The sequence below is a fragment of the Schistocerca serialis genome, chromosome 10 (assembly GCF_023864345.2).
Source record: "Schistocerca serialis cubense isolate TAMUIC-IGC-003099 chromosome 10, iqSchSeri2.2, whole genome shotgun sequence".
NCBI classification, from domain to species: domain Eukaryota; kingdom Metazoa; phylum Arthropoda; class Insecta; order Orthoptera; family Acrididae; genus Schistocerca; species Schistocerca serialis.
This window is the reverse complement of record NC_064647.1, coordinates 227,200,470-227,266,729: the sequence shown is the minus strand read 5'-3', so window position 1 is coordinate 227,266,729 and position 66,260 is coordinate 227,200,470. Positions and strand designations below refer to the sequence as shown.

The 66,260-nt window shown below is 39.4% G+C and overlaps 1 long non-coding RNA gene and 3 other non-coding genes across 4 annotated transcripts; 1 reads left to right on the top strand and 3 right to left on the bottom strand.

The window, feature by feature from the left end:
• Window positions 1–14,336: 14,336 nt before the first annotated feature.
• On the bottom strand, window positions 14,337–25,690 carry LOC126424914 (uncharacterized). Its single transcript, XR_007576230.1, has 3 exons — window positions 25,406–25,690; window positions 22,232–22,410; window positions 14,337–16,296 (listed from the first exon to the last, which is right to left on the bottom strand). It is a non-coding gene; the product is annotated as an uncharacterized LOC126424914 (long non-coding RNA).
• Window positions 25,691–25,949: 259 nt separating this feature from the next.
• Window positions 25,950–26,090, top strand: LOC126425429 (U4 spliceosomal RNA). Its single transcript, XR_007576294.1, has one exon. It is a non-coding gene; the product is annotated as a U4 spliceosomal RNA (small nuclear RNA).
• A 5,666-nt stretch (window positions 26,091–31,756) lies between these two features.
• LOC126425419 (U1 spliceosomal RNA) lies at window positions 31,757–31,919 on the bottom strand. The gene has a single exon (XR_007576288.1). It is a non-coding gene; the product is annotated as a U1 spliceosomal RNA (small nuclear RNA).
• Window positions 31,920–33,369: 1,450 nt separating this feature from the next.
• Window positions 33,370–33,532, bottom strand: LOC126425413 (U1 spliceosomal RNA). Its single transcript, XR_007576283.1, has one exon. It is a non-coding gene; the product is annotated as a U1 spliceosomal RNA (small nuclear RNA).
• Window positions 33,533–66,260: the final 32,728 nt, after the last annotated feature.

Genomic DNA, 66,260 nt, shown 5'->3' with positions numbered 1-66,260 from the left:
CATACTATAGTTTGTATTATTTTGTGCCATACTGGTACTGCTTCAGTGAGCAACTAGGTAAGTGTATGAAATTTGCGACAAGTAAATTCTTGAACTATCATTACCTTACAATATGGGCTGGTTTGAAAACTTTTTCCACACACAGGCAACATATCTTTTGTGCTCCCCGCTGCCAACATTGGTTACCATCCTTGAGTTATTACCCATTTTACTGATAAGCAACACAATTATGCTATTGGTGAGTAGCTTCACAGCTACCAGTTCAGCATTGAAATGGAAGTCGACAGGCCGACCAAAGTCAGCCCAGACGCCGGAGAATATTGGTAGAGTAGGAGCAGCTGTGGACGCCAGTCATCAGCAGCCGACCCATAAACAAGTTGGTGCTTTGCATATGTCTGACTGCTCGGTAAGACGAATTTTGCAGTTCATTCTGCATTTACATCTGTACAAAATAGCTATTGTTCAGTAGTTAAAGCCCAATGACTATGCAAAGCGAAAAGCCTTTTCAGAGCAAATGATTGATTTGATGACAGATGGAAAAATTTTCATGACGAGTGATGAGGCGCATTTTCATTTGGACTGTTATGTAAACAAACAGGACTTTTGTTAGTGGTCAACTACAAATCCTGAAGAACTGCATGAACGTCCTCTGCTTAGTCCTAACGTTAATGTGTGGTGTGGTGTAACAAACTTGTGTCATTGGACCATACTTCGAAGAGGATGGTCAATTCACAACATTGTTGTTGTTGTTGTGGTCTTCAGTCCTGAGACTGGTTTGATGCAGCTCTCCATGCTACTCTATCCTGTGCAAGGTTTTTCATCTCCCAGTACCTACTGCAACCTACATCCTTCTGAATCTGCTTAGTGTATTCATCTCTTGGTCTCCCTCTACGATTTTTACCCTCCATGCTGCCCTCCAATACTAAACTGGTGATCCCTTGCTGCCTCAGAACATGTCCTACCAACCGATCCCTTCTTCTGGTCAAGTTGTGCCACAAACTTCTCTTCTCCCCAACCCTATTCAATACTTCCTCATTAGTTATGTGATCTACCCATCTAATCTTCAGCATTCTTCTGTAGCACCACATTTCGAAAGCTTCTATTCTCTTCTTGTCCAAAATATTTATCGTCCATGTTTCACTTCCATACATGGCTACACTCCAAACGAATACTTTCAGAAATGACTTCCTGACACTTAAATCAATACTGGATGTTAACAAATTTCTCTTCTTCAGAAACGATTTCCTTGCCATTGCCACCCTACATTTTATATCCTCTCTACTTCGACCATCATCAGTTATTTTGCTCCCCAAATAGCAAAACTCCTTTACTACTTTAAGTGCCTCATTTCCTAATCTAATTCCCTCAGCATCACCCGACTTAGACTACATTCCATTATCCTTGTTTTGCTTTTGTTGTTGATCATCTTATATCCTCCTTTCAAGACACTGTCCATTCCGTTCAACTACTCTTCCAAGTCCTTTGCTGTCTCTGACAGAATTACAATGTCATCGGCGAACCTCAAAGTTTTTATTTCTTCTCCATGAATTTTAATACCTACTCCGAATTTTTCTTTTGTTTCCTTTACTGCTTGCCCAATATACAGATTGAACAACATCGGGGAGAGGCTACAACCCTGTCTTACTCCCTTCCCAACCACTGCTTCCCTTTCATGTCCCTCGACTGTCATAACTGCCATCTGGTTTCTGTACAAATTGTAAATAGCCTTTCGCTCCCTGTATTTTACCCCAGCCACCTTAAGAATTTGAAAGAGAGTATTCCAGTCAATATTGTCAAAAGCTTTCTCTAAGTCTACAAATGCTAGAAACGTAGGTTTGCCTTTCCTTAATCTAGCTTCTAAGATAAGTCGTAAGGTCAGTATTGCCTCACGTGTTCCAGTGTTTCTACGGAATCCAAACTGATCTTCCCCGAGGTTGGCTTCTACTAGTTTTTCCATTCGTCTGTAAAGAACTCGTGTTAGTATTTTGCAGCTGTGACTTATTAAACTGATAGTTCGGTAATTTTCACATCTGTCAACACCTGCTTTCTTTGGGATTGGAATTATTATATTCTTCTTGAAGTCTGAGGGTATTTCGCCTGTTTCATACATCTTGCTCACCAGATGGTAGAGTTTTGTCAGGACTGGCTCTCCCACGGCCGTCAGTAGTTCCAATGGAATATTGTCTACTCCGGGGGCCTTGTTTCGACTCAGGTCTTTCAGTGCTCTGTCAAACTCTTCACGCAGTATCATATCTCCCATTTCATCTTCATCTACATCCTCTTCCATTTCCATAATATTGTCCTCAATTACATCGCCCTTGTATAGACCCTCTATATACTCCTTCCACCTTTCTGCTTTCCCTTCTTTGCTTAGAACTGGGTTTCCGTCTGAGCTCTTGATATTCATACAAGTCGTTCTCTTATCTCCAAAGGTCTCTTTAATTTTCCTGTAGGCGGTATCTATCTTACCCCCTAGTGAGATAGGCCTCTACATCCTTACATTTGTCCTCTAGCCATCCCTGCTTAGCCATTTTGCACTTCCTGTCGATCTCATTTTTGAGACGTTTGTATTCCTTTTTGCCTGTTTCACTTACTGCATTTTTATATTTTCTCCTTTCATCAATTAAATTCAATATTTCTTCTGTTACCCAAGGATTTCTACTAGCCCTCGTCTTTTTACCTACTTGATCCTCTGCTGCCTTCACTACTTCATCCCTCAAAGCTACCCTTCTTCTTCTACTGTATTTATTTCCCACATTCCTGTCAATTGCTACCTTATGCTCTCCCTGAATCTCTGTACAACCTCTGGTTCTTTTAGTTTATCCAGGTCCCATCTCCTTAAATTCCCACCTTTTTGCAGTTTCTTCAGTTTTAATCTACAGGTCATAACCAATAGATTGTGGTCAGAGTCCACATCTGCCCCTGGAAATGTCTTACAATTTAAAACCTGGTTCTTAAATCTCTGTCTTACCATTATATAATCTATCTGATACCTTTTAGTATCTCCAGGGTTCTTCCATGTATACAACCTTCTTTCATGATTCTTAAACCAAGTGTTAGTTATGATTATGTTGTGCTCTGTGCAAAATTCTACCAGGCGGCTTCCTCTTTCATTTCTTAGCCCCAATCCATATTCACCTACTATGTTTCCTTCTCTCCCTTTTCCTACACTCTAATTCCAGTCACCCATGACTATTAAATTTTCGTCTCCCTTCACAATCTGAATAATTTCTTTTATTTCATCATACATTTCTTCAATTTCTTCGTCATCTGCAGAGCTAGTTGGCATATAAACTTGTACTACTGTAGTAGGTGTGGGCTTCGTATCTATCCTGGCCACAATAATGCGTTCACTATGCTGTGTGTAGTAGCTTACCCGCATTCCTATTTTCCTATTCATTATTAAGCCTACTCCTGCATTACCCCTATTTGATTTTGTGTTTATAACCCTGTAGTCACCTGACCAGAAGTCTTGTTCCTCCTGCCACCGAACTTCACTAATTCCCACTATATCTAACTTCAACCTATCCATTTCCCTTTTTAAATTTTCTAACCTACCTGCCCGATTAAGGGATCTGACATTCCACACTCCGATCCGTAGAACGCCAGTTTTCTTTCTCCTGATAACGACATCCTCTTGAGTAGTCCCCGCCCGGAGATCTGAATGGGGGACTATTTTACCTCCGGAATATTTTACCCAAGAGGACGCCATCATCATGTAATCATACAGTAAAGCTGCACATTCACAACATTATCTGTTGATAATACAAAACTTCCTGATCTATGAACTTCAGAGAAGACGCTTAGTGCGCACTAGAATGTGGTTGCAGCAAGATGGGGCAACTGCACATAAAGCCAATGAGGTGATGGATTTTTTTTTTTTGAAAAGTAAGTTTTGTGGCCAAGTAATCTTGGATTTCAAGCATATTGCATGACCAGGGCGCTCGTGATTTTTTTTCTTGTGGGGGTTTCTTGAAATCAAGAATCTACACAAACAAGCCCCACACATTGGGCGAACCTAAGGTGGCCATAACTTAAGAAATCGCCATCCCCTCTCCTGCAATGTTAGGGAAGGAGTTTGACACCTTTGGTGCGAGACTGGAAGGGTGCTTCATCACAGAAGGGCACCATTCGAAGGAAGTCATCTTCAAATCTTAAACTGTGGAATCGGTTGTTCCAATGTTATTTTCTTTAATTTCCATTAACACCATCCTGTAATAACCAATAAAACATTTTTTATTGCTCTTAACATTTTTGTTGTTTATACTTTCAAACAGTCAGATGCTTTTGCTGCTTCATGTAAATAGGCTGGGACAGTCTACAGACCAAAGAGAAGATGAGTCCTCTGCCCCTCTCTCACACAGGCTTATCTACAGTGACACACACCTCACCCACATCTGACCCTCCACTGACCAAATGCATGGGTTAGATAATAACAGAGGAATAAATAATTTCTTCCAGCAAATTGTAGTGAAGATTCGTAATAGTAAAGCCAAAAGGCTTAAAACATATTGAGCACCAGTAGAACAATCAACACTAAAATACAGTGAGAGAAATGATCAAGTTGGTATGGGGTGCATATGGAAATTAATTTCAAAACAATCAAAATTCATTTAAAAAATGGAAACTTTGCTTTTGTGAAAATTAGAAAATTACAACCATGTTACAAATTACGACACACACATGTAGTACAATGCAAAATATTTGAGAGTGTGAGAACCTGCAGGCAATAGAAGTAACTGTCTGGACGAAAGTATCAGAGGTGACAATGACTAAGCAACAAACATAAAAACAACTCACTGTAGGGTTTTCCTTCCATTACAAGCCAATTGGACAAGTAAGTGTTCTCAACAACAGAAGCTCTCAATTTGATTTCTAGCTGACCAACAAGTGAAATCCCAATATTATTGCTGATTCCCCGTGTTTTCCAGAGAAATTCACCCTAAACAATATTTGTGAAGGACTGGTTTCACATGCCTCAAAGGCATTTGTAAGTGAAACAATAGGAAAGCTTATTTCTCAATATTGAAGAAGACTGAATGAAACAGTGATTACACATAGGTAAACATTATGATGTAGTAAGCACAGAGTATGACATAAATGGTAAGTCTCGGATCCCCCCCACCCCGTACCAACAACTAAAAAATGTTACAACACATGGAGAATTATAAAAAGGAAATAACATAATCTAATCCAAACAGAAGAAGTTTTTTTTAACTATGGACATCAATACATTACCACTTTGGATACTGCAGCAAATGGCTTCAAACAAAATTTACTAATAATGGATAAGGACAGTTAATGCAGGACACTGTCAGCATAAATTTGTATGTTCTGGTGTACATTGAGCGTTACAGGTGTCAGCTCACATGCACCATACTTATGTAATGCATAGTTACTGCAATTAATACTAAGTTTTGTGACATTAAGACTCTTTGGAAAGGTACCTTCCAGGATGGCCTCCTTTAATTTTCTATATGCTTGGAGTTTGGAGGTCAGTTACCAGACAACAGGTTTCCAAACATCTGTATCATGCGATACTCAACAAACTCACCAAAATCGCCTTTGAAAATTGGATGATTTCAGAGACATGATTAAGTACAAAACACTTCCAGAATATTAGACCTGGTAGTAGAGGAATTCAATGAACAAAATAGAACTAAACACACCATGAAACTGACGCTATTAATGGAAGACTCTCATGCAACTAGTGGATGTATAAAGCTTGTCTTGAAGATTGAGTTTAACTGAAGCAGGTGACACTGGGTCCAGAACTGGTTATATTGAGATAAGGAACCAATGGTCAGAAATACATATTTCTGTGTTATGGACATACAGTGTACAACCATAACAACATAGCCCATAGTAATCACAATAATTCTTCAAAGTGGCCACTACCAGTCTCAATGCATGCATGGCAATGGTGCATGAAGTTCTGCCACTAACTCTCAAAGATACCTGGTGTCTGTTGAACCAGAAAACAGGCAATTTGAACCCTAGCAAGTGGGTCTTTATCCATTTCTTTGGGGGTTTTGTAAACCAAACTTCTACAGGTGTTTCGTACACCAATGTCTTGACATAATCCCCAAAGCAAAATTTCCAGAGATGTGAGATGCCACAATTGTGCCGGCCATGGGGAAAACCTCCCCTTCCCATCCAATGATGAAAGTATGTTGTTGTTGTTGTTGTTGTTGTTGTTGAGGTGGTCACAGACATTAACACTCAAGTGGACTGGTGCACCATTGTGTAAAAACTATATCCTTTGCAGACAAAAAGAACTGTGGCAGCACATCCCGCAGGACACCATGCAATGTGGATGAGTCAAATAGGGAGGCAGCAAATAAGGTCCTATTACATGGTCTTGAGAATGCCTGCCCGTATGTTTACAGAGAATCATTTTTGGTGGCCACCAATGTGGTTGGCATGGGAACTGCACTCACTCCAGACATGGCTGCATAAAACACCATCACAGATGAATGAGGCCTCATCCCTGAACACTACAAAATGTATGAAGTTAGGCACTAGAGCACTACCGTGGATTATCCATTGACAGAAGTGAATGCAGGGCTCAAAATCAGTTGGTATCCTTCGAAGTGTGCATTTCAAAGTGTGTATTTCATGAGCAATGTGCTTACTATTATGTGTTTGCCACATGATCCAACACCATTTCCTCAAAGTCTGGTGTTCAGTCACGTCTTTGGCGGGAACCTTGGCCGGCTCTCCGTGGTGTGAAACATCCCGCCTCTTGTAAGATGGTACCCACTGAGATAAATTGCTTCCAATCAGCATGATGCCCATTGGGATGTGATCTCTCTATATTTGTGCTTCTTTAGGGGCACTACATTCTGCCATACCCTACATTAAATTCATGTTTCCCAATTCTGTGATGAGTAACATTCCATCTTTGATTACATGTCATGCACTGAACACAGTAACACACCTAACAATGTACACAGCATAATCTGTCTGATGCAGTGGAAAACTGAAAACAGAGAATCTGTCTGGTGCAGTGGAAAACTGAAAACAGGGATAGTGGCGAGCTTGCGTGCCGGTGCCATACATGTCGTCACATGGCACATGTGCTGTAAGCTAAGTTGTGTACAGTATGCCTGTTTGGTGTCAGAGGAGTAAGCTGTTTATCATCTGTTGCCTGTTTCAGCGTACAACATACACCCGGAATCTTTGAGAGTGTGTGGCAGAACTATATGCGCCATTGCAATAAATGCTCTGGGACTTGTGATCATCACTTTGAACAATTACTATGAGCTACGTTGTAAATACACATTTTCAAATATTGGTTCCCTATCTCAATATAATCAGTTGAGGACCTACTTTTATCTGTTTCCATTTGACCCAAAAGGTTTGACACACCCTGGATGCTACTATTGACTGCTGCTATAATTTGTTGGATGGTTGTGTGTCAATGCAGTATTCACTTCATTGCATTGCAGTAGTGTTGTGAGTGCAGTTGTGTTTGTGTAAAATGCGTTATTCAATGAATATAAATGGATAACTATAGTTGAGGCCTACATTATTTCCCAATCATTAGAATAAACATGTCAACAGTTCACAGAAAAAAGAGAGTGGTAAGTGTACAAACAACCGATTAAAAGCAATGGAGAACTGACACCATTTTTGTGTAACAGCTGAAGAAGACAAACTGGAACTAAATGGTTATTGCAATCAGCTTCTTGAAAGCACTATTGGGGGGACATAGAGCTTATGTCATACTTCGTGTCAAATGAAGTTTGTTTCATTTACCCAGTCATGTTAATTTGCAGAGCATGCACTTAACAGCAAGAAAAGAGACATTTAATTTACCACTTCCAGTAACTAATGAAAAAAATATAGCTCCTGCTAACATGACAGAGTAACATTCACACATCAAACATTTCCAGGTGTGTACACAAACAAGTTTAAAAAAATACACAAACAAGCAAAAAAATCCCAGATTTTCCAGTTAAAAATACACTTTTTCTGGGTGAAAATGCACTTTTCTCCAGGTGAAAATACACTGTACCTGGGGAGAAAGTAAATCTTTTCCATGTTAAGTGACAAAATACTTTCCCTAGGAGTTGTAAAATGAATGCTACAGGTTTTATACAACAAAGTAGAAATTCCTGGCAGTCGCCAGCAAAAAACAAAGCATTCTGCACAGTTTTTTTTAATGAGCTGTATTATATGTGAAAGCTTAGCCTTTCTCAATGAGAAACATCATCTAGCAGTTGTATATCGCAAAGCAAGAATACAGATTATAGTGCTGCATCTTCCCGAATTTGAAGTTCACTGTCAAGTCAATCTGAGTGCTACTACAGCCCCTGTTTCCAAATCATAGCATGGGCATCGCACTGGTGATATTTTAGTATTCTGTGTCCAAAAACTATGGTACTGTATTTGGTGAATTTGTATTTATACTTTTGTAATACTGAAATATGTTGCGCACATTTTGCTGTCAGCAGACTCTGGTATGTGCACTGTGTTTTGTTGTTGTAAATAGGACATTTTCTTTGGAACTGAAGTTTTATTTTGGTGTTACTCTCTTTTATAAATTTTATTGCTACAGTAATATTCTGCAGTAGCAGGTTAAGGTCAAATTCTTTGTTAGAATACCAGTTCTTACCGATCAAAGTTACTGAAATTTAACTGAAAACTAAAAATTCCCAGAATACAAAAAAATTTCTAGGTATTTCCTGTATGAAAAATTTCCCACATTTTTCCTGGATTTCCCAGTTGTCCTGGGATGTGTGCACCCTGCTTCAATGAACAAACAAGTTGTCAGCATTCTCCAGAGTTGTTTACATATGGTTCTTTCTTTAGAGACCACCCAAAAGAGAAGACTTTATGCATCTGATCCCTGCTACATTGATAAACTGAATGTGAACATTCAATGAGAAGTCAACACAACTTGACATGAACATTTTGCATCTAACAACTCTCAATATAATCAGTCAAGCACAAAAATGCATCAATGCCCAGGGTGATCACTTTGAACATCTAATGTAATGATAATGTTTGTAAATGCTAAAAGGTCCACCACTCCTCTCTTTATCATGAATGTTTGTTCTACCACTTCTAAAAAATCGGATCTGTTACCACACAACACCTTCACTCATAACTTTTGAATCACATCCAGGACAATATTGACGATGAATGTCTGCTGTTGAAACATTGTGTGTTGGAGATATATATATACAAAAAAACAAAGATGAGGTGACTTACCGAACAAAAGCGCTGGCAGGTCGATAGACACACAAACAAACACAAACATACACACAAAATTCAAGCTTTCGCAACAAACTGTTGCCTCATCAGGAAAGAGGGAAGGAGAGGGGAAGACGAAAGGAAGTGGGTTTTAAAGGAGAGGGTAAGGAGTCATTCCAATCCCGGGAGCGGAAAGACTTACCTTAGGGGGAAAAAAGGACAGGTATACACTCGCACACACACACATATCCATCCACACATACAGACACAAGCAGACATATTTAAAGACAAAGAGTTTGGGCAGAGATGTCAGTCGAGGCAGAAGTGTAGAGGCAAAGAAGTTGTCGAAAGACAGGTGAGGTATGAGTGGCGGCAACTTGAAATTAGCGGAGATTGAGGCCTGGCGGATGACGAGAAGAGAGGATATACTGAAGGGCAAGTTCCCATCTCCGGAGTTCGGATAGGTTGGTGTTGGTGGGAAGTATCCAGATAACCCGGACGGTGTAACACTGTGCCAAGATGTGCTGGCCGTGCACCAAGGCATGTTTAGCCACAGGGTGATCCTCATTACCAACAAACACTGTCTGCCTGTGTCCATTCATGCGAATGGACAGTTTGTTGCTGGTCATTCCCACATAGAATGCGTCACAGTGTAGGCAGGTCAGTTGGTAAATCACGTGGGTGCTTTCACACGTGGCTCTGCCTTTGATCGTGTACACCTTCCGGGTTACAGGACTGGAGTAGGTGGTGGTGGGAGGGTGCATGGGACAGGTTTTGCATCGGGGGCGGTTACAAGGATAGGAGCCAGAGGGTAGGGAAGGTGGTTTGGCGATTTCATAGGGATGAACTAACAGGTTACGAAGGTTAGGTGGACGGCGGAAAGACACTCTTGGCAGAGTGGGGAGGATTTCATGAAGGATGGATCTCATTTCAGGGCAGGATTTGAGGAAGTCGTATCCCTGCTGGAGAGCCACATTCAGAGTCTGGTCCAGTCCCGGAAAGTATCCTGTCACAAGTGGGGCACTTTTGTGGTTCTTCTGTGGGGGATTCTGGGTTTGAGGGGACGAGGAAGTGGCTCTGGTTATTTGCTTCTGTACCAGGTCGGGAGGGTAGTTGCGGGATGCGAAAGCTGTTTTCAGGTTGTTGGTGTAATGATTCAGGGATTCCGGACTGGAGCAGATTCATTTGCCACGAAGACCTAGGCTGTAGGGAAGGGACCGTTTGATGTGGAATGGGTGGCAGCTGTCATAATGGAGGTACTGTTGCTTGTTGGTGGGTTTGATGTGGACGGACGTGTGAAGTTGGCCATTGGACAGGTGGAGGTCAACGTCAAGGAAAGTGGCATGGGATTTGGAGTAGGACCAGGTGAAACTGATGGAACCAAAGGAGTTGAGGTTGGAGAGGAAATTCTGGAGTTCTTCTTCACTGTGAGTCCAGATCATGAAGATGTCATCAATAAATCTGTACCAAACTTTGGGTTGGCAGACTTGGGTAACCAAGAAGGCTTCCTCTAAGCGACCCATGAATAGGTTGGCATACGAGGGGGCCATCCTGGTACCCATGGCTGTTCCCTTTAATTGTTGGTATGTCTGGCCTTCAAAAGTGAAGAAGTTGTGGGTCAGGATGAAGCTGGCTAAGGTGATGAGGAAAGAGGTTTTAGGTAGGGTGGCAGGCGATCGGCGTGAAAGGAAATGCTCCATCGCAGCGAGGCCCTGGACGTGCGGAATATTTGTGTATAAGGACGTGGCATCAATGGTTACAAGGATGGTTTCCGGGGGTAACAGATTGGGTAAGGATTCCAGGCGTTCAAGGAAGTGGTTGGTGTCCTTGATGAAGGATGGGAGACTGCATGTAATGGGTTGAAGGTGTTGATCTACGTAGGCAGAGATACGTTCTGTGGGGGCTTGGTAACCAGCTACAATGGGGCGGCCGGGATGATTGGGTTTGTGGATTTTAGGAAGAAGGTAGAAGGTAGGGGTGCGGGGTGTCGGTGGGGTCAGGAGGTTGACGGAGTCAGGTGAAAGGTTTTGCAGGGGGCCTAAGGTTCTGAGGATTCCTTGAAGCTCCGCCTGGACATCGGGAATGGGGTTACCTTGGCAAACTTTGTATGTGGTGTTGTCTGAAAGCTGACGCAGTCTCTCAGCCACATACTCCCGACGATCAAGTACCACGGTCGTGGAACCTTGTCTGCCGGAAGAATGACGATGGATCGGTCAGCCTTCAGATCACGGATAGCCTGGGCTTCAGCAGTGGTGATGTTGGGTGTAGGATTAAGGTTTTTTAAGAAGGATTGAGATGCAAGGCTGGAAGTCAGAAATTCCTGGAAGGTTTGGAGAGGGTGATTTTGAGGAAGAGGAGGTGGGTCCCGCTGTGACGGAGGACGGAACTGTTCCAGGCAGGGTTCAATTTGGATGGTGTCTTGAGGAGTCGGATCATTAGGAGTAGGATTAGGATCATTTTTCTTCGTGGCAAAGTGATACTTCCAGCAGAGAGTACGAGTGTAGGACAGTAAATCTTTGACGAGGGCTGTTTGGTTGAATCTGGGAGTGGGGCTGAAGGTGAGGCCTTTGGATAGGACAGAGGTTTCGGATTGGGAGAGAGGTTTGGAGGAAAGGTTAACTACTGAATTAGGGTGTTGTGGTTCCAGATTGTGTTGATCGGAATTTTGAGGTTTTGGAGGGAGTGGAGCTGGAAGTGGGAGATTGAGTAGATGGGAGAGACTGGGTTTGTGTGCAATGAGAGAAGGTTGAGGTTTGCTGGAAAGGTTGTGAGGGGTGAGTGAGTTGCCTTTCCGGAGGTGGGAAACCAGGAGATTGGATAGTTTTTTGAGGTGGAGGGTGGCATGCTGTTCTAATTTACGGTTGGCCTGTAGGAGGATGCTCTGGACAGCCGGTGTGGATGTGGGAGAGGAAAGATTAAGGACTTTTATTAAGGATAGGAGTTGACGGGTGTGTTCATTGGCTGAGTTGATGTGTAGGTGAAGGATTAGGTGGGTGAGGGCAATGGATTGTTCAGTTTGGAACTGGTATAGGGACTGATGGAAGGAAGGGTTGCAGCCAGAGATGGGAACTTTAAGTGTGAGGCCTTTGGGGGTGATGCCAAATGTCAGACAAGCCTGAGAAAATAGAATATGGGAGTGTAATCTGGCTAGGGCGAAGGCATGTTTGCGGAGGGAATGTAAATAAAACTTAATGGGGTCATTGTGGGGGTGTTGTGAGGGTGACATGGTATTAGAAGGTGGAAAGTGTAACATGAGGTGAAATGAAAATGAAAATAAAAATATATGGGGAGAGATAAAGGTGAACCGGAAAGAAACAGGAGATCTGGAATGAATATATATATATCTCTTATTATTGCTTGCACTTCACATTTTGTGTTTTTTTATTCTTATTTTTTATTGTAGTGCTTACAATAAGTGAATGTATGAAAGAACAAGGTTAATACTTTCACAGCTAGACAGTTACTGATGGAGGGGAGAGGGTGGGGGCAGTAATAGCGGTGTGTGTGTGTGTGTGTGTGTGTGTGTGTGTGTGTGTGTGTGTGTGTGTGAATTCCTAAGGGGGACCAAACTGCTGAGGTCATCGGTCCCTAGACTTACACTACTTAAACAAACTTATGCTATGAACAACACACACACCCATGCCCGAGGGAGGACTCTGAACTCCGGCTGGAGTGGCCGCGGTATATGTGACATGGCGCCTCTAACCACGCAGCTGAGTACTGAATAAGAGGACATGCAGATATGACAATGGTAGTGCTCCGAGCAGCTAGAAAGTTACTTTCTGTGTCACCCTTGTATTATATACACCAATCATATGGTTCAATCACTAGAAGCATTTTATTCTCTACAGAGTGAGCAAATAAAAGTGGTCTAGAGAACAGAGTTTCTGGGTACAAAGGAACACAGCAGAGGAAAGGAAATTCAGTACTGCCTTGACTATAGCACATGTTGGAAGTTACCACCATTTAACTCTTTGCACTTTTGAACGTCAGCAAGCTGCTGAAAGCGGATTGAAGATGGACTGCTTGAATTGCTGCAATCCCATTCACAATGTCCTGCTGCAGTTCTTGAAGACCATGAGTATCATTGAGATATACCTTAGACTTGAGGGCTCCCCTCACAAAATAATTGCACACTGACATATCAGGTGACCTCTGCCAACAACTTTGTCAGATATGAAGATTGTGTAAATGTACTCTAAGGTCAGGTTGGCTATACGGACAGTTGCTCCGTCCTGTTGGAAGTAATGTAGGTGTTTTCCACGTCTGTCAATGCTGCCACTGGGACCAATAATGCGGTGTGCAGACACTGTATACCAAATCCCAACCTTCTAGTTATGCAATGGTGTTTCGTGGAAATTATGTGGATTCTCCTGCCAGAACCTGTGACTCTGTGAGCTGGCATAACCACTCAGATGAAACCAGCCTTCATCAGACATAAAGAATAGAACCATGTCCAAGCCATTCATTGTTACTTCAGTGAACAGCCACTCACAAAACTGGATGTGCTAAGGGGAATCTGTTAATTTTAATGCATAAACAACACACACTCGGTAGGGATGTATGCGCAGGTCCAGGTGGGATACTCATCTGCATGATCCAATGTGATACGCTGGTCTCTTGAGACACGCTTTGGATTGATATGGTAGGACTCTGAAGCATTTCCCGGTGAACTGCAGCCACATTTTCTGGTGTGCAGCCATGTTTCAGAATGTTTTTTGACTTGGTCAAAAGAGATCCTGCCTGACGCAATTTTCAGATTAAGCGTTGTATGGCACTCTTAACTGGGACTTTGCCAGCATTAAATTTCTCAGCAAACTACTGACATCATCGTTTCCACAATGCTGTTGTCACATAATTTTCCCACCCACTGCTCCACTGTGAGTACCATCATCTCCTTTGCACTGCTCCGCTCACACTGACACAGCCTGCACTATGCTCTGAATCAGTGTGGATCACGTGCTAGGTGTACACATAGTGTGCGTGTCACAAATTCATGTCCAATCATATCCACCCGTCTAGGCCACTTTTATTTCCCCACTCTGTATTTCATATTTTCCTTCGTAGTACCAATTCTAATTTACTTTTAGTGATAAAAATTAAAAACATGTTATTTTTTAATAAAAATAGGATTGAACATTTATTAACATTTTGATCTGATAAATGCAGAATGTAAGAAAAACAGGATGGTGATACTACCAGGAAAAAATATAAGATTTATAAACTACACCTTCAGTGATTTTAATTTTGTGAAAATGTTTGTACTTCATGAAACTCAGAAATCTTCTAATATTCATTTTTTGAGAATGATGCTGTACTGATTTTTGTAACTGATGCCCAGCACCAACCTTCCTGTGAGTTTGAAATGAACTGGAGAGGAACATTCCATGACGTCCTCTTGTTAGTTTTTAACCTTTCTACCTCAAACAGATAAAGGAATTAGCCTCAATTAAGTTTTAAGAAACGTACGTATGCTATACCCTCCCTTTCCTATACAGTACTTAGTATGTTTACACTAGATTATCCACAACTTCTACATGAACCAGACTGCAGTTATGAGTTGTAGGACATGAAAGGAAGGCAATAGTTGAGAAGGGAGTGAGACAGGGTTGTAGCTTATCCTCAGATTTCTCAATCTGCACACTGTGCAAGCAATAGAGCAAACCAATGAAAAATCTGAAAATTGAATTGAAAGTTCACTAAAAATAAGGTTAGTCGATGACACTGTAATTCTGTCAAAGACAAAAGAGATTACTGATTGTCGTATTATAATAGTAAAACAGGGAAAAGGAGTGTCATCAAGTTAGATGATACAGTGGGCATTAGATTTGAAAATGAGATACTTAAGGCAGTTGGTGAACGTTGCTGTTTGGTCAGCAAACAACTGACAATGGCAGAAATAAAGAGAGTGTAAAATGCAGACTTGCAACACCAAGAAAAGCTTCATTGAAAAAGAGAAGGTATTAATATCTAGCAAAGTGTTAAGACATCTTTGCTGGAAGTATCCTTGTGCAGAAGTGAAATGTTGGCTATAAACAGAACAGACAAGAAAAAAAAAAATGTTTTCACTCTTTTTATGACTGTAACATCAATATTTATTAAGGAACAGAAAAAATTTCAAAACTAAGAATAATGTGAGAAAATGTAGAAACTAGTTATTTATCAGCAGTGTTCAAACTGAACAGCTTATAATGCAGATTGATGGAATCCAACACACTGCTAATTGTTGCATGGTATTTTCGCACATTAGTTTACTTGGCTACTTTCAACTCGCTGATTGTAACTTGTCTCGTGCAATAAGCATTGTGCTTCACATGCCGCCTCACTGAAAAAATAAATCTATAGAAGTCAAATCTGGTGAGTGTGGTGGGTACCGGGTACTGCCTCTTTCTCCTGTTGATCTGTCCGTAAGTGTTCACCAAGGTAGTGGGGAGGTGCTCAAATTGAACTGGAAATACCGTTCTCCGTCCTGAAACATCTCATACTGATAAACCACACCACACTGTAACTCCTGGTTGATTCACAAGGTGTTCCACTGTTAAGTTTCACATGGTGTTCCACTGTCACATGAGGATTCTCAGCTGGCCAGTAGGTATAATTGTGACGATTAACTGAATGATATAACTTAAAAGTGGCATCATCACTCCAAAAATCCTTGTATGGGAATTTTTTGTCCTCTGGGCATCTTGCTTGATACCACTCACAAAATTCAATTTTACAGTCATGATCATTCTCATTCAGAGCCTAGGAATAAAACTTTTCCATTGGATATGCTTCCAAATCGATGGACACTTGTCTTTGGAATTCCCCTTGCCGTACAGACTTTCTAGGAGATTATTGAAACCTTTCAATGACTTCCCTTTCTCTTGTGGAACTGTGGATGATCATAGTCTTCCAGAATAGTTCTTGTTGGCACTCTGGACAGTTCCTGCTTCCTCAAATTTATCTCACAAATGAGTAATTGTGAGTCAAGTTGGTGCATTTTGTTGAAACTTTGCATTCCACTTAAATTCTCAGTCTTCCAGTAGCACTTCAGAATGAACTTTCTTTGTTTAATTTTCAGCATGCCTTTAACCATTTTTCAAGCCATCACACCTGAAAAAAGGAAAAAATAATTGTAATTATGGACTGTAAAAGGGTGTATACTTTTCTTGAGATACCCTATAATAGATGGGTAGTTTGGGTAACTAAGTGGTACTGAATGGAATTTGGAAGATCAAATTTGTGGCATAATCACTAGAAGAAGGGATAAGCTATCTGTATCTGCACACACAATCCACAAACCCTTGTACCAATACTAGTCACTTCCTTCTGTTCCAGTTGCAAATGGAGCAAGGGAAACTACATCTATCTATATACCTCCATACAAGCCTTAATTTCTCTTATCTTGTCTTTGCGGTCCTTACGAGAAAAGTATGTTGGTGGTGATAGAATAGTTCTACAGTCAGCCGCAAATGCCAGTTCTCTAAATTTTATCAAAAGTGTTTCATGAAGAGAACTTTCTCTTCCTTCCAGGTATTCCCATTTAACTTCACAAAGCATCTCCGCAATACTTACACATTAATTGAACCTACCAGTAACAAATCTAGCAGCTCAACTCTGAACTGCTCATGTGTCTTCAAAAAAAGACCTGGTGAGGGATCCCAAACACTTGTGCACAACTCTGAGGATGCGTTGCAGAAGCATGCTATTTTGCAGCTTCTTTTATATATGACCTACACTATCCTAAAATTATCCCAATAAACCAAAGTCAAACATTCGGCTTCCTATTACTGACCTTACATGCTCATTCCATTCCATTTCTTATTACTTTGCAACGTTACACTTAGATATTTAATCACTGTAACTTTTTTTTATTATTATTTTATTTATTTATTTAGCAGCTTATGACGTACATCAATGGAGTAAGTCCAAGTACATATTTGCTTTGTCAGTTTTCCAATAAAATACATTACTTTTACTGATTCTAACTATAGTTTTGCTAAGATAACTAATAAATTTTACCCACAACATTTCTGAAAATTAACATCAAAACAAAATTTTAGATACTGTAAACTGAATGGATTTTATGAGGCATACATAATCTATGTACCTAAATTACAGAACATTTAATTGCAATGATTCTATGCTATGGGTCCATCATTTTATATATACAGTATAATACAGCCACATAGCACATACAAATTCTAGATCCCATTTTTATATATATAACAGCAATAATACTGTAGAAAAACAAAATTTACTGAAGATTGATAGATCAGAGTGTAATCCAGAAATAAAGCAATGCATTCCTGGTTTCACAAGTGAGAACAGTAGCGATCTCATGACAAACAAAAATTGATTGTCATAGCATCTTTTACACACCTGGTATAGTGTTCTACCACAAGATGTTGGGCACATTCAGAGGTGCAACATGTATTCCTATAACCATAGTAAAAAAATTAACCAATTAAGTTCCTTTTGGAGTATGCTGATGCATTAGCTCCATACTTAACAATCATACACAACCGTTCGCTTGCTGAAAGATCCGTACCCAAAGACTGGAAAGTTGCACAGGTCACACCAATATTCAAGAGAGGTAGTAGGAGTAATCCACTAAATTACAGGAGCATATCATTAACATCGATATGCAGCAGGATTTTGGAACATATATTGTGTTCAAACATTATGAATTACCTCAAGGAAAACTGTCTACTGACACACAGTAAACATGGGTTTAGAAAACATTGTCCCTGTGAAACACAACTAGCTCTTTATTCACATGAAGTGCTGAGTGCTATTGACAAGGGATTTCAGATCGATTTGGTATTTCTGGAAGGCTTTTGGTACTGTACCACACAAGCAGCTTGTAGTGAAATTGCGTGCTTATGGAATATTGTCTTAGTTACGTGACTGGATTTGTGATTTCCTGTCAGAGAGGTCACAGTTCGTAGCAAATGACAGAATGTCATTGAGTAAAACAGAAGTGATTTCTGGCGTTCCCAGAGCTAGTGTTATAGGCACTTTGCTGTTCCTTATCTATATAAAAGATTCGGGAGACAATCTGAGCAGCCGTCTTAGGTTGTTTGCAGATGACACCGTCGTTTATTGACTAATAAAATCAACAGAAGAACAAAACAAAATCACAAAACGATTTAGAAAAGATATCTGAATGGTGCGAAAATTGGCAGTCAACCACACATAACGAAAAATGTGAGGTCATCCACATGAGTGCTAAAAGGAATTCACTAAACTTTGGTTACACGATTAATCAGTCTAATCTAAAAGCTGTAAATTCAACTAAATACCTAGGTATTACAATTATGAACAACTTAAATTGGAAAGAAGACATAGAAAATGTGCTGGAGAAAGCTAACCAAAGACTGAGTTTTATTGGCAGGACACTTACTTGTATGAATATCAAGAGCTCAGATGGAAACCCAGTTCTAAGCATTGACAGAGCACTTAAAGATCTGAGTCGAAACAAGGCCCTGGGAGTAGACAAAATTCCATTAGAGCAACTGACGGCCTTGGGAGAGCCAGTCCTGACAAAACTCTACCATCTGGTGAGCAAGATGTATGAGACAGGCGAAATACCCTCAGACTTCAAGAAGAATATAATAATTCCCATCCCAAAGAAATCAGGTGTTGACAGATGTGAAAATTACCGAACAATCAGTTTAATAAGTCACAGCTGCAAAATACTAATGCGAATTCTTTACAGACGAATAGAAAAACTAGTAGAAGCCGACCTCGGGGAAGATCAGTTTGGATTCCGTAGAAATGTTGGAACACGTGAGACAATACTGACCCTACAACTTATCTTAGAAGCTAGATTAAAGAAAGGCAAACCTACATGTCTAACATTTGTAGACATAGAGAAAGCTTTTGACAATGTGACTGGAATATTCTCTTTCAAATTCTGAAGGTGGTAGGGGTAAAATATAGGGAGCGAAAGGCTATTTACAATTTGTACAGAAACCAGATGGCAGTTATAAGAGTCGAGGGACATGAAAGGGAAGCAGTGGTTGGGAAGGGAGTAAGACAGGGTTGTAGACTTTCCCCCATGTTATTCAATCTTTATATCGAGCAAGCAGTGAAGGAAACAAAAGAAAAATTCGGAATAGGTATTAAAATTCATGGAGAAGAAGTAAAAACTTTGAGGTTTGCCGATGACATTGTAATTCTGTCAGAGACAGCAAAGGACTTCGAAGAGCACTTGAATGGAATGGATAGTGTCCTGAAAGGAGGATATAAGATGAATATCAACAGAAGCAAAACGAGGATAATGGAATGTAGTCGAATTAAGTTGGGTGATGCTGAGGGAATTAGATTAGGAAATGAAACACTTAAAGTAGTAAAGGAGTTTTGCTATTTGGATGTAAAATGCAGACTGCCAATGGCAAGGAAAGCGTTTCTGAAGAAGAGAAATTTGTTAACATCGAGTATAGATTTAAGTGTCAGGAAGTCATTTCTGAAAGTATTTGTATGGAGTGTAGCCATGTATGGAAGTGAAACATGGACGATAAATAGTTTGGACAGGAAGAGAATAGAAGCTTTCGAAATGTGGTGCTACAGAAGAATGTTGGAGATTAGATGGGTAGCTCACATAACTAATGAGGAAGAATTGAATAGGATTGGGGAGAAGAGAAGTTTGTGGCACAACTTGACCAGAAGAAGGGATCGGTTGGTAGGACACGTTCTGAGGCATCTAGGGATCACCAATTTAGTATTGGAGGGCAGCGTGGAGGGTAAAAATCGTACAGGGAGACCAAGAGATGAATACACTAAGCAGATTCAAAAGTATGTAGGTTGCAGTAGGTACTGGGAGATGATGAAGCTTGCACAGGATACAGTAGCATGGAGAGCTGCATCAAACCAGTCTCAGGACTGAAGACCGCATCAACAACTTAGAAAATGTAACAGACCTACTAAGAAGATTGCCTACACTATGCTTGTCCGTCCTTTTAAAATACTGCTTCGCAGTGTGGGATCCTTACCAAATAGGACTGAAGGAGCACATTGAAAAAGTTCCAAGAAGGGCAAAATATGGGAGAGTGTGTCACAGAAATGATACAGGATTTGGGCTGGACATCATTAAAAGAAAGACGTTTCCCACTGTGACAGAATCTTCTCACGAAATTCCATTCACCAACTTTCTCCTACAAATGCGAAAACATTTTGTTGACACCAACCTACAGAGGGAGAAACGATCACCATGATAAAATAAGGGAAATCAGAGCTCTAAGGAAAGATACAGGTGTTTGTTCTTTCCGCATGCTATAAGAGATTGGAATAATAGAGAATTGTAAAGGTGGTTCAATGAACACTCTGCCAGGCACTTAAATGTGATTTGCAGAGTATCCATGTAGATGTAGAAGTCGCTGTTAAGTACACTTCACACAGTCCAGAAACAGAAATATTAATTTTGAGGTTAAGTATACTTCCCCCATTTCATAGAAAAGTTGCTTTGATAGTATGCATACTCCCCACTGGCATTATTTGGTGGGATGCGTATCCCACTCAGCCCTACAAGCTATAATGCATAATGAACACTCATTACAGCTGGTGCAGTAAACTACCACTAGATGCCAGCATACAGAGGTAGTAAGATGTATTCCTATGAACGCAGTAAATAAATACAGTTGGTGGAAAGTATACTTCCTGTGAACAGGTTAAGCAGGAAATAACATCAAATGGCACTTCAAGGAGAATCTATTTTTGCTTTATTCACAATAATGCACCCACCACCAAACACCGCACTGTGCACACAGATCAACATGCATTCTCTGGAAACAACAGTCAGTTACATGGCAAGAGGATAATTAACAGTTTCGTATCTAGGTATGTTGCAATTAGTCCAATTTTGTCTCTGCAGTCTGTACGGGAGCAATGCATAGCTGGCTGAAGAAGAACTCAACATTCTTATCTTGATACGGATTCTTGGGACAAGGCTTTCATGGGTTAATTTGTATCTATTGTCAGGAATCTGTCAATCATGCTTTTCAACATTTCCTTAACTCAAACAAACCTGTGACCATTTATGCAACCCTTATTTGTACATGTTCAATATCCTGTGTTATTCTTGTCTGCTACAGGTCCCACACACCTAAGCAGTATTCTTAAATAGTATGTACACTGACATTTACAAATGCCTCCTCTGTAAACTGACTGCTATTTCTCACCTGACAATGAAATTAACTCTGTCACGTGCCTACTTACCACTTAACCTACAGAATGTTACAATCGGGTATTTGTATTAAATGACTGATTACAATATTGAAACAGTTATTTTGCAGTCTAAGATACTAATTTTTTCATTTTTAGTTAAGTGCATTATTTTACATTTCTGAGCATTTGATAAAAGTTGTCAATCTTTGCCACTCTTATCAAGATCGAAGAGAGTATTTGTGCAGCTTTTGGAAGACACTACTTCATTATAAATAACTGAATCAGCTAGAAGTCTGGTGGTTACTACTAATATTGTCAACAAGGTCATAAATAAATGAGGTCAATATTAAGGAGCACACTTCTCTGGGACACATCTGAAATTACTTCCACATTCGCTGATGACTCTCAAAATAAGGTAACATGCTGTGTCCCTCCCTGACAACAAATCCTCAATCCAGTCACAAACACTGCTTGATCAACCATATGATCATAATTTTAATAGTAAGTGAAGCTACTGTACTCTTGAGCTTAAATGCTTTTCAGAAATCTACCTGACTGCCTTGATCCAAGCCTTTCACGATATCATGAGAAATGCATAAGCTGGGTTTTGCACTATCAACGTTTCCAAAACATATGCTGGTTGGCCTGGAGCTCATTCTGTAGAATATACCCCAAGCTCACTTTGAAATGAGGGTTTAGTGTAAAACGTTTCATACAATATTATTGTTTTCTCAACAAAATGTTATCCTACACAGCTGCAGAATGACTATTAAAATTAGAGTTTGTGTTGTCCTACAGAATGGAGAAACAGTGACACTCAGTGTCAGGGAAAGAAATTTGAATTTGATAAATTAGTCATATCAGATGTGAATAAACTCACCTGAATACACATGCTGGCTATCACAGCCTAGGTTGCTTCACTTAATAATATTTTAGTCATTGCTCCATTATGTGACCAACCATGAGATAAAGTGACAACTATTGGGAATTGTGCTTCTATTATTTCAATTGTACATTACAAAACTAATCAGTTGTATCTTTACTAGCAACAACATAACACTGAAAACAGATGAATCCATTGTCAATTAAAGGAACTAAAATGTTCTTATTTAAAGAAGAAGTAAATATGAACATTTTATTGTTACACATCATCTCAAATCATTATAAAACTATAAAGGTACAGTTTTCGCAACTGAAAATGGATATTTATTTAGATAAACTTTCACTCTGTTTGGAATACAGCATCCTATTTAATTTTAAACACAACATTTATACTAAATAAAATAAGTCATGGTTTCCAATTTTGCACTTTAAGTCAACTTCATAACCTTTTACATCCAATAAATACTGCCTTATTTACTTAGTTTGGCATATGTCTTACTTTTAAGCACTGAACATTTTGTTTTATTTAGTCTATGGGCCATTTCATGTCAACTCAATCAAACTATGTAACCCTCTATCTCTGATTTGGAATAAATGTTACTATTTGCTATCCCTACAGGGATAAGTACTTGTACCAAATTTTAGCATTTTCTATCTCTCCATGTTCATTTTTCAACATTCCAAGGCTTGGAAGTTTTGGTATTTTGAACACCGTAGTTGCACTAAATGAGACTAATATTTTAAAAATAAATCACACTTTTTTAATTTTGTCATCCAATCTGTATGAAATTTGGTGGTAATATAATCTAAAATATTAGAATTGTACACAAAATACTTCTAACTAAACTCATCAAATATCAAAAAGCTGTATTTACATTTATGTCTTTCGTTTTGTAAAAAATGATGTTCATTGAAACATCACAAATGGAAAAGGATAATCCTCACAATATTTTTGCCTCAATGCCTGGGCTATGAGATGGGAAAGTAAAATTAGTGGAGTTTTTATTTCTGTATGGTATTTTTCCTGTTATAATGGTAATTTCAAGTCGATATTCATTTGATCATCTTACGAAATCTGTTATTATCCCAACATTTGTCATTTTTTGTTTCCAATGTTATCCCTCTTCATAAGAAATATTTTATTTAAGAACCAAGGCAGTGACAGCAGTTTTGGACCATATGTTAACGACAAAACTAAAATGACAAGTAATTAAACTTACAAAACAAACTGGCTCAAGCAATAGCATTTAAAAAATAAGTTAATACAATAACAAAACTTTTGATTGATTAATTCAATTTTTTTATAACTAAGTGTGAAGTTAAAAGTACACTCATGTACCAAAAAAACACCTTGAATGACTATAGATAGGGCGTTCATATTCACAGGACATGTACATTAGTATGTTCTGCAGAAACAATTAACATTTCAGTTATCTTGATTTAGCATGGGTCTCATTGCCTAGTAGGCACAAGGTCCGCCATGGGTCCTGATAACTAGTTCCATTCATGATGGCACGAACACATATATGGTGCAAATAGCATCCTGTGATATAGCCATCCATGCAGCATTCATCAGGTTCCAAAGTTCATCTGTGGTGGTTGGCATCGGGTCACATTGATGCACCCTTCGTTTGATCATATGCCACACATTTTCAACTGGCAACAATTCATGTGATCCGATGGGCTAGGGCAAAATGCTGACATCCTGTGACACCAAGAAGGCATATGTTGGTGCAGCAACTAGTGGTCATGCATTGTCTTGCTAAAAAATGGTGTCTGAGGTGGTGTGTTGTGCAGAAAGGATATGGTTACAGGTCTCAGGATGTCATTCACATAGGTCGGAGTGCCCTGGACAAACACCAACTGTGATGTGTTGTTGTGCCCAATAGCACTCCACACCACAAGGCACTGAGTTGGCATTGTATGTCTTGTGTGAATGTGGTCACTGTTGACACTGCTCTCCCTGTCTGTGGCGAACCAAAATGCGGCCATCATTTTGAAACAAACAGAAACTGGATTCATCCAAAAACACTATTTGATACAATTCTTGTTCCCAATGATGTCATTCCATACACCACTGCTGTCCAACATGTTAGTGCACATTCGTCAAAGGGAGGCAGAGGAAATGCGCCATGCCGTAATAATAAATGACGACTATTGTGACACCTGATAGTGTTTAATGTGTTACCCTGTTCCACTGTTGCACCAGAGCCAAGGAGGACACAGATCCCCATGCCACTTACATGAGATGTCAATCTTCTCAATGCATTACATAGCCTAATAGTCAATACAGTGTAATTGTCATTCTAGCAACATTTACATGTTCTGTTAAATGAAAATAGTCCACCTCCCCCTTTTTGATTACACTACTGTGTTCAGTAACTATTATGTGGGAGTCACTGGGTTGAGCATGCACAATACTCTTAACTAACCTGCAGTCTCCACCCAATTTTATATACCTGGAGTTACATACACTTCAAATACAACACTAGTAATGTTCATAGAGCGCTAATTACACTTTTTGATATACATGTTGCATCAAAGCTGAAAAGAAAAATCAGCCCTTGACAATTGTACACATGATGTAGACAGTTATTTTTAAAAAAATAAAAACTACAATTTTTAACCAACTAAACTGAAGCTGTTACTACATAGATTTCTGTGAACTATACATTTTTCTACAGCTTACGATGTTTGATAATGTGTGGCAACATTACATCGTTATGCACAAATTACCATCACTCCGTTATAAATATTCAAATTAAAACGTGGAAGCAATAGCAGTGCTTGGTACTCTGTGTTTCAAATTTTTGGCAACTGTACGTAATGTAACTATTACCCAATGACAAAATCGTAATGAATTGTACACTACGACGTGAAACCACTTGTATGCATCGAAATATCAAGTTGTCAGTAAATGACGCTTCACTTAACATCTCAGAAAAACAATATACGAACATATTACTTCAAAATAACCGTGACATTTCTTGGATTTTTTTACCTACTTGTTCTACGGAGATAAATTATTACGGGCAATACAAGAAAACGATTTGCATTATCATAATTTTTTTATTTTTCGGCATAGCATTTCACATATAAAAACTTAATCACTTAATCAACGAAAAGAATTAAAAATATCGCTATGCACAACAGATGAATTAGTTTTAATTACCAAAAAAATATGAATACTGAATATCCTTTTGAGATCACGTAATAGCATTTGCAAAACTTGTGTATGAACTCCTTCCACACCCAGCGAGTCTCGCAAAGAAGAAACAACAATGACCCAAAAAATTGAACATGATAAATTATATACCATCCAATCAAAAATTAAGATGTACACTACAGAAATTAAGATGTACACTGGAGTTCTGACCACCAGCGCGGATGCCGCGATGTTATTGTTTCGTGTTTACGGGGATACGCGCTGCTTCGTAATGGCAGTGAGTAGTGAAGATGTCTCATGTTGTCACGTCTAGATGGCACTACGATACAAATTTTGTCCATCTGATGACATACGTAACTAAGACTCTGTTTGCAGCAAAACCTATTTGTTTGCACATTAACATAAAGACCGTATTTATTTATTTAGTCTCTGTACCACGAGAGTCATCACGGAGAAAAAGATAGCGATTTTTTAAGCTATATTGTGTAAGTTCTCATACACAGTCGCGACTGCGTTACGGCATAAGTTCTCCCAGAACGCGCGCTAGGGTACCTTTGCGCAGTGGCAATATCGTAACCAATGAGGTTTATCCGAGGTGCGATTATTGCTAGTTGAAAACTTTTACCAATACCCCGCCTAGTGGACGTGAAATACCGTCCGCTACGGCAATTTTTGCAAACTCCTACGGGAGTCATAATTAAATTCAAACACAAAAAGTTGTGAATATCCTAACAGACCATTTCTACTTCAATCATCAACAACATAGACCCATCTTAGTGGCTTTACGTTCATCTTACATATAAGTAACGGAACTGTAAAGATTGTCGTGGCAGTTGCAGACAATTACCTCGTGTTGCGAGTTATAGGTCGATACACATATTACAAAGTAATCTTCCCTGTCTTCTGATTGATTCTAGCAGCCGTAGAGCAATTTCCAATGGGGTTCCAGGCTGTCACGAGTGCAGATGGGCGTCACACTGAGCAACTTTTGTAACCTTGTACGCAATTAACAAATCTTACCGTCTCATGAGGAAATTGAAAGTTTATTTCAAAGGTTTATTCGTTGTTTCTTTTTCGCATGTCCTTACAAAAGTTTCATTATCCTACGATCACTCCTTTTTCATTGGGATTTTTCTTGGATGCCATTCCCAGCGATTTGTATTCTATCCGAATAAACAGCGATCTTTTATGAGACGAGAAGCCCCTTTTCAAAGCACCCTATCTAAATAAGAAAAATAACCAAAAATTCTTATGACTAAAAACGTACTATGGGTTCCATACAAACTTCATTACACATAAAGACAGTTTTTCTATGCCGGGAATCGAAAATCTTCACCATTTTTGCCGGTTTTCGGCACTGATACTGGCAAGATATCGGTCCCAGGGATTCCAAGATTTTCAAGAATGTTATGGTTTTATTGCGTGATATAATTACAGATTCACTATATTCGGATTTTTTTCCTTTACTTGCACTATGAAACCTTGCTTCTTGCCAAACTTCATTATTGTAGGTCAACGTGGAGTACTCTATAGGTTTTGAAGCGAGTTTGCGAATATCAAAATATGTGACGTAAATGACCATATCTTTTGATTGCATTGACTGAGAAGCTTTAATCTTTTACCCACCAAGGAACCGTAAGATAACAAATGACCAAAACTTTTTTTGGGATGTATTTATAAAATTACAGTTTTCGATTTATTCCCTTTAGCTGTACTGCGAAACTTTGTTTCTTGACAAATTTCGTGATTCTAGGCAAACAAGAAGCATCCCATTGGTTTTGATGAGTAAGTTTGAGAATCTCAAAATATGTGTCATACATGGCCGTATCTTTTGACTGCATTTACTTACAAGCTTTAACTTTTTATCCTGACAGGGGACTGTAGGCCTTAATATGTGATCTACATCTCAACTTCATAAACCTACCCGTTCCTGAGCAGTACAGTTTTTAACAGTTGGACAGACAGGTGGACAGACAACAAAGTGATCCTGTACGGGTTCCGTTTTTACCGATTGTGGCGCGGAACCCTAAAAATATCTAGTGCAAAGAAGCACGGGTCACCCAAAACAACACCGAACTTGAATGTACCTTTTTTGCAATAGCTTCGTGGAAAGAAAATCTACCGAGCATTATGTGGAAACAGACAACGAAATGTAACACTATAGCGTATTCCCTGGAAGTGAATAGTATCACGGACTGTGTTTCGAATAAATAAGATTACGACTTGGCACACCTCGTAGGTGAGTGCCCCGCCTAGGAATCTACTTTCAGTATAGTTGAAAACAGATGAAACCATCGAATTGGCACTACGTAAGCGACATACGATTAATGAGAATGCCGCGCGGGATTAGCCGAGCGGTCTTGGGCGCTGCAGTCATGGACTGTGCGGCTAGTCCCGGCGGAGGTTCGAGTCCTCTCATGAGTGTGTGTGTTTGTTCAAATGGCTCTGAGCACTATGGGACTTAACATCTGTGGTCATCAGTCCCCTAGAACTTAGAACTACTTAAACCTAACTAACCTAAGGACATCACACACATCCATGCCCGAGGCAGGATTCGAACCTGCGACCGTAGCAGTCGCGCGGTTCCGGACTGAGCGCCTAGAACAGCATGACCACCGCGGCCGGCTGTGTGTGTTTGTCCTTAGGATAATTTAGGTTAAGTAGTGTGTAAGCTTAGGGACTGATGACCTGAGCAGTTAAGTCCCATAAGATTTCACACACATTTGAACATTGGTTCAAAATTTGGAACATAGGCATTTTTTAATAAATAGAACTAACGGTTGATGTTATCCCTGGACATTAATGTTCAATCACCCCAAAAGCGCGGTAATTGGTAAATGACAACATTTATAATTTACTTACGTTTATAACCTGAGGTTATACAATAACACAGTGTAATAAATTTGACTTAATTGTATTAGACCGGGTCTGGGCGAGCGCAGTCACGATACCCGAGTCCAACCGATGTGCAGCGGGATCAGCTTATAAATTTATAAAACCTCAACAGCGGCGGAAGCGACGAGAAAAAACCGCGAGAGATCAGCAAAGAAACGAGGGATGTAAGAGCAGTGTGTCAAGAGCGACTGTGTAACACTGCGACACGCTTCAAGTCAATTACACGCAATACGCCACCGTTAATGATTTACAATGTATTACACACACTGATGTTTCAGTCGTAATTGAAGCCTGACAACGTGTAAGATCCACCCTTCCTTCTCGTGAAATATAATTTACGATTCGCCCCCCCCCCCCCCAGAAAGGTAATTAAATGAAGGGCTGATCTTCTAAAAAAAATTATTTGGATTGCGAAGTAAAGGCAGGATCAGGGAACACAACTTTAAATGGTTTTAAAAATAAATGTGTCATATACTTCGTTTTATTGTGTTCGAAGACTTGCAAAATAAGACCGAGCGAGGTGGCGCAGTGGTTAGACGCTGGACTCGCATTCGGGAGGACGACGGTTCAATCCCGCGTCCGGCCATCCTGATCTAGGTTTTCCGTGATTTCCCTAAATCACTCCAGGCAAATGCCGGGATGGTTCCTCTGAAGGGGCACTGCCGACTTCTTCCGCATCCTTCCCTACTCCGATGAGACCGATGACCACGCTGTCTGGTCTCCTTCCCCAAAACAACCAACCAACTTGCAAAATAATGTTTGAGTATGCCACGTTTAATGTTATACTATTAATATTATCAGTCTTAATATCAGCTAGTTCAATATAATGACCATTTCAGCGCGCATGTCTCCAATGGCGCAATCGAATTCTCTTCAAGAAAAACTGGGAACACGTCGGTCTCTATAAACTCTTTGGTGTGTACTTCGTCGATCACTAAAGTGCCTATTCTCTTCGCACAGTAAAGAGAAATCGCAAGAAGTGACGCGATTAAAACATACACCTTTATTCATATGCAAGCTCCGGCTTCCAAGAAAATGCTTCGATATGCATGTAGTATGCCGCGAAATTATTGCCAGGCCGCAAGGTATTTAGCAACGTTAACGACATCGCTTTTTCTAATAATATTTATTCTAAAAAATGTGATTGTTCAAAGCAAAAGTTTTAAACACTGGGATTTATACGTTTTGATTTTCAATTACTGTTCATGTTAGACGATTAATAAGGAGGGGAGAAAAATTAGGATTTAACGTCCCGTCGACAAACAGAGACGATGCAAAAGCTCGGAATTCGCAGTTTCTTTTCAAATGAGCCATCCCGACACGTATCTGGAGCTGTTTGGAAATAACTAAAAAAATATATCTGGACCGTCTCCCTCCGATTTACGTATTTTTAATAAGATCTGCAATGTTTATTTCTTTCGCCAACAGTTTCATTGTATTTCGCAACGTGACAAAAAGTAGTTTTGTCGCGTACTTCGGCGACAGCAAAAAATAAATAGAGAGAAACGTCAGACTGTACTTGGAAACATGGAGCAAACATTCGAAGCGACACTCTTCCAGACTGCTCTACCGACATTGCGCAATGCTGGCTTATGAAATGCTGAAACTTTAACAGACATTTTCTCGATAATTATTGGGTGTTGGCACTTGAGACAAAACAGTTGTCCCCATATTTTCACCCTTCTTTCATTCTACGAATTGTAGACTGTGTCAGAAAGCGACATATGGTGCGTTCCCTTGTATCTGCTTTGCTACTAATTTATACGCACGGCGTAATCTCTCAGTATTACTCTTAGTCAACACTGTGGGTTTATCACCAATTAGCGCAATGGTCGTAACTGGTTATCACTGCACTGTACTCCATTCGCCTGTTAATATGTAACTTCATTTGTTGCTCTCCTTGGGTTTTATGCGGGTGATAAGAGGAATTAACAAAAATAGTACAAGAGTGGCTAGGAATGTGCGAGTTTAGGTTGAGAGGTCTGTGTGTGAAAGGGTGAGAAGCTAATGATCACGCCAGTGCTGGGGAAGACATGGTTCTTGCAACGACTGCGTCTAACGTTTCGAATATATACATGCGAAGTACAATTATTTTGGCAACAATGAGTTGTTTTGCATGGCGAACGCGCAAGAATTATTATTTTTTATTTATGTGAATTTGAAGAGTTCGACTGCTGAACAGATGAAAACAAACTGGAATACAGTCATATGGTTTCTGGTATTGCACTGAAGACTATTTATTTTCGAACTGATGTATTAAAACATGAGCACACACAATGAGAAGTTAGGCACGCCCCAGACTGCGGGAAGTTCAATGAATGATTATGGAAGATCAGAGTGAGCGAGGAAGCTGACATCACAGGCAGTTCAGCTGGGCGAATGCACTGCATTCTTTTCGGAAAAAAACTGAACAGGGGAAAATTCCTATAGGTCACGAATACTGACTGGCTTTTTGCCGAAAAGGAATGCGGCAGAACATTTCGAAGCAATGTTTACACACACAACTCGTGACTTTATACGCAATTTTGTGACACAGACAACGTCCAAATCAGAGTACACCAGAGGAAAACTAAGGCAGTTGCATCAGGTGGAAATGTGTTACATGCTGTATTTTGGGGATTCCTAGAGTGTATTGTCGTAAGATTCTTCGGACAAATGTACACTTGACTAGGCCCTATTGTGTTCCACATTATAAGACAAATTCAAACAGAAGTTGAGCAATGAACGACCAGGGCTGGCATGCTAGGTAAGTGCCATCTGACCAACACACACTGGAGCTGGATGAAATGGCAAGTGTCATGGCTCTTTAATGTCGCTTTCGAACTGACAATGTGCTATATGTCCCACACACCCAACAGTATCCTATTAGGACCAGAAATCTCGGGACGTAAGGAATGCTGGCTCAAGAACATTTAATTAAATTTTTAGAAATATGGAGGAATATGTGTTATCACAACCCAAGTTTATAAATTTAAAGAAACGCGAAGAAATATATACTTCGATGGGGAGAGCTGAAAATGTGTGACCCAATTGGGACTCGAAGCCGGGATCTCCTGCTTACATGGCAGACGCCCTATCCATCTGAGCCACCGAAGACACAGATGAATAGCGCGACTGCAGCGACTTGCACGCTTCCCGTGAGACCCCCATGAATGTGGGTCGCACGCTTGCCGTGAGACCCCCATGAATGGGGGTCGAGCTATTCGTGCTCGGTGGCTCAGGTGGATAGAGCGTCTGCCATGTAAGCAATAGATCCCGGGTTCGAGTCCCGGTCGGGCCACACATTTTCAGCTGTCGCCATCGAGGTATGTCAACAACACCTGTCAGCAGCTGAGGGTTTCAATTAATTATCATTTATTCTAGAGAAGCTGCACGGTCGTCAATTGTATCCGTTCCTTCGAGAACAGTTAATATCTTCATATGAATATGTACTACCGCAAAATTATTTTCGATTATAATTAGACCGGGTCTGCGCGAACGCAGTCCCGACTATCAAAAATTATGCATCCGAGTTACCCACATTAGGGGTAATCGCAGGGGTCAGCCCATCCGAAGTGCAATGGAAGAACCTCATCCTGGTGGAACCGCCTTCATGATCACGGAATCCTCTGTGCCAGGTAAGTATGCCTACACTGGCAGAAACCCCGTACTTCATCTCAGACAGTAGACATTATACGAATCAAGTGCGTACCGATGTTTACATTACATGTGATCTACCCCACGACACACACAACATGAAACAAGAGAGAACTGCATTCACATTAATAAGAAACTACTCTGTGGTGTTCCAAACGGCCAGTTGGCTCCATAACAAAAATAGAAATGTGCGACCGCCAAGTTGAGTCGAATTGGACCACCATACTCTGTGTGCCGATGGCAGATGTCACCCTTAACGCACAGCCTGCGCATGCGCTGTAAGATCCCCCCCCCCCCCCTTTCTTTCCATCAACGAACGAAACACGTGTTTCGATCTCTCTCTCTCTCTCTCTCTCTCTCGTAAGCTCTAAGGCCTAGCGCCCGTTTCCCTCGACGCGAGAAATACGTATTTCGATCTTTCTCTCTCTCTCGTAAGCTCTACGTCCTGGCGTAGACTGTTCAGTTTCTAAATTTTCTGAAATGTTCTAAGTTGGCCCTATAATGCAAATGTCGCATCTGTACAAACCTGTACAACTCTGCGCAATAGCATATGCAGCACACTTTGCAGATGTTGCGTGGGAAAAGGACACATGCAGCAGGTATAAAATGTACGAAAAATTAAGTCTGAATATCATTTCATTTGCAAAACTACTACGTTATGTTCAGACAACTGTAAATTCTGCCACACCATCACGACGAATCTTGAAGATACGATAACATAGAACACAAATCTTGAAAATACCCCCCCCCCCTCCTAAATTTTTCGTAACGTCTGGTAAGTGAGTACGAAACGTTCAGAGCTGGCTTTGTGCCACACGAAACTTCAGCGGTGAAGATGGGCAACAATAATTTATCCTTATCTTTATATCCAGTACATCTCCACCGAACCTTCTGATGTACTATTCCATTAATTATCGGACGATGTTACTTTGTTAACTACAGGATTTCACTGATACACATTTTATCCAAAACTTGCAAATGAAAACATTATCATGTAGTGTTGCTTAAGGCTTTGCTGACAGGCTACTTGCAGAAATAGTTCTTGGGTAAAACGTCCCACACTATTTCATCGGCGTAGCTTCAGGTGCGATGAACACACTGCTGAGCTCTGACAACGGAATGTCATCTTTGGCAGAATAAATGCAAGCAAATGAGTTAATTTGAACACAAAAATTATTTGAATGCCAGAAGCAGTACAATATATCATATCATATATCAGGAACGAAGTTAATTTTTTGTGTGGTATCACAACAGAAGTTTAAATTTAAACAAACACGAATATTGCCCCCCACGAATTAAGTTTCGATTATGATTAGACCGGGTCTGCGCGAACGCAGTCCCGACTACCAAAAGTTTTGTGTGTGGTATCACAACAGAAGTTTAAATTTAAACAAACACGAATATTGCCCCCCCGCGAATTAAGTTTCGATTATGATTAGACCGGGTCTGCGCGAACGCAGTCCCGACTACCAAAAATTATGCACCCGAGTTACCCACATTAGGGGTAATCGCAGGGGTCAGCTCAACCGAAGTGCAATGGAAGAGCCTCGTCCTGGAGGAACCGCCTTCATGATCACGGTATCCCCTGTGCCAGGTAAGTATGCCTTAGGCCGGAAAAACTCGCTTCTTTATCTCGTACTGTGCGCATCATACGAAGCGAGCGCTTATCGTTGTTCACATTGCCTGCGATCTGTCCCACCATACACACTACCTGTAGCGGAAGAGAACGAAATTGGCCATCCCACGATATTGATCTATTGCAAACTCGAACATGCAGTCTGCCTACATTTGACAGGTACAGTACTCTGGGAATGCCAACTTCAGTCTAATTGGACCAACGAACTCAGAGTGCCGGCGGTAGATGTCACTCAAATAGTGGATCTTCCGCATGCGCTGTCTGTCCCCTTCCCTGGCCCCACCAAGCAGTAAACACGAGGTTGAATCACAGTACGTGTTGTGGCCGCATAACCTGTCGCTTTGCTGATTAATTATAACAAATCCACGTTTAAGAGCAAAAATTGACAACAGCAAATGAAGTAGGTGTTTTAAGAGGTCGCAAACTCGAGAAGCAAGACCACAATATTTTGCAAATATAAATCTGCAGAATATATGGGACATACTTCTTCAGGTCTCCCTCATCTCCTTGCGCCTGGCAGATCCTCTGTTTTGATCGTCGTCAGTGTGCCACATCAGTGTTGTGTTTAGTGCTGTTTCTCCTGTGCGTCAAAAGGTGTGATTTTAATTGTGTACTGCCTTGAGGTTCGCCGTCAGGTGTTTGTTATGTGCTACGCCATCCGTCAATACCTTTTATGCTAAAGTCATACTGTGCCTTGTATTATTTTAATTGCCGCAGTGTGTGGCTTTTTGTGTGTGCTACTTTTAAACAGTTTTTTATCTCCGTTTTACAGTCACCCCGTTTTTTGTCTATTGCCTTCCATGATGTTCCCCCTTTTTCTATATCTATGTTCACCATATTCTCTCCTTTGTCATTTTTAAATGTCTTCTATTGTTTGTTCTATGTCTTTCGGCTGAAGAGCAGCGCATATGCTGCTGCCAGCCCGCCCCAATGGGGAATTGAAAAAAAAAAAAAAAAAGAAGGGACGTATAAAACTACCAGCATATACAACTAATAGTGTCATGTGAGGTATGTGAACAAATGTGGATCCGTATTATTTCGATATTTAGCATCCTTTATGCATGGCGTAAGTGAATAACATGTAAGTTCATGCCTCAGCTCGGTGACATTTCTCTTAACCGTGTATCTTATGTAAACTAATGTTAAAACAATCGCTCCTTTGCAAATGTAAATAATTTCGAGTCAAAAAATTCCTGTAACCAACATAAGAGGTTAACATGTCATCGTTTTTCAGAAAGAAAAAGACATAAAATCCCACTGAAGAAAGTACGTAACGCGCTGAAATGTGTTTCCGCAAAAACATAACTATAAAACGGTGGCGGAATTCCTCCCTACTTTAAGCTGTCAATTAGAACATACATTGTCTGTGGGGCAGGTATCACAAAAGTTTGATTGTCATATCTTATAGCAACTGCCTTTCGTTAACGGGTTTATTTCTACAAGAGAATTTTGAGTAGTAGGCCTACACTACACAATGCGAGAAAGAGGGAAAACATAAACAGTGATCCAAGGACGTGTGAAATCGTAAATGATTCTGAAGACAAGATCACTCTAAATGAAGCTTCAATTCTGATGAGCTACAACATTTTACGACCTTTTGTACACCTCTTGCAGACGACACTGTTCTTGATATATTTAGTTACAACAGAAAATTAAGGAAATTGGTTGGGGAGATCACAACACAAGCTAAGACTCATAACTTAACTAGCAACTGGTTTAATTTACTGTTAACGTATAAGCTCTATACAGTTTGCCTGCATACTGACGGATTGATTCTATTTGTTTCAGGTATAGATAAATAGCGTTAAAAGTGCAATTACTTCGTGTAAACCTGCTGGTAGTAATCGTCACAAGTGTTTTACGTATTCATAATGAAACATAGCATTGAATTATGGCCCTCAGGACGGAAATAGGAGAAGAAATGAAACTTAAGCAACTCGTTTTGGGTCAAAAGAAGTGTTCGGTTCCACCCGTCTTCTTTGACCCATGATGTAATAGCAAAACAATTTGAAATATTAGTTTTCAGTTCCTCTCTCAGCTTGTGTGCTTCATAAACTTGAGCTTCTACTGTGTCAGCCTTTTACTGTTCAGAATTAAATGGCAAAACTAAAGGAGTGTGTTCTAAATTGGTAATGTCAATTTACAAAGATAACCGCTTCAGAAATTTCCATATACTGAAAAGTTAAAATAACTTATTGCCGAGTTATTTCTATATAATCATTCAAGAGGTGTAAAAGGTTATTGTTGTTTTGTTTGTTTACCAAAGCTGTTTTTGCTGCTGTACTAAAATTGTTTTCTGCTGGTGTCTGTGATATTTGGTCCCATATTTCTAGCAACCTCCTCATGATAGATTTGTGTTACACATCAGAGCTAACATACAACGCTTTCCTTGCTAAAAAACAACTGTGAAGCAGAACGTTTGAAATACAACTTGTCAGAGTTAGACAATCTGCAGTAGAAGCGGTGGAAGCAAAAAGGGCACATGGGCATACCTGTATACTCATTGGTTTATGTCACCCGCCATACTTTCATCTCTAATCCCAGCAATTTCTGTTTCAATCAATTAGCTCTTTGACATTAGGACAGCAGTCTGATGAAATCAATGCACAGTTGATTACTGCTGCATAATGATGTTATGTAATCTACAGTAACTTTTAATTTTAAATTTAGTGCTTTGCTATATACAGGCAAACAATATGTTACTGCTTCAAATAATGCAATACAAGCTAAAATATTGGAATGCATGCAGGGCTGTTGGCAGAAAGATTGTTACGGTACATGCGGGAGCATTTAAATGAAAATTACCAAGAAGAGTTATTCAGTAATTTTTGGTTAAATGAGCCTAAAAAATTCAAGATACAATGCAAACTAATTTATGATATTTAATGAATCAAAAACTATTGCTCTAAATGCTGCAAGGACTCTTGACATACCTGGCTTGTGGGTTATGTCTGCAAGGGACAGAAGTCGAAGTTTGTCAGAAATTTTTATTAACATCACTTAAGTTCAGTGTTATGAGAGTGCACAGTAGTCAGGAGAAAGTTGTTCTAAATAAATCTTTCGTGGAAAGAAGAGGTACTCATACTAACAGGCCATCTAAGTTCAGTCATAATGTTTGGGAACTGGTGATAAATCACGTGCTGTGGATACTTCACAAAAAAGTTGTTACTGACAAATTAAATCTAGCTATTAGCATTTTCATTACCCAGATTTAAATATCAAAACACTTTAAGACACTGAGGATTTTTAAGGGTCAGTCTGGGAAACCTCTTACCACACTGTGAAATATTGCACATACTTCTTCAAATTGTTTACATAGAAATGTCGAGTCTCAAACCGAAACCCTAAAAGTGATGTCGGTGACTATTTTACACGATGTGAAACAAAACTTGCAAGTATTCCTGCTTATAGCTGCAGAGTTCAATATTTACTTCACAAGAAAAAGTTTCACCAATACTTGGGGAAAAATAAAACAGAAATTTTAGAGAAAGCTCAAGATAGTGAGAGTATTCTCACAGAATTCAATTATGCCAAAAATTTTCCAGCACCAAAGCTGAATAGTAGCAATCAATTTATTTCTTTCTGATGCTGAATGTGTACAAAATAAGAATAAGGCCATTGTTGCTTTCTGCTTATACCTCTCACATACAAGGAACATCACTATACCTCATCTCTTCCCAGTATGTGGAACTCTTTTTTTCCAATTGTGATAAAAATTTTGGCATAGTGAAATTGGCTTGGAAGACGTAAACCATTATCCCTAAAGCTAAGCCATACCTCCAGGCAATCATTTTATGCCAATCACCACTCAGTGTATGCTTTGATGCTGAGATAATCAGACTGGAGTGGAACTACAGTACAAACCAGACATTACTTGCTTCAGGAGTTCACACACCAAGCTAAATTCCTTTCAGGTTTTTATGTGTGTCTGACATACAAACACTCCAATCATTTCATCCTGATGATTTTCTTCCTATGATAGTAAATCAAAAGAAGATAAACAATTTTCAAGACTAATAACATTTCATTGAGAGAGAGAGAGAGCGCTAAGGCTGGATTAAAGGTACTCTACCCACCTACTCTAGAAGCACAGGAAATAATATCTGATAATGAAGATGAATTTTATGTTTTATAGATATTAACTGATTTTTAAGAAGACTGCTGATTTTCAACTTTGATAATAGATTGCAGCTCAATTACAACAGAATATTTGTTGCCCCATCAGTATTTTCATACAATTGTGCTAGTTAAATTATGCAGTCTAATTAAGTTTTGAAACATAATCACACATATCTGTACAATAATTACATTAGCACAACAAACCTATTTATATAACAATTGAAAACAAATTTATTGCATATGCAAAACATTTTTTATTATTGTAAATTTCACACAAAATTTGCACTGCACTACACTGAAGCTATGTTTCTAGTACACTCTTATACTTATTTACCGGTTCCCGTCAGATCACCGAAGTTAAGCACTGTCGGGATGGGTAGCACCTGGATGGGTGAACATCCGGTCTGTCGAGCGCTGTTGGCAAGCGGGGTGCACTTAGTCCTTGTGAGGCAAACTAAGGAGCTACTTGATTGAGAAGTGGCGGCTCTGGTCTCAGAAACTGACATACTGCTGGGAGAGCGGTGTGCTGACCACATGCCCCTCCATATCCGCAACCCGTGACGCCTCTGGGCTAAGGATGACACGGCGGCTGGTCAGTACCGTTGGGCCTTCATGACCTGTTCCGGAGGAATTTCATTTTTCTTATACTTATTTAATGATACTGCACAAGCAGTGTGAGGTAATGTGGTGAAAGATTTTATGGCCCAGGGAGAGACTCAATTTTGGTAAGCAGCTGTTTCTAGTATTCTGTACATGTGCATCACATCTCGTGTTAAATTTCTACGTATTCTCTTCAGCATAGATTAAAAAATTGTACTCGTCTATACAAACCACATGCTTACATTATATTAAGCGATCTAAGTAGTGTTTACAGGACTCCAGTGTACTAAACTTCCTGAATCTACATCATCACAATGAAGACAGTTTCTGTGTACATTATTCACTACACTGTTGGGACAGGCATCTGGCCTGGTGGACTTTCCATTAATACAGTATCTGCCTCCATAGCTGGGTGGTCAGTATGTTTGATGTAATGCCCCAAGATGGCATATCTTTCTCAATTAATACAATGTTTATTCAGTGATATTTCCCAAAAATGTGTGCAAGACCCTTCAGCTGTCATGTTAGTATTTACCAATGAAACTGAAGAACTTCTCCCACTTGGACTGTTTTGTGAATGAACAAGGATGCTTACAGACTAACATACTGGTTTCTAGCATTCTGATTATTGTAGCAGATGGATGCATCTGTGTGCTCTAACACTAGGCGATACATTGATATTGTGACATAGGAGTTATTGTCCTTCCAATAAAGAAGTTGATTGTACAAAGGTTTTATTAATTAGTGACCAAAATGATGGACCACAACTTACAGGATTTTTTTCCAGTCACAAAGTCTTAGCAGCAGCAGAGAGCAGAGCCTGACCGGCTATTTCCTGTGAAGAAGAGAGCAACGACAAGGAGGTGACAGGTAAAACTTCAATTAGTTTTCACGGAAGTTCAACTGCCTTTGTGCAGACTAGGAATCTAGCGTCCCAAGCAACAAGGATCATGAGACTGGATGTAATGCAGGGGACCCAAGTACTGCCAGTTCTTATGTACTGGGCGGTGCAAATAAAAGTGGCTTAGACAACAGACTTCCAGCGTATAAAGATAAACAGCATAGGAAAGGAGGTACCGGTACCTGTCTAGCAGATGTGAATGTGACCATCATTCATCTCTCGGCACTTTTGGACTCGTGCATCTCAAATCAGGTAAACCTATGTTGTCTACCTTCCAGGCTGCTCTGCGTTAGTTGTGAGACTTTTCAGTAGATATATCATTGCCTCTTCTCTTTGATACTAGCATATTTGTCCTGTATATATTTTTTTTATTGCTCTATATTTCTGCTTCATTACAGGATCACCAGCTTTTTTCATTGCGTATCTGAGTATTTTCAGATAAAGTGTGTAGTGTATTCTCTTTGCTTGATGCATAACACTGTTCTACAAAAAAAAACTTTTTTTCTATTTCTGATAAAAAAAAATTGTGATCCTAGTTGTATTTTGAGTGCTGAATTGAAAACTGTTTTTGGTTTTTTTCTGTCGGGGATAGTTTATGAGTAATCGCAATTTTATTTCTCTTTTCAGTTTCCGATATAGCGCAGCAAACGTGAGGTGAAATTCAACAAACAAATGCACATCTTTATGATGTTATAAGTTCATCACATTAATGGAGGGTGGGATCTAACATATAACACAGTCACCTTTGTGTATACACTTTGAAGCATTTATTTGACATGAGAAATTACAGAAAATTGACAAACAATGAGCCACTGTCTTGTAATGCACATCACTTTTTTCTCTTGTATTGTGAATCTTTCTTCTCTCGAATGATATTCCAGCAATAATCTGCTAACATAGAAGGTACCCACTTCCCTTCATAGCGCCTTTCTATGGTAGAAATGTCTTTATGGAATCTTTCCCCATGTTCATCCGATACGTCACTACAACTCTCTGTGAAGTAGTCCAGATGAGAGTCCATCATATATACCTTCAAAGACATATTGCACCCCCAAATCCTGATATGCTTTGATCATATCCTTCACCATTGCTTTGTAGTTAGTAGCTCTTCTTCTTCCGAGGAAGTTTTCTGACAGCATCTTGAAACAGTCCCATGCAGTTTTTTCTTTATCAGTTAAACATGCTTCAAAATTTGCACCTTTCTGCAGCTCCCTGATTTGTGGGCCCACAAATACACCTTCCTTTATTTCTGCAGCTGAAAGATGGGGGAATTTGGTAGCTAGATACGCAAACACACAGCCTGTTGGATCCATGGCCTTCACGAATTGTTTCATCAGGCCAAGTTTGATGTGAAGCGGTGGAAGTAGTATATATTCACGAGCGACCAGACTTTCACGTTGTACATTCTTTTCGCCAACTTTCCATCTTCACCTAGGCCATTTCTTTTCCACGTAGTGAAAATTTCGGTCTCAACTATCCCACTCGCAAAGAAAACAGGCATACTTTGTGTAGGCTTGTGGAGTTCCCAGTACCATAGCAATTACCTTGAAATCTGCACATATTTTCCATTGTGTTCATTGTCTTTTAATGAATTTAGCATCCTTTGTACGAATTCGTAATTAAAGCTACTGGAACAGAGGGTATTTTATTTCCATTATGGAGCGAAACACCCTTCAGACTTGTTTTCGATGCATCTATGAAATGTCTCCACTCCTGTGAAATATAAGTGAAGTTCAGCATTTTCATCAGGCCAGCAATGTCATTGCAAAATGTCAGTGCTTTGTCAGTTGAAAAATAAGAAATAAAGGCATGTTCTCTGTGCCTGAACACACTGATTTTAGTACGTTGGTGCAGCAGATTACACTCTTGTAATCTTGAACCAAGCAGCTCCACCTTCTGTTTACTTAGTCCTAGATCACGTACTAAATCATTTAAATCTGCCTATGTTAACAAATGTGGTGATGACTCACTTGTGCAGTAATATAAAGAATCATCATCTGTGATTTCTTCTGTAGTACTTATTTCACTGTCACTTGTAATTTGACCTCGAGCTCTTGAAGGTACTGGAAGGTTGTCGGAATGCTGCACTGGCATTCTCTCTGAAGGCAGATCTGGGTAAACAATGTGCCTCTTTGACTTTTTGTTTGTAAAACCCTGAATTTTTGTTAGACAGAAATAACAATCGTAAAACCCTGAATTTTTGTTAGACAGAAATAACAATCAGTAACATTGTCCTTAGGCTCCCTCCACACCATGGGAACAGCAAACAATGCCACGTTCTCTTTACCTTTCCATCACTGAATTAGTTTGCAGTAACATGTAGCACAACAGAAATGTGGTGCCCATTCTTTATCTTGGTCTCCTACCTCTACTCCAAAGTAATGTTTGTATGCTTTCTTTATGACTGAAGAAATGCTCTTCCTATTTCTGGCAAAAGTGAACTTCCTACAGATGTAGCAGAAGTTGTCTGGCTTATATCGACCTCCACGACGTCATGGCATTTCTGCAAATTTAAAAATACCACTTTGGTAATACACCTGTATTAAATTAATACAAGGGAACTAGAGGAACGCTCAGTTTACACACAGGAACTAAAAAATTCAACCGTGCTCGGAAATATGACAGACAGTTACTTGTCAGCCAAAACACCCACTCGTTAAGACTGACATAAATTGCGGCTAACACCACTGTTGTAAACTCGATGCACCTGCCCCTAGGAGGCGTGAAGCTTTACTGCTGCCGAGACAGCGACCGGCTGTCGCCGTTCGAGTTAATGAAATGTTTCAGGTGGTCTTAATGACATAGGTGTGGCGGGGGATAACCTAATGATGTCTGATTCTTCCCACCTGCTGTTGCACAAGAAATTATCACGTTCTATCACTATTGGGATGCGGCACCATACCCGTATTTCTCTATAACATCTCTGTGTTTGCCATGAATTGTGAATATACATATATATGCATATTACATAAAAAGTATCCCTGACAACGATATTTTGTTTACATATTTGAATTTCCCACGGTAAAATGGTCTAGAAGCACATACTTTAATATCAGAAATAGAACCCATGTCGAACAGTGTAATCAGTATTGACCCTTTCAGCTGCTTGTGGGTATTAGGTAAGTTAGTGAGAGGGTCAATAAACATATCAAAGGCACTGTCAATGTTGTCATAGTCACTAAAATTTTCCCACTTAACTTTTGATAACTTGGCCCATAAATGTATGTAATAAGTGTACCATTCTGAACTACTTGTTGTTTTACATTACAATAAACACTTTCAATAGTCATCCATTAGGCTAGGAGTTTTGATAAGATACTGTCTTGTTGGACGTTTATTAATAAAATATGAACTTACGGCTTGTAAACACTTCAAAAAACATACAACAATTTGAGTTTTACAACTAACTGTTGGGCTCTTCACATTTAGTATTGGCAGTGAGCCCCACTCAACAGTTTTAGACCGAATGAGATGGTGCAGTGGTTAACACACTGGACTCGCACTAAGGGGGGGGATGATTCAAATCGGCAGCTGGGCATCTTGAATCAGATTTTCTGCAATTTCCCTAAATCACTCCGGACAAATGCCACGATGTTTCCTCGGAAAGGGCATGGCTGATATCCCCATCCTTGAATTAATCAGGGCCTGTGCCCTATCTCTAATCACCTCACTGTCAACTGGACGTTTAAACCCTCATGACACTTCATTCAATAGCTTTAGACATCAGCTCTAACCTAGTCTTCTGGTTTTCCTAAAATCTAGTCACAGTTGGCCTACCACTGACCATCTTATTATATGTGTTTTACTCATGTATGCATTGGTTTCTCTGTACTCTGGAACTGCCTAGCTGGAAACTGTGGGTGGATTTAACTGTTATAAAAAGACATTGTTGTACCTGAGAGGGGTGATGTCACAGGCATGATTAGTTGTGGCACTTGCAATTCGTCACATTTACATGCAACTGAGTAATTTTCAAAATACAGACATTCTTTTCCACATTGTCCACTTTACCCTAACTATGATTTGTGCAACATCTCAACATACAATATTCTATTGCTAATGCAAAAACAGGCCCAAAAACTTGTCTATATTATGACATAGTGTTACTGAAAGATTCTTAAGCTTAATTAATCCTGTAATAGTGTAGAACTGAGCAAGAGATGATAGTTGAGTGTTTAGTAGTAGTAGTAGTAGTAGTAGTAGTAGTAGTAGTTTATTCATCCAGAGACAATTTACATTGCATGGATTTCGTCAAAAAATACATAGTATATATATACACACACACACACACACACATATAGGGTGAACAATACTATACAAAATACAGATGTGCATAGTAGACTACATAACATCAGACCACATTGAAATAGCATGTACAACTTTGATTATTTACATTGATGTATGAGAAAGACTTTTTACATGGAATACACAGTTGATATTTAGATATAACACATACAGTTCTAGCACTTTTGTACATATTATTTATTTAGATCATAGCAACAGTCAGATAAAAATTACTATTGGCACAGAGTACATAAATATAATTGTTTAGTATGAAGCTATCCCAGGTATTCTTTTACACTATAATAGCAGTTGGTCATTAAAAATTTGAATACTGCTTCTTTAAATGAAGAAAATTTTTTTTTTCTCTTTTATCTTTACCGGTAGTTTGTTATACAATCTGCTTCCTTGTATGTTTGTTTGTTTCTGCGCCAGAGCCTTGTTAACTCTTTTCATATGAATGTCATTGCACTTTCTTGTGTTGTAAGTATATAGATCCGAGTTAGATTGGAAATTGTTAATATTTCGTTTTACATTAATTACGCTTTTCTGTATATAGAGGCACGGTAGGGGTAGAATATTCAGCTGTTTAAATAATTGCTTTGAAGGAGTTAGCCTTGAACTGTTTGTAATTATTCTAACAGCTCGTTTTTGTGGAGTGAAGACGAGTTTGAGATTTTTCTTACTATGACCCCAGAAGATGAGGCCATAGGTAATAGCAGAATGTATGTAAGCAAAGTAAACAGCTCTGCTACATTCCCTACTACATACAAAGCTAATAATGTGTAAAGCAAAGCAAGCACAGCATAACTTACGCGAGAGATACAGGATATGGGATTTCTAGTCTAAATTTTCATCTATATGTACACCTAAGAATTTTGTGGTAGCAACTCTCACAATTTCTTTATTTTGTATTCTGAGATCTAGATCAGAGTGTGACTTTGCTTTCCTGTAATGTATATAATTAGTTTTAGAGATATTTATGGTTAATTTGTTCACTTCAAACCAATTTTGCAAATATTCTATAACTCTGGTTGCAGATGTTGGCAATACCCGGTTAATGTCAGTTACTACAATGTTTGTGTCATCCGCAAACAGGGTTATATGAGTACCATTTACTGGAATCTTGATATCATTTATGTAAAGAAGAAATAGGAGAGGTCCTAGAACACTCCCCTGTGGTACCCCTATTGGCACAGTCTGAATATCCGATTTGTAAACAATACTTTGGTTTTTACTGTTTGTTGTTGCAATTTCTACTACCTGTTTCCTATTATGGAGATATGACTGAAACCACTTTTTAGCTACTCCTCGTATACAGACATATTCTAATTTGTCTAGCAGGATATCATGTTGGACAGTATCGAATGCCTTTGAGAGGTCCAAATTTATTCCTATTGTACTGTTGTTCTTATCTAGCCCCGTTACAATATTTTCAATGAATTGGGTGATGGCTGACTCTGTACTCATTCCTTTGCGAAAGCCGTGTTGGTTTACAGACAATAGATTGAATTTCTCGAGGTAATTTGTAATTCTGTTTTTCATGACTGTCTCTATTACTTTTGAAAATACCGATAATAAAGCTATTGGTCTATAGTTCCCCACTTCATGTATATTGCCCTTTTTATACAATGGTTTTACTTTTGCAATTTTTAATCATTGTGGAAAGACACCTTCTGAAAATGATATGTTTATGATGTGTGAGAGTGGGTCTGATATGACACTAGCACATCTCATCACGACTGAGCAAGGTATCTCGTCAATCCCTGAGGACATTTTATTCTTCATTGTTTTTATTATTCGATTAACTTCCAATTTGTTCGTGGGAGGAAGCAATAGTGAATTAACACTTTGTTCTTCTGGGATTGATGTTCTACTAATCTTAGAACAATTTTTATGCAGATTGATTGGACTATTTATGAAGCAGTCATTAATGTAATTTGCTAAAGTACGATTTCTGACTAGCACATCTTGATCATCTTTTAAAACAAAGTCATCTGGATTTCTAACATTTTTGCTTGGGCCTATTTCTTTTTTTACTACATTCCATATAGCTTTTGATTTGTTTGCTGACCCAGCAATTACACTGTCATTGTGCATTGTCTTGGCTTTTTTTATCACCTTCCTGTAAATTTTCTTGTATGTCTTAACATAATCTGTGAAGTGTTCATCTTTGTTATCTTTTTGAGTTGACTGATATGTTTTAGTGTTTGACTAGATACTCTAATAGCAGGTGTTATCCACTGGCTTGTGTTCCTAGGCATGACATTGATCTTTGTGAGCTTTTTTGGGAAACACATCTCAAATAGGGACATGAATGTACTAGAAAAAGCATTGAAAGATTCCTCGGTTGTTGTTTGTGCAAAGACATCTTCCCAGGTTTCATTAGCAAACAAGTGGATGAAAGTATTTACTTTTTCTGTATAGAAGTGCCTTTTGTATCCCCACTTATAATTTACTGCCTTGGGGATAGAGTAATTTATGTATGTTAATAGTGTATTGTAATCCGAAAGACCTAAGTTTACGTTTAGTGGCTCAGTGATACCATTCTCCATATTTGAGAAAATATTGTCTAAAAGAGAAGATGACAGTTCTGTTATTCTGGTGGCATCTGTAAAGAGTGGTTTCATGTGGAAGCTGCTGAGTATACTCAAAAGCTGTCTTTTGTCATCACTTTCAATTAACAGGTTAATATTAAAATTTCTTATGACATGATGCAAGAACAAAATGTCCATGAGACAGCAGCTACGGTCTTAAATCCTGCTGCAAATTTAACCACAGGTTGCTCAATGTGCTAAGGAAAACTGTGGCATAATCCCAGAAGTTGTCAAATTATTTGCAATAGCAGTGTGTTACTTGACATACAGGCAAGCACACTACTGAAACTTTTTACTAACTGATGCAGTTTTTTTCTCATGACTTCCGATTTGTTGGCTTTGCACATTCTGATGAAAGCATCACTGCGGCCTTCATTCCAAAGACAATATAGGGGAAACTACAGATGCTGTGACAATGGAAACTGCTCCAGTCCTAGATTTTAGCCAATAAACCTACAAAACTGAGGCCACTATTTTGTTTCCCTCTTCAGTGGCATGTACGTTCCTGTCAGCACTTTTAGTAACATTATTTTAGTAACAATATTGGAATGCTGACTTAAACAAACATGTATCAGATGCTAAATAACTATTGTTCTGAATGATTTGTAGAAACTTTATACATCAGTAAGCATTTCCAAGAGTGACTGCACAACACAATTTCAAATAATCTGTGTCCTTCAATGACATTATAAAATATTTACTCTGATGTTCCTTTAAGGCACTTATGGAGACCCCATTTTTGCATGGATGTGGTGTCGCCATGTGGTGTCGTAAGCTTTTTTAGGTCAAAGAAGATGGCTTCAAGTTGCTAACGATGGGAAAAAGCTGATCAGATGGCAGACTCCAGGTAAATCGGATTATCAGTAGTGGAACGGCCTTGACGAAAACCATTCTGGGACAGAGCCTGAAGACTTTGAGACTCAACGAGCCAACACAGCTACTGGCTCACCATGCATTCAAGCAACTTCCAGAGAACATTGGTGAGCCTAATTAAGCGATAACTGTCCATGTCTGGAGTTTGCTTACTCAGTTTAAGTACTGGGACAAAGATGCTTTCCCGCCATTGCCACAGGAACACGCCCTGGCACCAGATGCGGTTAAAGATGGTAAGGATACGGCGCAGACAGTCCACAGACAATTAATTGGGCATTTGGTTTAGGATGTGGTCTGCTCCTGCGGCTTTATCAGGGCTGTGGGCTAGGACACTGACGAATTCCAACTCCGTAATCTGGATAAAATGTGGTGTACAAGCTGGCAACTAATCTGAGCCCACCTGAAACTAGTGTATGAAGATGGTATCTGTTCTTTCGGACATGACCAAAAGAACAGATACCATCTTCGTATAGATAAGGCTTACCGGCCAGTGATCTTCTCCACTGCAGATGCACTCACATCGCCCGAACTCTTAAGAGAATCGGTAGATTGACTGCCGTGAGTATAGTGGGCAGGGGCACTACAGATGTGGTGTGTGGACATTAAGTTGGGAATGTGGGTCTCACGATGAGCATGGCAGAGATCAGTCCCTGCAGTTCCGCTGTCTTCAGTGTCCTTGGTGGCTCAGACGGATACAGCATCAGCCATGTAAGCAGGAGATCCTAGGTTAGAGTCCCGGTCGGGACACACTTTTTCAGCTGTAGTCATTGATATTTATTAACGTCTGTAAGCAGCTAAAGGTCTGGATTTCATTGTAATTTCATGAAACTAGTGTGTCTCAAATCAGGTAAGCCTACGTTGTCTGAAGTACCTTTAGAATTATTGACATATGTTCTTGAGGTAGCAGATTTTCCATTACTTTCATAGTTGATTAAGTTATTTTGTCCCTCATGTGAGAATGGAGTTACTTGTGTGGTTCTGTGTTTCCCTGCTATGGAGCTTACGACCTTCCAGGTTTCTCTGCATTAGTTGTGAGACTTTTCAGTAGATATATCATTAGCTCTGCTCTTTGATACTTGCATTTTTGTCTTGTATATTTTTTTATTGCTCTATATTTCTGCATCATTACAGGATCACCAGCTTTTGTCATTGTGTATCCGAGTATTTTCAGGCAAGGTGTGTAGTGTATTCTCTTTGTTTAATGTATAATCAGTTTTGACTCTTTCAGCTGCCTGTGGGTATTAGGTAAGTTAGTGAGAGGATCAGTAAACATATCAAAGGCACTGTCAATGTTGTCATAGTCACTAAAATTTTCCCACTTAACTTTTGATAACTTGGCCCTTAAATGTATGTAATATGTGTACCATTCTGAACTACTTGTTGTTTTACATTACAATAAACTCTTTCAATAGTCATCCATTAGGCTAGATGTTTTGATAACATACTTGTAAACACTTCAAAAAACACACAACAGTTTGAGTTTTACAACTAACTGTTAGGCTCTTCACATTTAGTATTGGCAGTCAGCCCCACTCAACAGTTTTAGACCGCCTATTATAGGCGAAGTAACGGTGTTAAACTGTTCGCTTTGATCCTGTGCCCATTACACCTGTTGTACAAATGGAGATGATATTTTAATTATTGACGACGCCGTTTGGCATAATTGTTTTATTATTCTCCAGTGCATGATGTAATTTTAGAAGTTTTACTTCTGATGAAGGTATATTTATATGTACCGAAACCTTGGTCAAGAATTTTAATAAAAAAAATCTATCCTGCAACTGTTTTTGGCTGTCATCCTTTATTGTGAAGAATTTTAACAGTTGCTGCTGCAGCCATGTTTAAAATTTTGAAATATTTGAGGCCATGCTATACAGTAATGCCTCTGAGTTTTTCATGTGAAAACTCTTAAACCTTTTAAAATTAAAATAAAAAACATCATTAACATTCTCCATCTTTGTTTTTCATGTGTACATAATTATTTCTCAACATAGTCAACCTGGTGACAAACACGTTTCTCCAAATGAGTGTCCACTTTGTTGACACCAGCACTGCAAAATGTTTGACTTTTGTTGATGGAGCCACAGTCTCACTTCTGCTTGCACTACTTCATCACTATCAAAACAAAGTTGACGAAGGTGTTCTTTAAATTTTGGAAAGAGATGAAAATCAGACTGGGCCAGTTTGGGAATGTGTTGAGGATGATCGATGATAAGGAATGCTAGACATCAGATTGTTGCAAACATTGTAGAGCTTGTGTGTGGTCTGGTATTTTCATGCTGAAGGAGAGAATACTCAACATGTGGACAAACTCTTCGGTTACAATGTTTCTCATGCACTGACACAGTTACATTTAAAATAAGTAGCAGAACTGACACACAAGGTACCAAGGTGGCATCAAATTGAAAGGCTGCAGCCACACAGCATCCATTTATATATATATCTTGAAACAGTGCAAAACCAGTAATAGAATATTTATGCTGTTTATAGTTAAATAACAGCTACAGTAACACAGTTGTTTCCATGGAAACTAACTCATTGTAACTTCATGTTGTTTCAGTTTATCACACTGTAGTGTTTTTGTGTATACTGTACTACTGTGTTGTTTGTCAACTTCTGTGACCTGACATTGAGGTCTTTATACTCCTGATGAACAAGAGTCTGTTAGACATTTAGAGAACAACCTTAGACATGCAAATAAAGTAGAAACCTCTCAGAATCACGAAAGCTTACTAATATGTGTACAGGGTTACATGTATCGTTTTTTCCAATATTCAGGATGTGATAAATATAAATCACTTCATTATCATACTGAAGAGTTCACAGCCAAAGGGAGGACCAATAACATTTACTGAATCAGTGCAGAAGTGCCTTAAAGCAACATCTGAGTAAATATTTTATAATGTCATTGAAGATCATTTGAAATTGTCTTGTGCAGTCACTCTTGGAAATGCTTACTGATGTATAAAGTTTCTACAAATCATTCAGGACAATAGTTATTTAGCATCTCATACAGGTTTGATTAAGTCAGCGATTCCAATATTGTGACTAAAATAATGTTACTAAAAGTGCTAACAGGAATTTATATGCCACTGAAGAGAGAAACAAAAAAGTGGCCTCAGTTTTCTAGGTTCATTGGCTAAAACCTAGGACTGAAGCAGGGCTAGCCAGCACTCTTTTCCTATATGCCACATAGGATGGCAAACATAGTGAGGTGACTGAGTGCCATAATTGAAACCATTCTCCAGATTCTTCACAGGTTATTTGTGGTTCCATTGGTTCGTGAAAAGTTGGTAAAATTTTAAGTACCATAGCATCTGTAGTTTCCACTACATTGTCTTTGGGATGAAGGCTGTAGTGATGGTTTCATCAGACTGGGCACAGCCAACAAATCGGAAGTCATGAGAAAAACTGCATCAGTCACTACAAAGTTTCAGTAGTGTGTTTGTCTGCATGTCAAGTGACATACTGCTATTGCAAATAATTTGACAACTTTTGGGATTATGCCACAGTTTTCCTTAGCACATTGAGCAACGTGTGGTTATATTTGCAGCAGGATTTAACACAGTAGCTGCTCTCTCATGGACATTTTGTTCTTGCAAAATGTCATAAGAAATGCTCTGCAAAATGCTCAACTATCATCTCTTGCTCAGTTCTACACTCTTGCAAAAATCATGGTTAGGGCAAAGTGCACAAGGTGGAAAAGAATGTCTGTATTTTGAAAATTACTCAAGTGCATGTAAATGTGAAGATTAGCAAGTACCACAACTGTGTCTGTGACATCTCCCCTCTCAGGTACAACAATGTCTTTTTATAACAGTTACATACACCCACAGTTCCAGCTAGGCACTTTCAAAGAGTATAGCAGAGACACCAATGCACACAAGAGTGAAACGCAAATAATAAGATGGTCAGTGGTACGCCAACTGTGACTAGATTTTAGGAAAACCACAAGACTGGGTTAAAGCTGACATCTAAAGCTGTTGAATGAAGTGAGATGATGGTTTAACGTCCAGTTGACAGTGAGGTGATTAGAGATAGGGCACACGCCCTGACTAATTCGAGGAAGGGGATATCAGCCATGCCCTTTCTGATGAAACATCCTGGCATTTGTCTGGAGTTATTTAGGGAAATTACAGAAAATTTGAATCGAGATGCCCAGATGCCGATTTGAATCATCATCCTCCTTAGTGTGAGTCCAGTGTGTTAACCACTGCGCCATCTCATTTGGTCTAAAACTGTTGAGTGGGGCTCACTGCCAATACTAAATGTAAAGAGCCTAACAGTTAGTTGTAAAACTCAAACTGTTGTGTGTTTTTTGAAGTGTTTACAAGTATGTTATCAAAACATCTAGCCTAATGGATGACTATTGAAAGAGTTTATTGTAATGTAAAACAACAAGTAGTTCAGAATGGTACACATATTACATACATTTAAGGGCCAAGTTATCAAAAGTTAAGTGGGAAAATTTTAGTGACTATGACAACATTGACAGTGCCTTTGATATGTTTACTGATCCTCTCACTAACTTACCTAATACCCACAGGCAGCTGAAAGGGTCAAAACTGATTATACATTAAGCAAAGAGAATACACTACACACCTTGCCTGAAAATACTCGGATACACAATGACAAAAGCTGGTGATCCTGTAATGATGCAGAAATATAGAGCAATAAAAAAAATATACAAGACAAAAATGCAAGTATCAAAGAGCAGAGCTAATGATATATCTACTGAAAAGTCTCACAACTAATGCAGAGCAACCTGGAAGGTAGTAAACTCCATAGCAGGGAAACACAGAACCACACAAGTAACTCCATTCTCACCGGGGGTACATAATAACTTAATCAACTATACAAGTAATGGAAAATCTGCTACCTCAAGAACATATGACAATAATTCTGAAGGTACTTCAGACAACATAGGCTTACCTGATTTGAGACACACTGCTATTGTTGTTGTGGTCTTCAGTACTGAGACTGGTTTGATGCATCTCTCCATGCTACTCTATCCTGTGCAAGCTGCTTCATCTCCCAGTACCTACTGCAACCTACATCCTTCTGAATCTGCTTAGTGTATTCATCTCTTGGCCTCCCTCTACGATTTTTACCCTCCACGCTGCCCTCCAATACTAAATTGGTGAGCACTTGATGCCTCAGAACATGTCCTACCAACCGATCCCTTCTTCTGGTCAAGTTGTGCCACAAACTTCTCTTCTCCCCAATCCTAATCAGTACTTCCTCATTAGTTATGTGATCTTCCCATCTAATCTTCAGCATTCTTCTGTAGCACCACATTTCGAAAGCTTCTATTCTCTTCTCGTCCAAACTATTTATTGTCCATGTTTCACTTCCATACATGGCTACGAATACTTTCAGAAATGACTTCCTGACACTTAAATCAATACTGGATGTTAACAAATTTCTCTTCTTCAGAAACGCTTTCCTTGCCATTGCCAGCCTACATTTTATATCCTCTCTACTTCGACCATCATCAGTTATTTTGCTCCCCAAATAGCAAAACTCCTTTACTACTTTAAGTGCCTCATTTCCTAATCTAATTCCCTCAGCACCACCCGACTTAATTCTACTACATTCCATTATCCTCGTTTTGCTTTTGTTGATGTTCATCTTATATACTCCTCTCAAGACACTGTCCATTCCGTTCAACTGCTCTTGCAAGTCCTTTGCTGTCTCTCACAGAATTACAACGTCATCGGCGAACCTCAAAGTTTTTATTTCTTCTCCATGGATTTTAATACCTACTCCGAATTTTTCTTCTCCTTTACTGCTTGCTCAATATACAGATTGAATAACATCGGGGAGAGGCTACAACCCTGTCTTACTCCCTTCCCAACCACTGCTTCCCTTTCATGCCTCTCGACTCTTATAACTGCTATCTGGTTTCTGTACAAATTGTAAATAGCCTTTCGCTCCCTATATTTTACCCCTGCCACCTTTAGAATTTGAAAGAGAGTATTCCAGTCAACATTGTCAAAAGCTTTCTCTAAGTCTACAAATGCTAGAAACGTAAGTTTGCCTTTCCTTAATCTTTCTTCTAAGATAAGTCGTAAGGTCAGTATTGCCTCACGTGTTCCAGTATTTCTACGAAATCCAAACTGATCTTCCGCGAGGTTGGCTTCTACTAGTTTTTCCATTCGTCTGTAAAGAATTCGTGTTAGTATTTTGCAGCTGTGGTTTATTAAACTGATTGTTCGGTAATTTTCATATCTGTCAACACCTGTTTCATGAAATTGCAATGCAATCCAGACCTTTAGCTGCTTACAGACATTAATAAATATCAATGACTACAGCTGAAAAAGTGTGCCCCGACCGGGACTCGAACCCAGGATCTCCTGCTTACATGGCTGATGCTGTATCCGTCTGAGCCACCAAGGACACGGAAGATAGTGGAACTGCAGGGACTGATCTCTGCCATGCTCATCGTGAGACCCACATTCCCAACTTGATGTCCACACACCACATTTGTAGTGCCCCTGCCCACTATACTCATGGCAGTCAATCTACCGATTCTCTTAAGAGTTCGGGCAATGTGAGTGCATTTGCAGTGCACAAGATCACTGGCCGGTAAGCCTTATCTATACGAAGATGGTATCTGTTCTTTTGGTCATGTCCGAAAGAACAGATACCATCTTCATACACTAGTTTCAGGTGAGCTCAGATTAGTTGCCAGCTTGTACACCACATTTTATCCAGATTACAGAGTTGGAATTCATCAGTGTCCTAGCCCACAGCCCTGATAAAGCCACAGGAGCAGACCACATCCTAAACCAAACGCCCAATTAACTGTCTGTGGACTGTCTGCGCCGTATCCTTTCCATCTTTAACTGCATCTGGACTGAGGGCGTGTTCCAGTGGAAATGGCGGGAAAACGTCATTGTCCCAGTACTGAAACTGGGTAAGCAAACTCCAGACATGGACAGTTATCGCTTCATTAGGCTCACCAGTGTTCTCTGGAAGTTGCTTGAATGCATGTTGAGCCAGTAGCTGTGTTGTCTCCTTGAGTCTCAAAGTCTTCAGGCTCTGTACCAGAATGGTTTTTGTAAAGGCCGTTCCACTACTGATAATCTGATTTACCTGGAATCTGCCATTCGATCAGCTTTTGCCCGTCGTCAGCAACTTGTAGCCATCTTCTTTCACCTAAAAAAGCTTGCGACACCACATCCACGCACAAATGGGGTCTCCAGAGTCCGCTCCTGATTTTTATCAAGGAATTCTTGTGTCCTCGTATTTTCCGGTTGAAATTAGTGCCTGCCACAGTTCTCCCCATATCCAAGAGACTGGTATCTTGAGAACTCTGTACTGAGTGTCCCTCTTTCTAGCAGCCACCAATGGTCTAGCAGCAGTTGTGGGGTCCTCACTATCACCCTTCTTGTATGCTGATGACTTTTGCCTCTACTATTGCTCTTTTAGTAAGGCGTCGCCAAACATTAGCTCCAAGGCGTCATACGAAAGGCACAAGCATGGGCCCTCACCCATGGCTTTCGGTTTTCGGCTGCCAAGACTCGTGTCATGTGCTTATGTCAACGCCATACCATTCACCCACAATCGAAACTTTACCTTGACGACCAACTACTCAATGTGGTGGACACTTATCCTCTTATCACTTTTTAGGACTGGTCTTCGATGCTCTAAGCACTATCGGTCTTAACATCTGAGGTCATCAGTCCCCTAGACTTAGAACTACTTAAACCTAACTAAAGTAAGGACATCACACACATCCATGCCCGAGGCAGGATTCGAACCTGCGACCGTAGCAGCAGCGCGGTTCTGGTCTGAAGCGCCTAGAACAGCTCGGCCGCAGCGGCCGGTGATTACGATTGTAAGCCACGTCTGGTCCCTCCTTTCTGAACTCAAGTTGTTTCATCTACCACCTCTCCTATGCATGGTGCATCCTTCAGCAACAGCCTCGTCTTTACCTATTACAAGGTCCAAAAGACTTGATTCATCTTGAGGCCCTCCGCCACCAATTTTTGTCCGTCCTTGGCGCATCCCAGGGTTCAGAAGTAGTCTATACTGATGGCTCGATGGTTGCTGGTCATTTAGGCTTTGCTTATTCTCACACTGCACATATTGAACTGTGCTCCCTACCAGATCACTGTAGTGTTTTACAGCGGAGTTGATAGCCATCTCTCGTGCTTTTGAGTATATCAAATCTTGCACTGGTGAGTGAATAGCTACTGCCAGGAGACTCAGGACCAGACACTCTTAACTCATAAGCTATGGTGAGATTGTCAAGCAGCACACGCTAACTACGAAGAAAATCAACTGTTTTTCGGTTTGTTGCTTCTATACTTGATTAGGTTCTGTGATTTAACAGCTGGTGTTGGGTTGAGGGCTCATCCATGACTAAACAGAATTTGTCATTTTCATGCGGATTTCATACGTCTGTCTGACATCATGGGGCTAATCATTGCACACTGGTCCGCAGTTATGTATTTTCGAGAGTGATCTGTTGACATAAATATCACTCCCGTCCTAGGGAGTATCACTAAGTAATTAAGTCTATGATTGTATAAATTAATTTATAATTTGAGAATGAAAAATATAAAACAGATTCAAAGTTTTGAAAAACAATAATGAATCACAATTATAGTGGAATGGTATGGCTCTGCAGAGATGATAGCTGATTTTTTTTTTTTTAAACTTTGAGAAAAAATTTGCTTATTTCCCAAATTGATTATCTGCGAGAACTTTCCAATTTTTGGAAATCTCAGGAGGAGGATGATGTGCAATATTTCTTGGCTTTACGGCCATCATATTCAGCTACAAAAAGCTCTTCTTAGAGCAGCTGAGAAAGCAGCAGTGGCAAAATGACGTAATGTGGTGTGAGGTACCGATGACAGACGGTTTGTTCGCTGCGGGCATTGTGAGAAAAATCGCCTACACTGAAATTCTTCTCCGCGATTGGCTGCTGCGTTAGGAGGTTCTGCGCCAAAATGATAATCTTCTGTTATTAATATTAGAAGAATTGAACTGTGTATTTACTTGCATTTCATGTTAAAACATCTCTCAGTAGCAGGCTCTCATTCCATCATTTCAAAAGTGTTAGTTACCAGTAGAATACTAAACAGCTGCTAAACGAAAAGGAAGCGAAGCACTTCTGAGATCTTCAGATCGCGCCTAACTTGAGTGGCGGGCGAAATAGTTCGGTTGAAAGATCAGAGCTGGTTTGTCAGTGTCGGAAGACAGACATGTTTCTGACTTTGTCGGTATTGGGTAAGAACTTAATTAGCAATCTATGGTTATTTGGACACGTACTTAACAGTAATTACTCAAATACGCAGTTCACTGTTTCATTTATTTTCTTATGAGCGTGTGAAGAATGCAAATTATTTGTGATTCATAAAGTCTCGTATTCTGCTAATAAACAGCAAGTGGCATCCCGTATAAACAACCTAATTGAAAATTTAATTATTTATACAATAACAGTTCCTCAAGATAACAGATTCACAACCTACGAGTTGTTTTCTGTGCAGGGAACAACAGTTATAAAAGACCGCAGGTTGGTGAACATTAATTAGACCTTATGCATTTAACTCAGGGTGGTGGATGCAAATAGGCACCTCTTTTGTACTGCAGTGTTAGTACAAATGAGAATAGGGACACGTCATCTGTGGCAACAAAGAGCAGGTATGAAGGAGAGAAATTTTCTGGGGAAGGGTATTATTATACAAACATAGATCTCGATCTCTCTCTCTCTCTTTCAGCTTCCCGTAGTTTTCATAAGCAGATGTAGCAACACTACTTTGACACATCTTCTTGAGTCGATGGAGAGCAGGCAGCCGTAGAATGCCAAGTCTTGAATAGCAGTATACCTGAAGATTCGACACATCCGTGCGATCTCCTCCTTCGTCTTGACGCAGAAGACGGTCGAATAATCGAAGCCACATCACCATATCTTTATAGGGTACGTCAGGATCACCCCAGTGAATTCCATGAAAAAATGTATTAACCATTTTGCCGTCCTCCGTATTTTAGCACACTTCACATCCTTGAAAGACCTCAGTGATGCAATGGTTGCTGAGAATGTCTCTACTATACCCATATCTTCTGTGAATGCAATACTTTTAAATATGAACTGTCTATGTTCATCATCATAGAAACCATGAAGTAAAGCAATAGGTTAAGAAAAAAGTAGTGGCAGCTTACTTGGCTGTTGTGACTACGGAACAGACATTATGATTCAATATTGATCATTTCAGCCGTACATTCATGACAATACATCGTAACTGATTGTGGTCCATCAGTCTCCCATCAGGCATTCGAAAAAATGGTTCAAATGGGTCTAAGCACTATGGGACCTAACATCCGATGTCATTAGCCCCTAGACTTAGAACTACTTAAACCTAACAACATCACACACATCTATGCCCAAGGCAGGATTCGAACCTGCGACCGGAGCAGCTGCACGGTTCCGGACTGAAGCGCCTAGAACTGCTCGACCACAACGGCAGGAGGGCATTCGAGTCATAGTGGTTAAAGTAGGGCTCCTACTTTGAAATGAGTGGTTCCCTCTTAAACATGTCAGATAGCAAATTGAATCTGCGCGATACATCACACAGTAATGGTATAAGTTGTGTAGGTAACATGTATTAATCAAGATGTGACTACTTGTAATCGTAACATACTGAGGAAGTAAGAGCTCTAGAATATTTTTTCTGATGTGTGGGCACTGCTGTGTTCTTGAATAAAGCAGAATCGTGCAGTCACTATTTTCCTTTGATAGCTTTGAAATAGCGATAACTATAGCATGAAGCTCAATATCCACGGCCACATTTTGCTTAATACACTCACTACCACTTCTCAAATTTTACTGCTAGATTTACGACACTACTACTGTTCCTCCTAGCCTGCAAAAACATCACCTTATTCACAGACATCATGCACACTTGATGTTGAATAAGTGAATGATGATGGAGTCATAGTGGTTGGTACATCGAAGGGACAAACAGAAATACATTGTTCACTTGGAATAAAGCATGTTTTACATTCAAACCTAAAGGAGGTTTTTACATAATGTAATATTCCTTTTGAAAATTCAGCTTCCACTCGTATATTGTAGGATCCAAACAGATACATGTTTAATATGAATCACTGAGTCACCAAAATCTTTGTATGACGCTCCAAAAGGTACTTTTTTTTCGTAACAAACTCATTTTGCCAGCTGCAACAGATACGTCGTGGGGTGTTCCTCCTCCAAAGTGTTAAACAGGTAGCGAGAAGAACTTAAAATGTGCTTAGACTCGATACAGAACGGTTTTCGGGAAAACATTATGGTGTCCAAACGTTTGTCTACTTGATTGCTTGGCCCTTGAAAATTAACCCCGAATGGACATACTCATGTATTTTGCACTCGCAATGAGGTCTTAGTCGAGAACTTTGTATGATGTGGATGTAAACGTGGCATAAGGCACAAATGCACTAACAGAAACTCGCAACTTGACTGTCCAAATATATACAGGTATGACGCCACTATATTGGCTGGATTTACAAGTTTCAAATATATGAAATGGTTTCGAGGAAGTGGTGAAATCGAGAAAATAAACGAAGCGAGGGTTTTTTCAATTGTAATTACACCCTTTACTCCTCAGCAAATAGATGATGACGATGTATTGGAGGTGGGGTTTGCTGCTGGTCAGTGAGAAACGACATCCAGCTGGAGCGACTGTGGAGATATCATTTTTTTGGACGCTATACATCTGTAAACAACGGTTGGAAATGTTATGCTGCTTGAACATAAAGTTACTGTGGCATGCGGTCCTATGTAAAATAATCGCTAAGCTGGTCTAAGTCTCTCATTCAGTCCCTAGTTCACCAGTGTGATGTGGCAATTGAAGATAGCAGAACGAAAGCCGAAGTTTTAAATTTCACATTCAAGAAACCGTTCACACAGGAGAATCGTGAAACATAGCGTCATTTGACAATCGGACAGACTAACCTACGGACAACATAGTAATAACCATCCCTGGCCTAAAGAAACAGCTGAAAGATTTGAAAACAAATAAATCACAAGGTCCAGATGGAAGCCTAATTAGGTTTTACAAAGAGTTCTCTATAGCACTGGCCCCTGACCTAGCTTGCATTTATCATGAATCCTTTGCCCAGCACAAAATCCCAAGTGACTGCAGGTTTTAGAATACCTGGCTCCTACATGAAACAATCGTTGAGTTGTGACATCATTCAACTGTTGATTAAGATTGTGGAGTCATGCCTGCATGTTATGTCGCCTGTACTGCAGAGAGTTGTCACTGTTTGGTTTATTTAGTATTAAGGCCAGGAGCGTCTTTAATTTCAGTCTTCTTCCCTTTCTGTTAAAGTTGTTTTCGAATTTCTGTGACTCTTCTGTCCATCCTAACACAATGATGATCAGATCATGATTAAACTAAAATATTACACGCGCCATATAAAATTTAAATCAGAATGTCGTGAAAATGCTTTTCATGATACTTTCGTGGAATGAAAAAAAGTGGATACCCCTGTATCCACCTGAGCACATACTGTTCAACCCCAGTGGCATTACCCAGTGTTCCCGACATAATCCCTTTCTCAATGAACTAAATATGTGGTACTAAAATGGGGACAATTCTACAGTGTAAGGGAGTGTTCAAGGGTTTCCTATGTAGCTTCGTGTGTTTATCATGAGTTAGAGCTGCTGTACACGCCACGTGTTGTCATGCAGGAGGAGGACATTGAGAATTGGCTGCTGGCATCATTTGTTGCCGTAGGCAGCCTTATCATCAACCAGCAGCTTGCAGTGTTAGTCCACACTCACTGTCCTTCGACCATGCATATATACACCTTTTGAGTCCCAAAACAAAACTACGAGGGCAGTTCAATAAGCAATGCAACACATTTTTTTCCTGAAACAGGGGTTGTTTTATTCAGCATTGAAATACATCAGGTTATTCCCCAATCTTTTAGCTACACAACACTATTTTTCAACGTAATCTCCATTCAATGCTACGGCCTTACGCCACCTTGAAATGAGGGCCTGTATGCCTGCACGGTACCATTCCACTGGTCGATGTCGGAGCCAACGTCGTACTGCATCAATAACTTCTTCATCATCCGCGTAGTGCCTCCCACGGATTGCGTCCTTCATTGGGCCAAACATATGGAAATCCGACGGTGCAAGATCGGGGCTGTAGGGTGCATGAGGAAGAACAGTCCACTGAAGTTTTGTGAGCTCCTCTCGGGAGCGAAGACTTGTGTGAGGTCTTGCGTTGTCATGAAGAAGGAGAAGTTCGTTCAGATTTTTGTGCCTACGGACACGCTGAAGTCGTTTCTTCAACTTCTGAAGAGTAGCGCAATACACTTCAGAGTTGATCGTTTGACCATGGGGAAGGACATCGAACAGAATAACCCCTACAGCGTCCCAGAAGACTGTAACCATGACTTTACCGGCTGAGGGTATGGCTTTAAACTTTTTCTTGGTAGCGGAGTGGGTGTGGCGCCACTCCATTGATTGCCGTTTTGTTTCAGGTTCGAAGTGATGAACCCATGTTTCATCGCCTGTAACAATCTTTGACAAGAAATTGTCACCCTCAGCCACATGACGAGCAAGCAATTCCGCACAGGTGGTTCTCCTTTGATCTTTATGGTGTTCGGTTAGACAACGAGGGACCCAGCGGGAACAAACCTTTGAATATCCCAAGTGGTGAACAATTGTGACAGCACTACCAACAGAGATGTCAAGTTGAGCACTGAGTTGTTTGATGGTGATCCGTCGATCATCTCGAACGAGTGTGTTCGCACGCTCCGCCATTGCAGGAGTCACAGCTGTGCACGACCGGCCCGCACGCGGGAGATCAGACAGTCTTGCTTGACCTTGCGGCGATGATGACACACGCTTTGCCCAACGACTCACCGTGCTTTTGTCCACTGCCAGATCACCGTAGACATTCTGCAAGCGCCTATTAATATCTGAGATGCCCTGGTTTTCCGCCAAAAGAAACTCGATCACTGCCCGTTGTTTGCAACGCACATCCGTTATAGACGCCATTTTAACAGCTCCGTACAGCGCTGCCACCTGTCGGAAGTCAATGAAACTATACGAGACGAAGCGGGAATGTTTGAAAATATTCCACAAGAAATTTCCGGTTTTTTCAACCAAAATTGGCCGAGAAAAAAAAGTGTGTTTCATTACTTATTGAACTGCCCTCATACCAAAACTAGCCTAGCAAAAAGTCGATACTTTCAATGCATTCCTCCAACTTTTTCCACTCCATACTCATCCTCTTGCTATCTGAAGTATAGCAGTGACCCATATATCATTGCAGGCCATGGTATGGCTCAGAACAGCTTCTCTTTCTTCTTCTTCATAGCGATTCAGAAGTCATTGGCAAATATTTTTCCGTACAGCCTTTGGTGCCTCAGTGGGAAGCCATGAAACCCACCTTGCCAATATTTTTCCGTATTCAAATGTATCCAATAAAATGGTATCGGAACTTCCAAAACGTATCACCACTTGTGATAAAATTTTGGTAACAGCTTTCTTGTGTTCATGAACTATGCTTAGGGTCCCTCCAAAATGTCACTTGATTTCACACCTTTGTTGGAGAGAAAACAAATAGTAATGTGTTTCTCAACAGACAGTGGGACCTTCTGATCACTCATGGTGAGTGTCAAGTCATATGCATGGCTATCCCCCCCCCCCCCTTTTTCTTGTACGCACTTCTGTAGTGCACAAAGCTGCTCATGTCACTATATGTGTCAGATGAACAAAGTTCAGGTTTATTTGAATGACACTTGCATATTATTTCTAATATGAAGTTCACAATGGAAAATGAAAAAGAAGACAAATTTTATTTTTGTATTTGGTAATTAGATCTGTGGCCAAGCAACAATACTTATCATAATTGGTGTCAATACGTGCATTTGACATTTTTTTGCTGTAAATTAAAAATCAACAGTCGTAATCAGAATAATAACTTTCTCTATGCTATCTGGGATGCTAGCATGTGCTTATTAACATGACAGACTAATTAACATCTTCCAATTAGCGATGTTTGATGTCAAACCAAAATTTCTATCATGACTGAAACTACGTAATAAAAAGTATCAATAAATAGCGAAGTAGTTTAATGCACAACGAATGTTGGTCTAGTCTGTTACAAACCACAGTTCATAATTAACCTTCAGACTTACCAGAACATGGAAGCATCATTGAATGTTAAAGAACATATAACTTGAGAAATTTCATACTACAAAACGATTTACCTTTTCTTATAATGTTCACGAGCCAGCATAAAAATTTACACTCTAGTCAAATTACATGTAACAGACGAAATTGTAAAATCATATATCCATAGTGAAGCACTGATATTACAACATTTCATTTATGAAAAAGAACCTTTAACATCTATACTAACTGTAACACCAATATTGGTTTTTGGTAAGCACCTACATATGAAAGAGCTGGAGCACCTTACAGGGTAATTAGAAACTGATGGGAATTGAGAGCACAAACTCTAAAGAAAACTAACTCAGACAGTAGATAACTTCATAAAAATTCCATTCACCATCCGAAGTATAAAATTCGAGTCATTAACATATTTGTGGAGGAGACTAAAAATATTTATGAGTCACAGTACTTGGACGAAGAGCTCAATTATTTAAGAGTTACTTTACTAGCGCCATCTGGAGGCCAGTTGTTACAGCAATTACTTGATATGATATTCAGTTGGCACTTACTTGTATACTGGTACTCATTGGCAAGCTATGTTGTATCGATTTTTAATCTCTCTTTATTACTGGTAAGTCATTTTCTATCTAAGCTTACGTATTTTACGATTTACTTCTCACATTTGTTCCTCTTTCATACAGATCTGGTAATGGCAATGCCGAAGTTCACCATAAGGGAGACCATTAAATAAAATAATAGCAAACTAGACAAAAATCCTACATGGAATATCTAAAAAATTGGTACTGCCCTCTTTAAGGATTTCGTGTCTTGTTTTATTATCGTAAGATCACTCATGTAGTTTTGAACCCCATATGTTCCTGCATCGTCTGAACTTTCATTTTTTTCTCAAGTTCATTTTGTCAATTTTTTTTCCAAAGCACAATGTCAGTCGGCTATGAGATATATTTGTTGGTGATGCTAATGTTCATCAGACTCACCTATTTCATGTTATATACCACAATTTGCCAGTCACATTGTTTATTCACACTACTTTCTGAATTCTCCTTGTAAACTCATTGGATGTTTTCAGTTCTACACACTATTCTGTACATACTATCTGAATGACGAGCTGTGGTCTTCTTCTTGTATAGAACTTCTAGGCACCTGTCTGTTCCTGTCACATGCACAACCTTCACAGTAATTAGCAATTAATTGTTTCAGATCTTAATACAAACACTAACATTAATAAAAACTATGTACAACAGACAAATCTAGAACAGAGAAAATTATTTAACTTTTCTTTCCCTATTCCTCCTTGGTTAGTGACATCTTCACATACGTAACTATAGATGTAAGTATGTACTGTTTGTTATTCTCCTATGAAGTTCACAATATCTACTTTTATGGTTGTGTCAGTTACGTTTGCAGCTCATGTTCCTTTCATTGTGTCTTTTACTTATCTTTATAACTCACCTTCCGTGGCTTGCTGCATGGATCATACCTTCTTCACTTCTATATTTCTGTCAGCGCACCAGCCTATGCTAAAAAATGTATAAATGTTTGGGTCTTGACCCTCACTACAACTTTCTTTGCTGGTTTTTCTGAAGTGGTTTGTACTTCTATTCTTCTGTAGGTTGGAAGTGGCTTTTCATTCCAGTTCCAAAATTTAGACCTGAGCATTCATATAATTCTCATAAAAATAAAGGTAAAATTACACTACTGTGCTTAATAGTGTTCGTACTTTTCTATATTTTCGAAACATTTATTCCTTATCGACTTTAAGAGTAATATTAACATTGGAAGTAATATTTATGAATACAGAAAGAAAAAAACTACTTTTATCCATTCCTATATTCCATTCCTTTAAGGAGGTCAATTTTTCCTTCAATTCCTTGTCCATCTTGATCAACCAGTAGTAAAATACTTCGTGCAATCCGTGCCCCATAGACTATGGATTTCTCTATTACTTAACCTAATCTACAGTGATCAATGTATTATCTTGACTGAAAATTATAAGTACATTTTTCACTTTTTATCTGGTAGTCACAAAAGTATCCCAGCCCAATTTCCTTTCTATAATCCAGTGCCATTTGCCACATAAGTGTACTGATTTTTTGTTTTTCTTAAGTACCGTGTAAAAGATAGAATAGCATCAGTATGTTTATGTTGTTGCGTATTTGTTCTTTAGCCTTGTGCTCCGATCTACAGCCTTACTTTTTTCTTACTATTTTTTGTCTTATATCACCTACTCTAGCATTTTCAATAGTCTGAATCAAAAGATGTGTCAGAACAGTGCCCAGTTTCAGAAAATTAGTTTCATATTTATTACCACCAGAAAATACTATGATGAGCATATTTGATTTCACATCAAAATGTTTCTATGCAAGAACACAGTCTCACTCTCCATTGCACAGTAAAACAGTGGCAAATACAGTCGCCGACAGTCCTTTTTAGACATAATGTTTTCAGTACACAGTTTGTCAAATAGTGACATGCTTTGTGTAGCAAACACTTACTGCTGTTTAAATAAGTCAGCAGTTCCAAAACATTGTTTATTAGATTCTTCATGCAAGATGGTTGTACAGTAACATTCCCCAATTCGAGTATTCTACTACTTTCAATTGGTGAGTAAATAGAAGCAGACGCCAACTTCCTCACATACGTTTCCCTGGCCACATCTCTAACTTTTTACTACGGGAATATGTAACGCATATTGTGGACTCAACACCAGTAAAATCAGTTGTTGGGGTTTTTGAGTGGATGTGTGCAGCTTTCATAAACTTGTTCTATAGTGAAACATAATACTTTTAGCAACAATCATAAGGCATCACCATTGCCTTATTAGGACCTGATGGCATTGTTAGGTTTATATCTCAATATACTGAAGGCATATGATGACCGATGAGCACCATTCACTATTAGATATTGACGATTAATTTTGCAAAATGTTTTCATTGGATACACCTCATCAGTGGAACATGATTCCCCATGTTTACTACTACATTCAAATCAACTATTATCAGGCACCATCTCTGATTTTTACCTGTAGGGTGATTATTCCTCTGTATTTGAACGCAGTAGAGAGGTGCATGTTTATTTAGTAGAAACAGAACAGTTGACCAACAGCTTGAATACTTCTTTATCAAACAACAGAAATTTATTTTCATAATCCTTACAAGACTCATCAATTTATTGTACCAATAAGTTTACATACAACAATCACATTACAATCCATAATATTAACAAGAAGACTGATGAATCATAGACTCTGTCCAAAAGTATTAACATTTTTTTCATTTGAATTTTTCATAAATGCAATTGTTACTATAATACTACATGAGACACAACCTTGCTTTTACGATTTGCTTTATTAAAACATAAAATATGATAGTTTGAGCATTAATGATGTTTTTAATAAGTCTAGTCACCTGCTGTTTGATGCAGGGAGTAATTCCAACACAAAATAATCTCGAACTATCTTTTTTATAAAAGACACATTGATATTTCATAGTATTAATTAACTCAAGTGTTCATACTGGAGTGATTTAGTATGTGTGTTATCAAAAAGCATCTCAGCATTGGGTCTACAATACTTAGTATGTGTACTGCACACTTTGAATTAATACACATTTTGATAGGAGCTGTTTTTCTGGTAGAATGTCAGGAAGTTCATCAGAGTTGGCTTCTGTTAAAGTGAAAGGGACAAACCTTTACACGGCTTCGCCCAGAGATGATTGGGAAAATGTCGTCTTTAAAAAAACTGACAACGGGATGACATCTGGCAATCCCTCTTGCATCTGATTTATAATTTATTACAATCTCTTGAGGACATCTTCAGGTTGACGAATACAGTAGGTTGCCAATTGCAGCAGGTCAGTAAGAGCAACAAGTTGCTGACAGCATGGGGATGGCAATAGGAACATGGCTCTCCATACTCTTCAGGATCTTGTTGTACATGCAACAGATTGTACAACACATATTAGTTTCATGCCACAGTAAACAACAAACGGGTTCCAAAAGCATTCATAGACCAATACATTCATACTACACTGGCTTGAAAAATATAAGGAAAACAGGGGTTTGAAGATTAATTACCAAAAAACAGAAAATTTGACTAATGATTCAGATGAGCTATACATTTAAGGAAAGAAAATCAAAAAGATAAACACTTTCTG